Raw genomic sequence first — 72,089 nt, forward strand, 5'->3', positions numbered from 1 at the left:
CCCATTCCACCTCTCTCTCTAGGTTTTGGAAAAACATTTATCTCCTCCTTCTCTCTAGATTTGCGCCTCCCTCTCCTCTCTTAATCATCCAAACTTCCTTCAAAACATGATTAAGCATGGATTATGGTAACTTAGCAAGCAAGAAACAAGAGGAGGAAAGGATTAAGCATGATTTGGTGAAAAGGGCTAAGGATCAAGAATGGATCAAAGCTAGGGTTGATGCTTGGAAATTGCAAAGAACATGTTAGGTGAGTTCCATAGATAGTTTACCTTCCCTTGGTTGTGTAAATTCATGTTAGAAAGTAGTGATTTATGTTTATGAGAGGTTTTAAACCTTAATGTACATTTGATAAATTCTTGTCAATTACATGTTAGTTTGCCATGAAATATGTTTATAAATGTATATATATGTTGCTGGATGATTATGGTGCATTGCAGGATTAAACTGGACAAGTTTTGGCTCAAAACTGGAAATTTTGTACCTCAGACCCGAAGAGCCACGCTATTAGCGAAATCTACGCTAATAGCGAAATTCTCAGGATGAGCCACGCCCCAGCTAAGCTATTAGCGCAGCTCTCTGGACTTGGCCAACTTGCTTTGGCCTGTTGGACAAGTTCAGGGTTCGTGGTGCATTCCGAAGCTTTTCTTTCAACGTTTTATAACTTTATAACCCTAAAACAACATCTAGGCAATGCACATAACATCAAACGATTCTTGAAAGGAAAATCATGGCAATCTTAACATGAATGACAAGAGTGAATCAAGAGAGTTTAAGCCGATATTGCTCGGGTAGCTATGAAATAAGAAAAGGGCATGAATGTAGAGCCTCAACATAGTGTTGAGAACTAGAAAGATAGCAAGAATGATAAGTATGACAAGTATAGATATGAATATGAATGAATAAAGAGGTAGTTTACTACTAATCGGATCGACCCCGGATCCGAGGTAAACGAGTATGCATGGATAGGTTAGAAACCTTTCATGAATGTTTATGAATGTTAGGACCATGATATGTATGTGTAGTTTATCACACTTGGGACCGCTTAAGGATCCGTGGTAAATGAGTAAGTAAGACGTAGGTAACGTGAGAACGGGATAAGCTTCTTTCGAGAGGGGCCCGCACGTCACCGAGGGAGTCCGATTACCTTAGCTAGGTATTTTCGGTATGTATGGGATTGTACTCGGGTTTACTCCACCCCGGGGCTCTCCGTAAAATGAATCAAGATAATGTTTATATGTTCAACGCTAACATAATGAATGAACTTAGATACGAATATGTATGTTATGTTTATGATTATGCGAAAATGACTCCATGCACGTTTATGTTCAAGAACAAGAGCATTAGATGCTACATGATAAGTACAAGGCATGGATTAGAGCAAGTAAATAACATGATACCGATGATGATCTTAGGTTTCCCCTAATCGTCCGGTTTAGATTAGTATCATGATATGTTATGTTTAAGCCTCGATACGTAGAGTGTATTCTTGGCAATGCGGTTTTAGATTCCCCCTCAACCGCCATGACACGTATAGGAAGTGAAGCCTATAACAAGTTAAGATAAGACTATGACGGCTCTAGTATGCACTACCGTCTAAGTATGCAAGTCCCCACACACGTATAATCAACCGTCAGATTGTGATGTAGACACGTGGTGACCGTAGGTTTCCCCTTGAGGTTGCCTATAGCCTAGGATTTAGGGGAACTCACTGAGACATTATGTCTCATCCCAATCCTTATTTGTTTCAGATAAGCAGGACGTTATGCAAGCTTGAAGTCGGATGGATGTTTCAGCAAGTGTGTGCGTTCGTGTCGCTGCAGGATGCTTGGGACTTTAAGGATGAAATTATATATGGTTGAGATGTTTATGTTATTAATGTACGAACGCAATTTGTTGTATAATATTCATTCGAATGTAACTTTTTTATGTTGTATATTTTAATGTATCCAGTACTAATGTTAACGCACGTGCCAGACTTTCTAGATACGTCTGGTATGGGTGTTACACTCTAGGGGCGCTATTAGCGCAGCCCTCTGGTTTGGCCAACACGCTTTTGGCCTGTTGGTCCATCCTGGGGTCCGTGGGGCATTCCGGAGTCTTTCTTTTGACATTTTACAACTTTGTAACCCCAAAACAACATCCAGGCAATGCACATAACATCAAACGATTCTTGAAATGAAAATCATGGCAATCTTAACATGAATGGCAAGAGTGAATTAAGAGAGTTTAAGCCGATATTACTCGGGTAGCAATGAATTAAGAAAGGGATTAAAGTAGAGCCTCGATATAGCTTGTCGAGAATTAGAAGTTAAGCATGAACCTTATGTAGGTTAAGACGCGAAGTATATTCTCTTCGCACGTGACTAAGAATGATTAGGTATGTAAGATAAGCCGTGAATTGATAGCAAACTCTTCACTTATGAATAGATATGAATATGAATGAATATAGAGGTAGTTTACTACTAATCGGATCGACCCCGGATCCGAGGTAAACGAGTATGCATGTATAGGTTAGAAACCTTTCATGAATGTTTATGAATGTTAAGACCATGATATGTATGTGTAGTTTATCACACTTAGGATCGCTTAAGGATCCGTGGTAAATGAGTAAGTAAGACGTAGGTAACGTGAGAACGGGATAAGCTTCTTTCGAGAGGGGCCCGCACGTCACTGAGGGAGTCCGATTACCTTAGCTAGGTATTTTCGGTATGTATGGGATTGTACTCGGGTTTACTCCACCCCGGGGCTCTCCGTAAAATGAATCAAGATAATGTTTGTATGTTCAACGCTAACATAATGAATGAACTTAGATACGAATATGTATGTTATGTTTATGATTATGCGAAAATGACTCCATGCACGTTTATGTTCAAGAACAAGAGCATTAGATGCTACATGATAAGTACAAGGCATGGATTAGAGCAAGTAAAGAACGTGATACCGATGACGATCTTAGGTTTCCCCTAATCGTCCGGTTTAGATTAGTGTCATGATATGTTATGTTTAGGCCTCGATACGTAGAGCATATTCTTGGCAATGCGGTCTTAGATTTGCCCCTCGATCGCCATGACACGTATAGGAAGTGAAGCCTATAACAAGTTAAGATAAGATTAAGACGGCTCTAGTATGCACTACCGTCTAAGTATGCAAGTCCCCACACACGTATAATCAACCGTCATGTTGTAATGTAGGCACGTGGTGACCGTAGGTTTCCCCTGAGGTTACCTATAGCCTAGGATTTAGGGGAACTCACTGAGACATTATGTCTCATCCCAATCCTTATTTGTTTCAGATAAACAGGTTGGATTATCAAGCTAGTAGCCGAATGGATGATGCGACAAGTGTTCGTTCGTACTGCTGCGGGACGATGTGCATATTCAAGGATGCATCTAATATACTTTAGAAAAGTTGAGTTGTATTATTATGTACGAACGCATTTGGTTGTATATATATTCATTCGTAGTTGTAAATTTTTAATGTATCTAGTACTAAACTAATACACATGCTAGACTTTCTAGATACGTCTAGTATGGGTGTTACATTTGGTATCAGAGCAGGTCGATTCAGATCGTACCTTGGGTCATTAAGTTACAACAACGGTAGTGGGACCATTGGGTTCCGGGTAAATGTTCTAGTTGTTGATGTTAGTTGAGCTTGATCAACTCAATTTAGCATTCGACGATTAGAACGGATGCCTGAGAGCTGAATAGGACCCAGGAGGAACGAAGTATGTGATGAAGATGCACCGGAAAGTGTGGACTCAGAAGTAAGAACTCGGAATAAGTATTAGTAAGAAGTTGATCGTGCCAGTAGGTGGCCGGTGAACTAAACAAGTAAGAAGTATGAATCCTCTGGGAATGTAAGACAATGATGAGAAGGGTCATTCCGATAGTGTTGGGTAAGTTGTTAATGAAACATCGTATACCCGTAAGTGAAGAATACAAAAATATCTTAGCAGGACCTGAAGTTTCAGTAAGGGTCGTAGTTGGAACGGAATTGTATTCCAGAAAGTAAGCGCAAGGCTACAAGATAGAGAGCAGTCGACGTATGTTGGCAGAATTAGTAGACTCTCAGGATTAGTGTTATGTTATTGAAGTTAAGGACTTGAATGTTCAAAGTGAACAAGGTTCTAGTGTTTGGGAAGCTACGTTAAGCGGGAACGCAGAGAAGTAAGCTACTCGTAGTAGAAAAGGATTCAGTGAAAGTTTTATGTTATCAGGAATGAGGCATTAATTTCTAAAGTGCCGAGGATTGTATCGAAATAGCTTGACATGTGCCATGCATATGATATAGAATATCTTACGATGCTAGTAAAGAATGATGTGCATTAGGTTACTTGAGAAATAAGAATTTTCGTTCAAAGAATGTTTTTCCGGAAAATTAAGCTGAAGAAACTCGCCGATAGCAAACCTGGGGCAAAGTTTTTGGTTTCCGAAAACTGTCAGTTTGTCTCCAGGATTTGCAGTGACTTGGGGAGTTGTTTTCACAAACTTTTATGCGACAAAAACTTTTATAACAACAAGTAACGAATGCATATCATATCTTAAAGTTTTCAAAAAGGGAAAGAGGCATGGGCAACCATCAGCAGAAATCGATTCGGTTTAACATGATTTTAGAAAGATAAATGCATATGGGTGATTGGAGTTGCTGTTTTGGGAATTAAAATGAAAATTTTGTAGGTACCGGTTTGTTGCGACTCTTATAGTTGGGCTAAACGCACAAGGACTAAGATATGATGGCATGTATGTGTTGTCAACTCGTCCTGTGAATTTAGAGTAACAACTGGAGCCTAGATTCAGTATATGTTTTTATTCTGTAGAAAAATCATCAACGTCAATGACCCGTGTGTTAATTTATGAAGTTTTCTTTTAAAGAAAATAAACGAGCACACATAGGAATGATTAAGCAAAACATAGTATGCGAGATGTGAAGATACAATGTTAGATGCATAAGGAAGTATGTCCGAGTGCAAGATGAGTCTACCATGGGAAGATGTAAGAGCGATTCATGGAATAGTAGGTATGTAATAGCAAAGATGTGCTCCTTGAGTTAAGTTGCTCGGGAATAAGAGTAAGTATGACATTGATATGTCCAGAGGTAAGTTTCCCTAAGATTCAATCTTACCAGCAAGGAGTAGAGCGAGGTTGCAGAGTAGCATGCAACATAGAAGTATCGAGCAGAGTTCAAGCAGATATTAATGTAGGGATAGAAGAAGAATAAAGTTCACTCGTCTCAACGGATCAGAGTATTGGTTGAAGCCAACCGGTGGGAATCAGAGTAGCGCAACGGAAGTTAATTAATTAATTAAGTTGCGATTAGTAGCCATGGAACATGAGATTTTGTAGTAAGAATCTTTGTGAAAATGTTCGAGATAGAAATACCAATTCAGTGAGAAATATTATGTGGAAAGCGAGGAGTTCTCGTTATGTTAAGTAAGTATAGATGCTTATGCAGCCAATATTGATTAAGGTAAAAGTTTAAAGAAAGTATCTTCACTCAAGTAAGATGAGAAAGACTAGAGTTGCACAGATGAATTAATCGGGTTGCCTATTTGGTGATGTCGAATGCGCAGAAGAGCTGTTGGCCAGTCAGAAAGAATTTGTGATGTGATAAAAGAATACAATTCCTGAGATATGCACGAAGAAGCACATATCATTTTATACCATACTTGTTAGGTGATAACGGTACTTTCTAGAATGGTGTCAAGCCATGATTTTATAATTTTTAGAGTTAAGATTGGTATTGAGGAACTTGGGAACGATGTTTATTTTAAAAACATGAAATTTCACATTGTTAAAACTGATGAGATACGTCGAAAGCGAGTAAGCTCACTTAAGACGTACATACTTCAGGACCAACTCGCTAGAGGCAAGTGTGAAGGAGAGTCGTAAAACCTTTTTCAGATATAGAGACTCGTCCTGAGGTTCTGCAGTACTAGTATAGACTCAGTTTTAAAATGATATTTTTCCTAGTCATGTATCTATTCGTTCCAAGGACCTATGTACCAGAGTTTAGAAATTTTAGAAACAAAATGCTAGAATGATGTATCGTTATTAACTAACAAGAAACCGTATTAGAATGTGTGCAAACTATAGAAGATAAGGTTTTATGAGGAAACGACGATGTTCATGTGATACTAATGTCCTACGGGATGCACAGATTTGTGCTTAGAGTGTCCAATGCATGTGTAAATGGACTTAGTAGAAAGTTTAAGAGCGTGCAAACCTCAAGATTGGTTAATAGATTGTCAGATGAAAGGTCACCTAGATGCATGGTTATACTCAGTAGATAAATTATGGATTCAGGACAATCAGTCCACTTGTAGAAAGAGCGTGTTTCAAACATGATGTTTTAAGACAGTTCGGTAATTTTTATAAAGATAGTGAGATTGAAGAGACCATATTCAATTATATGCAGAATAAGAAAGAGGAAGAATTACATGTATTGATGAGGAAAGTATACTTCAATCTTAGGAGTGAGTTTGATCAGACTTTATGTAATCAAAACCAAAGGAGGCAGATTATAGTTGCGATGTTTGTAGATGATTTCTAAATTTCGAGGACGAAATTTTTTTTAAGGGGGGTAGAGTGTAATATCCCGCTCGTCAGCTAATGGGAAATTTCATCTGTTAAATGTATCAGAGGACTAAGATTCATGGAAAGTGATTATGATGAAGAAAGTTAAGTATGACGGAAGATATTTATAAGTAATATCAGTTAAGCATGAGTTAAGTATCAGAGTCAGATAAACACGACTGAGACGAAGGGCATTTAAGTAACTCGCGCAAGGGAGTATATAAGTGATTTTGGGGGTGAAAACCTCATAATTTCTTCTACTTTCTCTCTCTAGGTTTTGAGAGAAAGAGTTATCTCCTCCTTCTCTCTAACCCACACCCTCTCTCTTCACTCTAAATCATCCAAACTTCTTCCAAGTCATGATCAAGCATGGATTAAGGCAGCTTAGCAAGCAAGAAACACATAAAGAAGAGGATTAAAGCATGGTTTGGTTTGAAAGCTAAGGATCAAGAATTGGATCAAAACCTAGGGTTTGGGCTTGAAGCTTGAATAGATGCAAGAAACATGATTAGGTGAGTTCCATAGATAGTTTACCTACCTTTGGTTGTGTAAATTCATGTTAGAAAGTAGTGATTTATGTTTATGAGAGGTTTAGAACCATAATGTACTTTTGATAAATTCTTGTTGAATACTTGTTAGTTTGCCATGAAAGATGTCTATAAATGTGTGTATATATATATATATATATATATATATGTTGCTGGATGTTTTGGTGCATTGCAGGAACCATTAGGATGAGTTTTGGGTCAAAAATTGGAAATTTGGTACCACAGACCAGAAGAGCTACGCTATTAGCGAAATCTACGCTAAAAGCGAAATTCTTCAGGATGCCCACGCTCCAGGGGCGCTATTAGCGCAGCCCTCTGGTTTGGCCAACAAGATTTTGGCCTGTTGGTCCATCCTGGGGTCCGTGGGGCATTCCGGAGTCTTTCTTTTGACATTTTACAACTTTGTAACCCCAAAACAACATCTAGGCAATGCACATAACATCAAACGATTCTTGAAATGAAAATCATGGAAATCTTAACATGAATGGCAAGAGTGAATTAAGAGAGTTTAAGCCGATATTACTCGGGTAGCAATGAATTAAGAAAGGGATTAAAGTAGAGCCTCGATATAGCTTGTCGAGAACTAGAAGTTAAGCATGAACCTTATGTAGGTTAAGACACGAAGTATATTCTCTTCGCACGTGACTAAGAATGATTAGGTATGTAAGATAAGCCGTGAATTGATAGCAAACTCTTCACTTATGAATAGATATGAATATGAATGAATATAGAGGTAGTTTACTACTAATCGGATCGACCCCGGATCCGAGGTAAACGAGTATGCATGTATAGGTTAGAAACCTTTCATGAATGTTTATGAATGTTAAGACCATGATATGTATGTGTAGTTTATCACACTTAGGATCGCTTAAGGATCCGTGGTAAATGAGTAAGTAAAACGTAGGTAACGTGAGAACGGGATAAGCTTCTTTCGAGAGGGGCCCGCACGTCACTGAGGGAGTCCGATTACCTTAGCTAGGTATTTTCAGTATGTATGGGATTGTACTCGGGTTTACTCCACCCCGGGGCTCTCCGTAAAATGAATCAAGATAATGTTTGTATGTTCAACGCTAACATAATGAATGAACTTAGATACAAATATGTATGTTATGTTTATGATTATGCGAAAATGACTCCATGCACGTTTATGTTCAAGAACAAGAGCATTAGATGCTACATGATAAGTACAAGGCATGGATTAGAGCAAGTAAAGAACGTGATACCGATGACGATCTTAGGTTTCCCCTAATCGTCCGGTTTAGATTAGTGTCATGATATGTTATGTTTAGGCCTCGATACGTAGAGCGTATTCTTGGCAATGCGGTCTTAGATTTCCCCCTCGATCGCCATGACACGTATAGGAAGTGAAGCCTATAACAAGTTAAGATAAGATTAAGACGGCTCTAGTATGCACTATCGTCTAAGTATGCAAGTCCCCACACACGTATAATCAACCGTCAGGTTATAATGTAGGCACGTGGTGACCGTAGGTTTCCCCTGAGGTTACCTATAGCCTAGGATTTAGGGGAACTCACTGAGACATTATGTCTCATCCCAATCCTTATTTGTTTCAGATAAACAGGTTGGATTAGCAAGCTAGTAGCCGAATGGATGATGCGACAAGTGTTCGTTCGTACCGCTGCGGGACGATGTGGATATTCAAGGATGCATCTAATATACTTTAGAAAAGTTGAGTTGTATTATTATGTACGAACGCATTTGGTTGTATATATATTCATTCGTAGTTGTAAATTTTTAATGTATCCAGTACTAAACTAATACACATGCTAGACTTTCTAGATACGTCTAGTATGGGTGTTACAGTATGTGTAACTAAATTAGTGGCAAACTCTCCCTAAGTATTTTAATGTTGTTGTATACCCAAAGACAAAATCGAACTCGAGATCTTAATAAAGTTTGAAAAGACTCATGCCATCTTTTTTAAAGGCATGTTTTGATTGTTACTTTCTTTTTAAGATGTTTTTTCTTATATCTAAATTCCAAAATCAATTGACACACATAAGATTGATCCACCCTCATCCCATGTTTCTTAGGTTCTCTCTTTAAATTCTGATGTATTGAAGATCAAGCTCCCATCCTTAGGTAACTTGAAGTCATTGAAAGTGAAAAGGGAACCACTTGCATATAGTTTTCGCAAGATGCTGATGGAGGCCAAGTTACAGGAAATTAAGTCGCGGAAAGAAGCTGCAAAGTTAAGAAAATCGTTTAAAGCAGGATTGGAACCATCTGCACCCATACCCGATGGAATAATTAACTTCTTGCTTCAAAATTCGCCATCGGCACAAGTTTACATGGTAGATTGCTGAGGATTCAACTTCTTAAAAAAGATTGTTATAACTGGTTTTGTTTTTATTTCTTTCTGTTTCACTTTTATCATCAATGGATAGAGAAACAAATTGTTCAAATAAACTTACATGATTGTGTCCAGATTCAACTTAAGTAATCTTATGTGGATGTGCTCTATTGCAAGAATTAATCTGTTGGTTAATATTTCACAGTAATGTGTGTGGCTTCTTTTTTTTTTGACAAATAATGTGTGTGGCTTCTTATTAATCACATGTTGGACCAATAAGAATTAACTTCTAGCTTATATTAGGATGTTATGTTCACACCGTGATTAAAGTAAATTCCCATCATGCAATATAAGTTAAACTTTGCAGCTTATAGGTACTTCTAGCTTTGCAAGATTGAAGGACATGAGATTTTTGAAGCCACACACATTATTCATACGATAAAGGATACTAAATTCAACAAATTAATCATTTTTTATTAAACAATAAACAAATTAAACAACCCATTCACAAAAACAAAACAAAAAAAATTAAACAAAAGCAGTAAATATCATTTTATTTAATATTGAATTCTTACAAGAGCCGTCATTTAACATAATGTCACACTTTATTACTATTGATGATTCAGGCTCTTTTTTTCCTTGTCAAAAGTGATAGTTCAAGTATTGAACACCTTATTTTAACACAAAAATGAAAACCAAGACCTAAACCGGGGGAGGAGGTGTACTTAGATCAACAGGGTTAACAGGATCAAACCTAACAGGACCAGGCTGAATAGTGACAGGAGGTTTAACAGGAGTAGGCCTGATAGGGGCACGTTTAACAGGTGAACGAGGCTTAAAACTTGGAAGCCTAAATCGATCTGTTTCAATGGCAGGAGGTGTATTTGGATCAAGTGTGCTAAGAGCATGATCAGTTATCATAGGATCATTAACTGGATCAAAGATAATTGGATCGATCTTAACAGGGACACGAGGACTAAAAAACGGAAGCCTAAAACGATCAGGTTTGTCAAAATCAGTTTTAAGCTCTTCAGCAAGTGCAGTGAAAGTAATTAGTTGGAGTAAAAGTAGCAACAATGCTAGGGTTTTGGCCATTTTCCTTGTAAGAAAAAGTAACCTTGAAAGATAGGGGGAAAAAAGTGATGTTGGTATTGTGAAATTGTGAGGGTTGATTTATTTATAGGAGCTAATGCCCATAATCATTGGAGTTTTTGTATATTTGTAGTAAATGAATTTTCCTAAAATAAAATTGTTTCTTTAGTGAATTCCCAAATTCATTGAGCTGTATTTAAAAAATCAAATAATTTTTTATTTATTTATGTGTTTTAGTGCAAGATAACATAAGCAACGATTTTTTTTCCTCATGTAACTAAAAAATATATCTGCAGCCATTTCGGAAGGAAATACTGAAATGTAGAAAACTAAAGTTAAAATTAAAATAAAACTAGTGTAGGAACACGCGTTGTGCGCGAAATATGTTGACCCTTAAAATTTTAAATAATTTATAATAAATTTTTTTACTAAATAAGATATAAGTCTAATTTTTTTTAAAAAAATAGCAGTTTAAATATTCTCCTTGCAATTTTTAAAGCAAAAATTTTAATCTAATTTTATTTTAATGGTCGATAGTGAAATTTTCTTGGTGGAGAATATTGAGAGAAAAAAAAAGAGACAAATGTTAGTATAGTCACAAAGAAAAATAAAAATTAAATAAAATATATTCGAATAATAGGAAACAAAAAGAAGAGTATTGTGATGTAAAAAATGGTAAAAAGCAAATGAAATTTTGTGATAAAATATTATACACACACACACACACACACACACACAAGTAGTAATTAGTGAAAATTTGAGATTGAGCGGATTAATGCATATATTAATGGAAAGAAAAGAAGAAGCTGAAAATATGGGTGCTAGAATGCTGGTAGTTTTTTTTAGACAGACAAATTCGCAAATAACTATGGAACTCACACAAAAGTGGATAAGCCTTTTATTAGATAGTCGAAATGTCAATTAATTATAAAATTACAAACAAGTTGAGAGGTTTTTGTTCGAAACTCGATTACGTCGTGAATTGAGTTGAGGACTTCTGAACTACTAGTACTTTCTTGTCAAGGAACCTAGTGGCGAAAAATTCACGGATAAGTGAGATGTCCGGAGTTTAAACCTCAATCAGTGCATATATAATGCAATGTTTATACCAACTAACTTAAACTCACGAGACGGTAGTTTCTTTATTAAAGGCAATATCAAATATCAAATTGGAAAAAATTAAGGCATTTGAATTAATTTTTCTGAAATTGTTTAATGCAACCATTAAAATTAAAACCAAACATGATCATAGTTTTTTAAATTTAAAACTTGTGCATCGACTTCTTATGTCTATTCTACTTGTTGTATTGAAAATCAGTGTATAATATATTTCTTTTAAGGAAAATACATTTAATGCTGTTTTTATAGGCATTTTATGTTGTTATTAGAATCCATAAAAAAAAAAACTTATTGACAATCAATTGAGACTCTTTCCAATGGTTTACAAAATGAGACCTAAACTTAATCACTAAAATTCTCTAAAATACTTTTTTTTAGGGATTCCTAAAATTGCTTAATCACTCAAATTGGTGATAGTGTTTTAAAATCGTTTTTTGTTAGAATTATTTTCAATCATTTAGGGTCCGTTTGATGGTCAGGAGGGTGACGGGATGTGATATATTAATCATATCATACTTAAATTATTTAGGGTCCGTTTGATGGTCAGGAGGGAGACGGGATATGATATATTAATCATATCCTACATAAATCTCATGTTTTATGCACCAAAGAGATATGATAAAATAAATCATTTTCTTATCCTATCATGACTTTTTCTTTATAATTTTTATCCTGAGTATAGGCTAGGTTAGAGCCTATCTTGATAGAATTAAAAAATCATTCCTTATTTATTATCGTGATATTCTGCCACTTTTTAAATGTTGTCATTTTCAAAATAATGATGTCATGTATTTGTTATTATAATTAATTACATGTCATTTTTACAATATTTAATTAATTGTGAGAGTAATTCTTTGTTTAAATACAATGATATCCTCTTTGTTATCATGTGCGTCTCAAACACGTGATTGGATTAATGTTTATCATGTTCATATCATATCATGTCTTTATCTAGTTTTATATCATATATTGTCTCTATCATATCCTAACTATCAACGACGATAAACAAAATTTCATCGATTTTATTGCTCGAATTCAAAAATATAATGTTGGATTTTTTTTTCCGATAAGTTAGAACATGTTAGAGCATGACATGTACGATTGCTTTGCTAGGAATGAATCTTATATGAAAAATTGCATTAATTTTTTTTTTTTGCTTGTAAGGAAACTTGTTATTGTTTATACTACATATATCCTTAAATATAAGACTGATTTGGTAAAAGCATAATTGTTTATACTACATCTATCCTTAAATATAAGACTAATTTGATAAAAGCATAATGATTAATTAAATACTTTTTGCAATTTATTTGTCAATGATGTATATTTTTTTCAGCCGAATGTTAGAGAAAATTTTCAACCGAATCTTTGGGCTCTTTGGGGCAATGAAGTTTCCTCCACTGTCGACGGAGTTGTATATGGATTTCTTTCGTGGTAGAGTTGGTTTGCCTACCAACAGGCTTCCATAGTTTGCTGTAGTTTTTTTGCGCATTTTACTGTTTATTTTCTTTTGAGGGTTTTGGTCAAGTTCCCCCTCTTCTTGTACATATTTTTCCTTTTTTTAATAATATTTTAGAGTTTGGCGGCATAGGATGGAGGTTTCCCGGGGAGCCAACCTAGTTGGGATGTCAGTGTTTCCTCTTGATGTTTGTCCTTACTCCTTGCCTAGCAAAAAAAAATGCACATTTTTTCCCAAAATTTAAGATAGTTTTTTTTTTTATGGCCGGGGTTTGAACCTCGGACCTTGCATATTTTATGCATTGTCCCTACTAACTATGCTAAGCTCACGAGGACAAAATAGTACTCCCTCCATTTCTTTTCTTTTGATGTTTTAGGTGATTGCACAAGTATTAAGGAATCAAAGTATTTGAATAGTTGTAAGGTTTAGACTAAAATTCCCTTATTTATATTTTTTGGCTACTGTATATTTACTTCGATCTTGATTTTTCTCAAAATTCCAATCTACTTAATTATCACTCACCATAGAAATTGAAACTTCAATTGCATTTATTATTGAAATTTCCAATTAAATAGTGTGTTTTTCAACAAGGGTAAAATTGGATAAAAAATATTAAAAATCCTAAAACATCAAATATTTTGAAATAAAGTTGAAGTCCTAAAACATCAAAAGAAAAGAAATGGAGGAAGTACTAAAATACTTTTAGCATTATTGAAAGTATCCCATTATTATAGATGTATTCCATTATATTTTTGTCAATAGTGCTTTTTTTTTAAGGAGTCAATAATACTTTTATGTAAAACCCTTAACAAATATTTTTTTAAAATATTGAATAATATTATAAAAGTGATAAAAATTTAAATTAAATAGTTTAAATGAAGGACATAATTGACAGAAAAAATACTATCAAAACTATGCAACTCCCATGTTTTTTTTAAATCGTATATTCTTTGCACGCAACTGTAGAGAATATTTTCTTAGGTATGTGTAATTAAATTAGTGGCAAACTCTCCCTAAGTATTTTATTGAAAGAAAAAATACTATCAAAACTATGCAACTCCCATTTTTTTTGTGTGTAAATCATATACTCTTTGCTTCCTTAAGTATGTGTAACTAAATTAGTGGCAAACTCTCCCTAAGTATTTTAATGTTGTTGTATACCCAAAGACAAAATCGAACTCGAGATCTTAATAATGTTTGAAAAGACTCATGTCATCTTTTTAAAAGGCATGTTTTGATTGTTACTTTCTTTTTAAGATGTTTTTTCTTATATCTAAATTCCAAAATCAATTGACACACATAAGATTGATCCACCCTCATCCCATGTTTCTTAGGTTTTTCTTATATCTAAATTCCAAAATCAATTGACACACATAAGATTGATCCACCATCATCCCATGTTTCTTAGGTTCTCTCTTTAAATTCTGATGTATTGAAGATCAAGCTCCCATCCTTAGGTAACTTGAAGTCATTGAAAGTGAAAAGGGAACCACTTGCATATAGTTTTCGCAAGATGCTGATGGAGGCCAAGTTACAGGAAATTAAGTCGCGGAAAGAAGCTGCAAAGTTAAGAAAATCGTTTAAAGCAGGATTGGAACCATCTGCACCCATACCCGATGGAATAATTAACTTCTTGCTTCAAAATTCGCCATCGGCACAAGTTTACATGGTAGATTGCTGAGGATTCAACTTCTTAAAAAGGATTGTTATAACTGGTTTTATTTTTGTTTCTTTCTGTTTCACTTTTATCATCAATGGATAGAGAAACAAATTGTTCAAATAAACTTACATGATTGTGTCCAGATTCAACTTAAGTAATCTTATGTGGATGTGCTCTATTTCAAGAATTAATCTGTTGGTTAATATTTCACAGTAATGTATGTGGCTTCTTTTTTTTGACAAATAATGTGTGTGGCTTCTTATTAATCACATGTTGGACCAATAAGAATTAACTTCTAGCTTATATTAGGATGTTATGTTCACACCGTGATTAAAGTTAATTCCCATCATGCAATATAAGTTAAACTTTGCAGCTTATAGGTACTTCTAGCTTTGCAAGATTGAAGGACATGAGATTTTTGAAGCCACACACATTATTCATACGATAAAGGATACTAAATTCAACAAATTAATCATTTTTTATTAAACAATAAACAAATTAAACAACCCATTCACAAAAACAAAACAAAAAAAAATTAAACAAAAGCAGTAAATATCATTTTATTTAATATTGAATTCTTACAAGAGCCGTCATTTACACATAATGTCACACTTTATTACTATTGATGATTCACGCTCTTTTTTTCCTTGTCAAAAGTGATAGTTCACGTATTGAACACCATATTTTAACACAAAAATGAAAACCAAGACCTAAACCGGGGGAGGAGGTGTACTTAGATCAACAGGGTTAACAGGATCAAACCTAACAGGACCAGGCTGAATAGTGATAGGAGGTTTAACAGGAGTAGGCCTGATAGGGGCACGTTTAAAAGGTGAACGAGGCTTAAAACTTGGAAGCCTAAATCGATCTGTTTCAATGGCAGGAGGTGTATTTGGATCAAGTGTGCTAACAACAGGATCAGTTATCATAGGATCATTAACTGGATCAAAGATACTTGGATCGATCTTAACAGGGACACGAGGACTGAAAAACGGAAGCCTAAAACGATCAGGTTTGTCAAAATCAGTTTTAAGCTCTTCAGCAAGTGCAGTGAAAGTAATTAGTTGGAGTAAAAGTAGCAACAATGCTAGGGTTTTGGCCATTTTCCTTGTAAGAAAAAGTAACCTTGAAAGATAGGGTGAAAAAAGTGATGTTGGTATTGTGAAATTGTGAGGGTTGATTTATTTATAGGAGCTAATGCCCATAATCATTGGAGTTTTTGTATATATGTAGTAAATGAATTTTCCTAAAATAAAATTGTTTCTTTAGTGAATTCCCAAATTCATTGAGCTGTATTTAAAAAATCAAATAATTTTTTATTTATTTATGTGTTTTAGTGCAAGATAACATAAGCAACGATTTTTTTCCTCATGTAACTAAAAAATATATATGCAGCCATTTCGGAAGGAAATACTGAAATGTAGAAAACTAAAGTTAAAATTAAAATAAAACTAGTGTAGGAACACGCGTTGTGCGCGAAATATGTTGACCCTTAAAATTTTAAATAATTTATAATAAATTTTTTTACTAAATAAGATATAAGTCTAAATTTTTTTTAAAAAAATAGCAGTTTAAATATTCTCCTTGCCATTTTTAAAGCAAAAATTTTAATCTAATTTTATTTTAATGGTCGATAGTGAAATTTTCTTGGTGGAGAATATTGAGAGAAAAAAAAAAAGAGACAAATGTTAGTATAGTCACAAAGAAAAATAAAAAATAAATAAAATATATTCGAATAATAGGAAACAAAAAGAAGAGTATTGTGATTTAAAAAATGGTAAAAAGCAAATGAAATTTTGTGATAAAATATTATATATATATATATATATATATATATATATATATATATATATATATATATATATAAACACACACACACACACACACACACACACACAAGTAGTAATTAGTGAAAATTTGAGATTGAGCGGATTAATGCATATATTAATGGAAAGAAAAGAAGATGCTGAAAATATGGGTGCTAGATTGCTGGTAGTTTTTTTTAGACAGACAAATTCGCAAATAACTATGGAACTCACACAAAAGTGGATAAGCCTTTTATTAGATAGTCGAAATGTCAATTAATTATAAAATTACAAACAAGTTGAGAGGTTTTTGTTCAAAACTCGATTACGTCGTGAATTGAGTTGAGGACTTCTGAACTACTAGTACTTTTTTGTCAAGGAACCTAGTGGCGAAAAATTCACGGATAAGTGAGATGTCCGGAGTTTAAACCTCAATCAGTGCATATATAATGCAATGTTTATACCAACTAACTTAAACTCACGAGACGGTAGTTTCTTTATTAAAGGCAATATCAAATATCAAATTGGAAAAAATTAAGGCATTTGAATTAATTTTTGTGAAATTGTTTAATGCAACCATTAAAATTAAAACCAAACATTTTTTTTTGCTAAACCAGGAGAGTGGACATGCATGAAGGGGAAGCAACGACATCCCAACTAGGTTGGCACCCCGCAGAACCCCCATCCTATGCCGCCACACTCAGAAGAAATTTTATTAAAAAAAGGGGAAAAATATTACATGAGGGGGGACTAGGCCAAAACCCTCAAAAAAAACAAGAAACAAAAAGGAACCAAACAGAAAAATAAACAGAAAACAGAAAAAAGAGAACAACTGTCTACGGGAACCTAAAGCGAGGGAACCCACTCCGGTCCAAGAAGAAATCAGTCTGAAGAGTCTGAGGCAACACCGAGAACCAAATGGAGCCTTGTGTCGAGTGACCCATATTAGCCAGCAAATCAGCACAACAATTTCCTTCCCTATATATGTGAGAAGTAATAACCTGTATACCTTTGTTGCAAGCGTTGTGCCAGCGGTTTCGAAGTAAAACCGGTACCAGAGATCGGTTTTTAAAAACTAACAGAGCACTTGTAGAGTCGCTCTCTAACCAAACATTCCTCCAACCATGCTGCGCTGCATACTCCAAAGCAAGAAGAAAACCATAGACCTCAGCGTAAAATACCGTAGATAAACCAATGTTACAAGCAAAGGCGCCTAAAAGGGAGCCACGGTGATCGCGGAACAGACCACCACAAGCTGCAAGAGGGCCAATAAGGGAGCCATCTGTATTCACTTTGATCCAAGGGGCCGAGGGTGCTTTCCAATAAACCAACAACATATCTCTGACACGACGGTTGTGGGGAGAGACCGACAAAGCATCCAGAATATAATCATCAGAAGCAATACATTTACCAGCAGAAATATTGCCACTAAAACTAATGGCAGCATGAATATGCACCTTTGTCGATTGTAGCGTAGCCAATATGTTGTTAAATCGTAAAGAATTACGAGCTAGCCAAATACCGTGAAGAGTGTGCACCACTGCAGCCATAAAAATATCACGGATCTGAGAGGACCGGTTTTGCGGTAATGAGGTGAGGAGGGCCGCAAATGAAGTCAAATCAAAAGTGATGTGAAGAATATCTCCCAGCCAACACCAAATATTTGTTGCAAATGGGCAATGAAGAAATAAATGATCGGAGGACTCATCTGTGCACAAACAGAAACTACAGATAGAAACAATAATACAACCTCGTCGACGAAGATTTTCATCAGTGGGCATTTTCCCATGCATAATGCGCCAAAGAATAAAAGAACAAGAAGGAGGAATGCAAGCTTTCCAAATTGAAGTAGCCCATGGTAAAGAAATGGCAGCCGGCACAAGAAAATTGAAAGCTAATTTCGAAGTTAACATGCCATCGAATGAGTGAATCCAAACAAGAGTATCCGGCAACGGGGCTGTTGGCAAAACAATCTTAGCAACATGGTTTGCTACTTCAGGAGCAGCCATAACTACAGCAGGTAATTGAAAAGCCCCATCGACAATAACATCAGCCACTGAAGCACGTAAATATTTGTGAAAAGATGGCGGAACTTGTAACAACTCAACCAAAGGGTTACCGAGCCAATTGTCTGTCCATAAATTAACATTAGTGCCCGAGCCAACAATCCAAATTGAATTGGAAAGGACCGTACCTATGTGCTCTTTGATACCACTCCACACCGAAGATTGAAAATAGTGTTGAAGAGGGGTGCCATTTTTAAGGAACCTTTGGCGAAGCAGCCTTGCCCAATGAGAATCCCCCGCTAAAAAATTCCAAGCAAGATGAAGAATCAAGGATTCATTGATCAGCCGAGTTGGTTTAATGTCCAGACCACCGGCTGTCCAAGGAAGACACATAGTTTTCCAAGATACGGTGCACACTTTACGAGTGCTAATGTCGCCACTCCAAATAATTTTTTTTATCCAAGTGTCTAACTGATGAAGTAGACGCTTTGGCCACATATAAATATGAAAAGAATACACAAGCATGCCGTGAATAATGGATTTAATGAGCTGCACCCGTCCCATAATAGTGAGCATAGTCCCTTTCCATGTTGCAATTTTTACCTTTATTCTGTCAACAATAGATTTGAAATAAATACCTTTCGGCTTGCCTTTGAAGATGGGGCAGCCAAGATAAGTAAAAGGAATGGTGCCAGCACTAAACCCAAGCATTCTCGCAATCATTTGAGAACGAGAGGTCGTCATAGCCCCCGAGTAGAACCTGCTTTTGCTATTATTAATAATCTGCCCCGACACCTCAGAGTAGTCACTAAAAATTTTCAGCAAGCATCTAATATTTTGTTTAGTACCTGCACAAAATATTAGAACATCATCTGCATACAAAATGTGAGTAGGAATAGAAGTCCCACTACAATAAAACATAGGCACAATTTTGCCCGCAGCAGAAGCCATAGAAATCGCCCTACTAAGAACCTCTTCAGCAATACAGAAGAGAAGCGGAGAAAGCGGATCCCCCTGACGGACACCACGAGAACAAGTAAAAAAACCCACTGCCTTACCATTCACCAAAATAGAAAGTCTAGCTGAATGCAAAATAGCAAGGATCCAATCAGTAAACACAACTGAAAAGCCAAATTTTTTGAGCACCGCAACCAAAAAATTCCAATCCAACATGTCGAAAGCCTTTCTAATGTCGACCTTCAAAGCCACATTGCCGCCAAACTGCCTTTTATCAATCAAATTAACGGCCTCTGAAGCAAGAATAATACATTCTGAAATATTCCTATCACGGATAAAACCTCGCTGCTCCGGAGAAATGATGCGCATAGAAATAATAGAGAGTCTGTCAGCTAAAATCTTCGTAACAATTTTAAACTGAAAATTTGCAAGCGCAATTGGACGAAAGTCACCCATTGCCTGCGCCCCTGTTACCTTAGGAATAAGAACAAGCATATTGGAATTTATATTAGGAGGGAGAGTACCCGTAATAAAAAATTCCTGAACCGAATGAATGACATCTTTTTCAATAATATCCCAAAAAGTATGATAAAAGTGACCTCCAAAACCATCCGGGCCGGGAGCACCATCCCCATTCAAATCAAACACGGCATTATGAATTTCGTCACGCAAAGGGAGCCTGAGAAGGCTATGATTATCCTCCTCCGTAACCAAACAAGGAACAGAGCGGTCCAGCATATCATTTTGAACACAGTTATTATCAATGCTGAAAATGGATGTAAAATAGTTGAGCACATGTACCTCAATATCCTCAGGATCCGTAATAACAGTATCTCCATTATAGAGAAGAGTGATAGGCTTGGCGGCTGCCCTGAACTTCGCAAGTTTGTGAAAGTAGGAAGTGTTACGATCCCCATGAATAAAATTTTGATCTCTTGCTTTCTCCTTCCATAAAATATCTTGATAATTCAAAGCTTTGGTGAGAACCAACTGAGCCTCGAGATCCTGAACATAAAGATCATCTGAAAAACCTTCAGAGTCAATCAAAAGTTGAATGCGATTTACCTCCTCTAAAGCCAACCGAACCTGCCTATCTACATCACCAAAAACAATGCGGTTCCAAGACTTGAAAGCTAACTTTAGATTTTTCAATTTCAATTGTAAACAAACCATGCCACTACCACGAACATTTTTGGACCAGTTCTCACTCGCCAGACCACGACAATCCTCATGTTCTGACCAAGCTTTAAAAAATATAAAAGGAACCACATGCTGAACCACATTGACATCAAGAGACAACAAGAGCGGGTGGTGGTCAGACTGATGACGAACCAAAGCACTACAACTACTGAGCCGCCAGAAAGAAATCCAATCATCATTACAGATACACCTATCCAACCGAAGGGCAACATTTTCCAAACCAAAACGACCATTATGCCATGTATATATAGGACCTGAAGTAGGAAGATGAGTCAATAAATTAGCATTAGTCCAATGTGCAAAATCAAAGCATGACACACGCAAAGGAGGATGTCGACCCCTTTTTTCATGAGCCCCCAGCACCGCATTAAAATCCCCAACAAACAACCAAGGCCCCTGAAAACAACCCTGCAGATTAGTGAGGTCCGCCCAGAGTTGACGGCGTGTAATATGAGAGTTGCTGGCATAGACCGCCGCTATATAAATAGGAGACTGCTGCCAAGTAATTTCTAGAGCAATACACTGAGACGATACAAAAATAACAGAAGCAGTGATATCCGAACCCCAAAGAGCCCAAAGGTTCGGCATCAAACCATCTCTAACATTTGTACAATATTTACTAACACCAATGCTATGCCAGTACCAGGAAGGGACTTGTATAAATGTTATCATAGGCTCCGCAAGAAAAATAATATAAGGCGTATGAGACAAATAAAATTTTTTTAGAGCGATTTTAGTGTCTGAGTTACCAAAACCGCGTACATTTCAGTAAAAAATATTCATTGATCACCTGAGTTAGAACCTCCCTGAGAGCGGGTTTTATAAGGCGGTGGCTTACCAATCTGAAGATTTTTCTTAACTTGTTGCTTCTGTTTTCGAGACAAAACTGGAATGAATGGTGCTTCTGCATTGGCTTTATCATACTCACGAACTCGCATCCAAAGGTCCAAGTCATGTTGAACAGTTAGATTACTATGATAAACGGTCAACGTTCTGTCTCCATTATTATCAGTCCCCGTATTTTCCTCCATGGAACTCTGCTGGACAAGACGTTCCATTTCCAAAAAAGTGGCAGTGTCATCTGGAATGGATCTAACAACAAGGGGGTTATCTTGGGGGCTGCTTTGCACGTCATCGTGCGCTTCAAATTGCTGAGTTGGTGACGTCTCCCTAGCAGAAGCGGAGACCTCCAAATCAACAGCCAAAGAATGTTCATCATTATGAACATCCGATGATGGATGTGTCTCAGGTTCCTTCTGAGCGCAGGGAACCTCCAACTCCTCCCGCGACTCAGAATTTACATGGTCCACATCTTCCGAAAACACGTCATCGTGTACATCAACAGGGGAAACTAGCTCCAACATAGGGTGTGAAGGTAATGAACCTTGGGGGATCTCCTCGGACACGCAAGGAAGTGTCTGAGTTGGTGTTGGAGCCGCAGATGAAGAGGCATTAGCAGCGGGCATCTTTGTTTGTGGCTCTGTCGGCGAGGGTTCTGCAAAAGCCTTGGATGAACCTATACCAGATGGATTCTCTTTCGTAGGCACCCACTGAGGTTTTGTGACCGGTATCTGCGTCTTCCCTTTTGCATCTTTATCTTTAGACATGACATCCTTCCTTGGGTACAACCAACGACAGTTAGTAACATCATGTCCAAGTGTCTGACAATGCGAACAAAAATCCGATATCCGTTCATAAACAACTTCCACAGGATAAGAAGCACCTTCCCTTTCCACAATAATTTCATGAAAAATTCTTTTGGAGAAGTCAATGTCGACAAGTATACGGGCGTAGTGTCCAAAGAGTCTTTTCAGTGTTGCATTGTCAAGAACCAGCGGTGTGCCAACCGCGCTAGGGATCTCTCGCAAGGTCTGCTCCATCCAATATTCTTGTGGCAGTGCCATAAGTCGGATCCAAACTTGCGCATGTGTGTTTCTCTGGTTATGCATATCAAAATCCACAGTCCATTCAAATAATCGTAAAACCCCCGGCTTCAAGTTTAAAGTTCCCATTGCCCAAACGTTGTGCATATCAGATTCATTGGCAAAAAAGAATTCATATAAGCCCCTACCTAAAGATAGCAATGACCAAGGTGCAGCAGTCTTCCATTGTTTCCTAAGCTTATCCTCAATTTCCTTCGATGCATACGGCTTATCTCCTTTGCTGAGGACCAACCTTCCACGAAGGTTTCTCTTACAGAAGTTTACCCCCTTTTCATATAGTGGCTGAGTAATACGAATGGAAAGAGTATCTCCACGTATTGTAGGTCGCAGTAGATTATCATTGGTGACTTTACTGTGCGATGCCACCAGAGCTTGTGCAAAAGATTTCGGTGGTGATTGGGCTGCTGGAGTCGCAGTAACTGAAGGGATTTCCATGGGAGATGGCGCAGCCATGGATGGTGCAGCTGTCGTTAGCTCTGCCTGCCAGTCGAACGGCATGACAGAAAAACTGATGGAAACAGTCAGTATACAAGTGCAGTTTAGGTGAAATTGATGAGGGAGAGGGAATCAATGGTGAAAAGTCCCTAATGATGAATTTAGTGTGATTCAATCTTTGTAACACCAAGGTGTAATCACGATTGCACCAATTCAATTGGAAGGGACAGTCCAAAATCGATTGATTGAAGGCAAGGAGAAGAAGATCAGCGCTGTGGAACCCTAGCAGAGGGAAGCATCGCGTCTTCAATGATCATAGTTTTTTAAATTTAAAACTTGTGCATCGACTTCTTATGTCTATTCTACTTGTTGTATTGAAAATCAGTGTTTAATATATTTCTTTTAAGGAAAATACATTTAATGCTGTTTTTATAGGCATTTTATGTTGTTATTAGAATCCATAAAAAAAAAACTTATTGACAATCAATTGAGACTCTTTTCAATGGTTTACAAAATGAGACCTAAACTTAATCACTAAAATTCTCTAAAATACTTTTTTTAGGGATTCCTAAAATTGCTTAATCACTCAAATTGGTGATAGTGTTTTAAAATCACTAATTATGTTGGGAGCATCTTGCCACCAAACAAAACCAGTTAAATCCAAACCTATATTAGCTAGGGCATCGGCACAACCATTACCTTCCCTATAAATATGAGACACCATAAAATTCATGCTTTTTGTAACCTCCATGCAATTTACCCACCTGTTTCTGAGAGACCAAGGAATCATAAGAGAGTTCTTGAAAGCTAGCCGCAGGAGCATTGAATCCGTTTCAAGCCATAATTGATTCCAATTATTGTGATGTGCTATTTCTATAGCTAAGATTGCTCCAAAGATCTCAGCAATGAAGGCTGATTCTGTAGATAAGTTTTGAGCAAAACATCCTCTTGTGAAGCCTTCAGAGGATCTAAAAATACCCCCACAGGCGGCTTTTGAAGGGTTCCTTGTGACTGCACCATCTGTGTTTACCTTCAGCCATGAAGTAATCGGAGGAGCCCAAATCACCTCCTTGATGGTAGGAGCATTGAGAGGATGAATATTAATCTTCAAAGCTTTGAGAATCTTGAATTCTGTCATGTCTACAGCAGCAGTTTTCTTTGTGTGATTTCCAGAGAAAGCAGTGCTAGATAATATAAGGTTGATCGCCACTTTCCAGTGAATGGTTTTATTTTGGAATCTTGCTTGATTACGAGCATACCATATGTTGTTGATAATATTCACTAAACAAGCAGTAATGGCAATTTTGCACTGCGGAGTCCATCTCCTGTCACATAATTTCCATATATCAGATGCTTCATTAAAGATCAGGGGGAAATTTAGAATAGAAGACAACCAATTCCACAATTTCGAAGCGAAGGAGCACTGCAAAAATAAATGAGTTGAAGTTTCTTCAGCAGATTTGCAATTGGTGCACATAGAAACCATGTTATTCCCTCTCTCCTTCATCTTCTCATCAGTAGGTAATCTATCGTGCATGAATCTCCAAGCCATCATGGACTTGGATGGTGGAATGTCAGGACTCCAGATATTTTTTGCCCAATGAATTCTCTGACCTGGTTGGGATTTATGAAAATAAGCTTCCTTGAGAGACATACAACCTGTACTAGTATGCTTCCAGACAAGTTTATCCTCCAAGTGGACTTTTGGAATAACAATTTGATCAAGAACCTGAATCAAATGAGGGAACATCGCTTGAAGAGTGGAAGGAATACACCATTTATGGTCTGTGATAAAGTCAGAAACTCTTGAAGAGAGTTGAGCTACAATAGGAGGTGGAACATTAAGTCTTTCACCAATTGTCATACCACACCAACTATCGGACCAAAAGTAAATATTTTCACCATTCCCCATCAGCCAACTAGAGTTGTCAGTTATTAAAGAATACTCACGTTTCATACTACTCCATAGAGATGAGTAAATGTGATAAGCCACGGGTTTTCTGTTTGAAAGAGCTCTACCTCTTAAAGAAACAGCCCAAGGCTCCAAAGAGTTTAGCAAATCCCACCCTAGCTTTAAATTTGAAGCTTCATTAAGAGATGTCAGAGATCTTAGGCCAATACCTCCTTCATCCATAGGCTTGCAAAGCTTTTTCCATGCCACAGTAACCATTTTCCTCTTCTCAATGTCTCCGCTCCATATAAAATTCCTGCACCATTTTTCAATTTCCTTCAATAAGGAAATAGGCCAAGAATATACTGACATACTGTGAACAAGCATCGCTTGAATGACGGATTTAACCAGAAGAACTCTTCCGGCCATAGATAACAATGAAGCTTTCCAAGTAGCAAGTTTGATTTTTATTCTGTCAGCAATAGCTCTTAAATGCGAAGTCTTGGGCTTACCTTTGAAGATTGGCACTCCCAGATAGTTGAATGGAGTCTCACCTGCTTGGAACCCGAGATGATTAACCAAATGATTCAGCCTTCCTGTTGATATAGAGCCTGCGTAAATGGTGGATTTAGAGGGATTAATGTGTTGACCAGAAATACCCGCGTATGCAATGAAGAGGTCCTTCAAAGCATTCACAGATGAAATGTTTCCCTTACAAAAGATCATCACATCATCAGTGTAAAGAACATGTGAAGGAAAATTATGAAATCTGGAGCTACTGATTAAGTTAACTTTTCCTTGATCAACTAGACTTGTTATGGATCTGCTAAGCACATCTTCCGCTATGCAAAACAAGAGGGGGGACAAAGGGTCACCCTGTCTAACCCCTCTTTTACATTTAAAGTAACCATTCTGCGAGCCATTGATGGAAATTGACAAGGTTGCAGATTCAAGAATTGTTTGTATCCAATTGCAAAATTTGTTGTTGAAGCCATATGCATGGAGAACTTTAAGAAGGAAAGGCCATTCTAAAGTATCAAAGGCCTTAGCAATGTCCACTTTGAAGGCGAGATTACCTCCATAGGCTTTTTTATCCAATTGATTTATAACCTCTGAAGCAAGACAGATGCAGTCTCTGATTTGACGACCTTGAATGAACCCTTTTTGTTGAGGAGAGACGATAGAAGGCATGATTGTGGCAATTCTGTCTGCTAATATTGTTGAAATAATCTTGTATTTAAAATTTGCAAGCGCAATGGGCCTATATTGTGAGATTGTATCAGCATTGGGTGACTTTGGAATGAGAATGAGAGTATTGGCGTTGTAGTTTGGCATCAACCAGCTTGTGGTGAAAAACTCTAGAACAGCTTTATGCACGTCATTCTTGATAATATCCCAATAGGTTTGAAAGAAAACTGCACCGAACCCATCCGGACCTGGAGCGCCATCTTTGTTTAATTTAAAGACCGCATTGCGAACTTCCTCCAAAGTAGGCATAAGGGTAAGCATGTTGTTAATTGACTCAGTCACCAGATTTGGAATAACTTCTTCCACCAAATTGCTATCCTGCAAAACAGAAGAAAAACAAAACAAATTCATAAAGTGGTTAGTTATATGATTTTTGATTTGATCAGGTTCAGTAAGCAGCTGTTCACCATCCTTCAACGATGTGATCTTGTTTGTTTTGGATTTGATTTGGGCTGTTCTGTGGAAAAATTTGGTGTTTCTGTCACCTTCGACATGCCATTTCACATTAGCTTTCTCCTTCCAATAACATTCTTCTTTGGCTAGGGCAGTATCAAGGTTTAACTGGGCAAGCTTTTGTTGATCTAGGAGGTCATCTGTGTGTCCTAAGGTGTCTATTTGGTTTTGGATAAATTGCAGATGTGTTTCAGCATTTTTGACCAACTCATGAACATTGCCAAATACATTCCTATTCCAGGTTTTGAGTTTTGATTTAAGGGATTTAAGTTTTTGTGAGAGCACAAACATAGCGCAGCCAACATACCTTTCATTCCAGCTAGATGCTACTAAGTTTTTGCATTCATCATGAAGAGTCCACGTCTTGAGGAATTTGAATTGATGGGGATGAGTTTCTTCGTTCATTTTCAGCTCCAAAAGGATGGGAAAGTGGTCTGATTGTTGCTTGATCAATGTTGAGGCAGAAATAGATGAACAACTATCCAGCAGCTGATTGTTACACAAAGCTCTATCTAACCTCTTTTATGTATATCTTCTTCCATGTCTCCCATTTGCCCAGGTGAATTATGCTCCTCTTGTGGGTAGATGGTGAAAGTTGTCTGTGTTGGACCAGCTTAAGAACTCGGCCATGGGTAAAGAAGCAGGAGGTGTGGCTCCTCTATGCTCATGTGCTCCAATTATTGCGTTGAAATCTCCTAAAGTGCACCAGGGAATATCAAACTGGGTGTGGCAATTAATTAGGTCCTTCCAAAGCATTCTTCTACGCACATAACAAGTAGATGCGTAAACTGCAGAAATACCTAAGGTGATGGAATTATGGGTAAATGTAAGTGACACTTGTTGGTCGGATGAAGCAACAATTGTTGGGTTTAGGTTAAAAGAGCAAAAGCACCAAAGGTTTGGGTTGTTGTTTTGTCTGGTATTGCTAGCAAAAAGTTTATAACCAAGTCTGAGAAACCAGGTTTGAGGGAATCTATCATAGCTGATCCAAGGTTCAGCTAAAAATATAAAGTCTGGTTTATTTACAAGGATGAGATTTTGAAGTGCCAATCTTGAAGGGGCGTTGGCAATACCCCGGATATTCCAGAAGATGATCTTCATAGGAAAGGTTTAGGGTTACTAGGCTTAGACCTAGTTTCATATTTATTTTTGACAGATGTATACTTTGATTTCTGGGCTTTATTCTTTGCCTTGTGAGTAACCAACTGAAAACCAGAGGCCTGCAAATTGACTTCATCTTCTCTGATTAGTGCAGCATCTATTTCTTTCTCCAGGATCCTCCTTTGTTCGGAGTGTTCTCCTTCATCAACATGTTTCATTGAATTTGCAATATCCCCATCAGCTGTTTGTTCCGCGAGATTGGCCCATGATTCGTTGAGAAAAGCAATATCTTTCTGGATTCACACCGGCGTAGGTTCTTTTTGATCATTGCTAGGTGTCGGTGAAGTAATTATATCCTCATTAATCTGAGTTGCATCAACAAACTCAGAATCCTGTGAGCTTGAATCATCAATATCCACATTTTGTTGAACTGTTAATTGTGCCCTGTCATAACACAATGTTTCGGTTTCAATGTTTCCTATTGGAGCAGCACAGCTTTGTGTAGCTATTAGAGGTTCAGGTGCCTCCTTTTCAACTTCAGCATCTTTTCTAATTTCTCCATGTGTTGAAAGTGCCCTGCTGTCAACGATTCAGTATCATTATTTTGCACCCTTTTTGAAGCATCAGGGTTATTTTCAACTATCAGAGGGTCCTGTTCAGGTACCTCTTTGTCCAAATCAACAACTTCAGTATCCAGATTCACCACCTCTGTGGTTTTACCTTTTTCATTGTTGGTGTTTCGGCCTTGTTCAATATTGCGGTTGTCATTGTTAACCTGTTTCCTACAGTTGTTCAATTGGTGCCCGATCATTCTACAACTTGTGCAATAGTCAGGGATTTGTTCATAATCAAGGTCAACAAACATTGCAAATCCTTTCCTTTTGACCAGTACCTTATACAATCGTTCATTTTCCAGATCAATATCAATTAAAACCCTAGCGAATAAACCAAAGGTGCGTTCGAACATATTCTTACCTGTGCTTGCATCGGTGCAGATAGGGTTACCTGCGCTACTCGCAATCGCAAAAAGAATCTTAGGTCTCCAGTATTCCTGAGGAAGGCCGTAGATCCGAAGCCACACCTGGGCTGATGAGTTCTTCTGCGTACTCGGATTGAAATCATTGGTCCAAGCAAAGAGCTTTAGTAAACCTGGGTTTAGATTCAAGGAACCAATCGATCTTGCTCTTCTGGCATCTTCGATGGATGAAAAACAAAGCTCATAGTATCCCTTTCCAATAAAAGAGATACCCCAACGCCCAAAAGATTTCCAGATCGCCTGTAGCTTTTCACGCAAGGTAAACGTGGTGAGGGGAGTGGCCCCCTTTGGCCAGATGATCTTGGCGTGCAAGTTGAACTTGCATGCTACCATACCTAGTTCGTATTCCTCCTCAGGGATTGTAATAGCATGATGATTGCCTTTGACAATGGTTTTGGGGAGCTGGCTCATAGGGATATCGCAGACATTTTGTACAGCTTGTGCGAAGGTTTTCTGGTTGTTTGGCTTGGATTTAGGGACGATCTTTGAAGGGGAGGCATCTTGAAGGCAAGGCTAAGATATTATGTCTGGTTTAGGAGGCATCGGTTGGGATTGGGGATAGGCGGTGTAAAGGGTTGGTTGATTGAAAGAGACGGTGAACAGTGTTACGTTCTCCAGAGCAAATACATTTTCTAATAGTGCATTTTTTTTGTTGCACAAAAAGGTGAGACCTAAAATTAATCACTAAAATTCTCTAAAATACTTTTTTTTAGGGATTCCTAAAATTGCTTAATCACTCAAATTGGTGATAGTGTTTTTAAATCGTTTTTTGTTAGAATTATTTTCAATCATTAAGGGTCCGTTTGATGGTCAGGAGGGTGACGGGATGTGATATATTAATCATATCATACTTAAATTATTTAGGGTCCGTTTGATGGTCAGGAGGGAGACGGGATATGATATATTAATCATATCCTACTTAAATCTCATGTTTTATGCACCAAAGAGATATGATAAAATAAATCATTTTCTTATCCTATCATGACTTTTTCTTTATAATTTTTATCCTGAGTATAGGCTAGGTTAGAGCCTATCTTGATAGAATTAAAAAATCATTCCTTATTTATTATCGTGATATTCTGCCACCTTTTTTTTTTTGGCTTTCGCACCGATTTCCGACCCATCAACGATGGACGACTAATCCGGCTCGTACGTAGAGGCATGCGTACTGGCCAAGCGTTGTTCCCCCTGGGAATCGAACCCGGTATTCCCCGGGTACGTCCTTGGAAGGAGCTCCTTGCCACCAGAGCCCAAGCAACTTGGTTTATTCTGCCGCTTTTTAAATGTTGTCATTTTCAAAATAATGATGTCATGTATTTGTTATTATAATTAATTACATGTCATTTTTACAATATTTAATTAATTGTGAGAGTAATTCTTTGTTTAAATACAATGATATCCTCTTTGTTATCATGTGCGTCTCAAACACGTGATTGGATTAATGATTATCATGTTCATATCATATCATGTCTTTATCTAGTTTTATATCATATATTGTCTCTATCATATCCTAACTATCAACGACGATAAATAAAATTTCATCGATTTTATTGCTCGAATTCAAAAATATAAAGTTGGATTTTTTTTTTCCGATAAGTTAGAACATGTTAGAGCATGACATGTACGATTGCTTTGCTAGGAATGAATCATATATGAAAAATTGCATTAAATTTTTTTTTTGCTTGTAAGGAAACTTGTAATTGTTTATACTACATATATCCTTAAATATAAGACTGAATTGGTAAAAGCATAATTGTTTATACTACATCTATCCTTAAATATAAGACTAATTTGATAAAAGCATAATGATTAATTAAATACTTTTTGCAATTTATTTGTCAATGATGTACATTTTTTTCAGCCGAATGTTAGAGAAAATTTTCAACCGAATCTTTGGGCTCTTTGGGGCAATGAAGTTTCCTCCACTGTCGACGGAGTTGTATATGGATTTCTTTCGTGGTAGAGTTGGTTTGCCTACCAACAGGCTTCCATAGTTTGCTGTAGTTTTTTTGCGCATTTTACTGTTTATTTTCTTTCGAGGGTTTTGGTCTAGTTCCCCCTCTTCTTGTACATATTTTTCCTTTTTTTAATAATATTTTAGAGTTTGGCGGCATAGGATGGAGGTTTCCCGGGGAGCCAACCTAGTTGGGATGTTAGTGTTTCCTCTTGATGTTTGTCCTTACTCCCTGCCTAGCAAAAAAAATGCACATTTTTTCCCAAAATTTAAAATAGTTTTTTTTTATGGCCGGGGTTTGAACCTCGGACCTTGTAACACCCATACTAAACGTATCTAGAAAGTTTAGCACGTGTGTTATCTTTAGTACTGGATACATTAAAATTTACAACATAAAAAAAACTTCGAATGAATATATTAGACAACAATACGCTTTCGTACAAAAACAATACTACACCTCTTGTCTAAAATATAATAAATGCATCCTTGAATCCACAATCATTCTGCAGCGGGTACGAACGAGCACTTGCTAAAATATCCATCCGGCTACTAGCTTGCAATCCAACCTGTTTATCTGAAACAAATAAGGATTGGGATGAGACTTAATGTCTCAGTGAGTTCCACCTAATCCTAGGCTAAAGGCAACCTCAAGGGGAAACCTACGGTCACCACGTGTCTACATTACAACCTGACGGTTGATTATACGTGTGTGGGGACTTGCATACTTAGACGGTTGTGCATACTAGGGCCGTCATAATTCATCTTACTTGTTATAGGCTTACTATCATACGTGTCATGGCGGTCAAGGGATCCTAGGACCGCTAACTCAAGATACGTTAAACGCATCAAGACTTAACATAACATATTCATGACGCAATCCTAAACCGGACGATTAGGGGAACCTAAGATCGTCATCGGCATAACATTCTTTACTTGATCTATTTCATATCTTATACTTGTCTAATAGCATCTCGTGCTATTGCTCATAAACATAATCTTACATAAATTCATTTCTTGCAACATAAACATAAATAAAGTCAGGGTCATACTTGGTTAGCGTTGAACAAACATTATTATCTTGATTCATTTTACGGATAGTCCCGGGTGGAGTAACCCCGAGATCAATCCCATACATGACCGATGTACGTACATCGGACTCCCTCGGTGTCGTGCGGGTCCCTTGCGGCTTGAACCATTCCCCTTAGGTCGAGAACCTCTCGTATCCCCCTGGCGTGGATTACAAGAGACACGAACACCTACATCTTACTTACTCAGTGACATGCGGGTCCCTTACGGCTTAAATCGTTCCCATCATGAGAACCCCTTGAATCCATACCTTCATGGATTGCAAGAGACATGTCACCTACATATTCATTTTTAATCATAAATCTTAATCTTAAACATATCATGAAAGGTTAAACATTTTCATGCTTACTTGTTGATTCTTACATATGTGAAGAGATTAATCATCAATTCACGTCTTAACATAATGCTTGATTATCTTAAACATATGCGAAGAGATTACACTTCGCGTCTTTTCATATTTAGGATTCTTGCTTAACTTTCTTTGTGAAAAGATATCCAATCTCTCACATCCTAGCATAAATAATTCATGCTAACTATCTAGTTCTCGATAACTATATCGAGGCTCTAGTTCTTTCCCCTTTCTTATTTTATGCTACCCGGACATAATGAATATTATTCTCTCGCATGCCACGCTTTACCAACATATTAAATACTTGTTTTATTCTTAAGTAAATATATAAAAACATGTAAAACATCTTTTCAGCAAGTATTCATGAGTTAGCAAGCATGGCATAATTTGGGTAACTAATCATAACATATAAAATTCCTAATATTCATATTATCCTCACAAGATAAAAACATAATCCCAAAGGGTGGGAAAACTATCTATGGAACTCACCATAAAAGTTCTTGATTCTCTCAATATCTTTTGCCACAACTCAAAGCTCATATCATTGCTTTCCCTTCAACCCTCTTATCTTGCTCTTAGAAGCCTTATTTTCAGACCTCTGCTTCAGTCCTTGTCCATTCAATATGACTCACTTATGCAAAACCCGTACCCTGCAATATCCAGCATCAATGCCTTGACTTTAACAATTTAATTAAAATACCAAACGATATCGGTTTTGAGCAAACGACCACTCGTTGGAAAGCTTAGGGTGTCAGGATTCCAAATATAATTTTTGTTTTGAGGATTAACCATCCAATTTGTACAGTTTAACAAAAGAGTGGACATTGGTACAGAAACGAGACTGAAATTTTCCTCAAACTTGCAGGTATATTTTCTCCTACTATACTTGATAGAATTTAATAATTCTTGTGTCTAAACTGTAGAGAATTTTGTTAGCTATCCACAGCAATAACAACCACTCAATTCAGAGTTACATGGAAAGAGTTCTTACCATTTTAATGAAGCCCTGTTCGAAAATCCGCAGCCAGAATCCAGCAGAAAATACCAAACTTTAAACATGTTTTCCGAACTCGTTTCAAATCCGAATCATACAAAATTTGTGTCCAAACTATAGGGAATTGAATGAGGAATCCAAAACTTCAGTAATCATTCAATTCCAAGCTACATAGAAATAGGTACGAATTAAAAACCAGAACTAGAGCTTACCACTATTTCATGAAATTCATCCATAATCAACCTCAAATTCAAAATTAATGAAACACTCACCTAATTGATTAAGCAACAGCCCCAGCTTAAGCTCCAATTCCAACTTTTCTCTGCATCAAAAACCTAGCTTTCCTTGAACATCTCTTTATGAGCTTTAAGATGGAAAAATTGCTAACCCAAGCTTCTATATACCTCCATGATTATGTACAAACCACAACATAAGCTTGATCATTCAAGAATCCAACTTAATCAAAACCTTAACTTCTTAAAGGAGAGAAGAATTGAAACTTACCTATTAATCCAAGCTTCTAGCACCATAAAATTTTATTGGGAAACTTACACAACTTGTTCCATGATTTGGAAATAGTTTGGAAAGGATTGATGGAAGAAGAAGAAAAGAAGAAGAAGAAGGAAGAGAGGCGTGAGAGAGTAGGGAAGAGAGAAGAAGAAAAGAGAGTGAAGATATTTTGGGGTAAAATCCAAATAAAAATATCCCTTCCACGGGAAAGTACTATAATGCCCCTGTCTTAAAAGTGTTAAATCCGACTTTGATACTTAACTTGTGTTTAGCTGACATCACATAATAATTATTTCCATCATATTTAATTATTTCATAATTCTCTGACACATTCAACCGATAATATTCCATTAGCTGACAAGTGGGATATTACACTCTACCCCCCTTAAAAGAATTTCGTCCCCGAAATTTAGAAATCACTTAATGGGTACTGAGTTCAAACATAACATCTTGAAATAATCATTGCATTGTCGGAATCATCCTTCTCATAGTCTTAGCTTAACGTAAAAACATCATAATCATAACTTATTCTTACAACATATTGGTCTAATTATCTCTAATCTGTATCCCACTTGTCAGCTAATGGAATATTATCGGTTGAATGTGTCAGAGAATTATGAAATAATTAAATATGATGGAAATAATTATTATGTGATGTCAGCTAAACACAAGTTAAGTATCAAAGTCGGATTTAACACTTTTAAGACAGGGGCATTATAGTACTTTCCCGTGGAAGGGATATTTTTATTTGGATTTTACCCCAAAATATCTTCACTCTCTTTTCAGAGTCTTAGGAAATATTCTGATCTCATTGCACCCGAATTCCATCGGTAACTCATATAACTTATCATGGATAAGCAAATTTAAGTGTTTCCATTATACTTGACATCTATAAACCAGTCTTTGGTTCACATGCTCTTAAACTTTCCGACTTAGTCCGCTTGCACTTGAACATTCTTAGCATATACTTGTACGTCTCATATGACCCTTTTGAAGAACATTGTTGTTCACTTCTTCAAATTTTAATTTCCATAGTGTTTGCATACCTCAAGTGCCACATACTGTTAGGTAATAACGATACTTGTTCTATCTTTTTACTTTAAGAAATCTTATAAACATTGGTATACGGATTCTTGGAATAAAATATGTATAACCTTTTTAAGGAAATCATTTTGAAACCAAACCGATAACGGTACTACAGAGTCACAAGACGAGTTTCTATGTTTTGAAAAAGGTTTGAATCTCGTCCCAAGCTCGCCACTGACGAGTTGGTCTGGAAGTCCGCACGTCTTAAGTGAACTTACTCACTTATGGCGTGTGTCATCGGTTTCAGAAAATGAAAATATCATGTTTTTAGAATAATTCATTTCCAAGTCCCTTAATGTCGTCTTCACTTTTAAAAGTTGAAAGAAAATTATAATTTTGACATCATTAGCAAGTATCGTCATCACTTAACAAATATGGCATAGGAGGGTATGAATCTTTTCGTTCATAATTCGTATCTTCAAAACATCTCTTTCGGATAATGTTCAGATGTTGTTACCTTCACCCGTATGGCACTTATTATTCAGATACCGATCACCTCACATGATGCCTTGATCATCACTTTGAATCACAAGAAAGGACTTTCTGAATCTTACATGTATTTTCTCTTGTCAGAACACGTACTCTTTCTATCCGACTAACAGTCTTGTACACGCTCAACATCACTAATAGGCGACCTGATTACTTCATTATAGCGTCTTCAACCTTCTCAGATAATCTTCATCACATACTTCGTTCCTCCTGGGTCCTATTCAGCTCTCAGGCATCCGTTCTAACCGTCAAATGTTAAATTGAGTTGATCAGGCTCAACTAACATCAACAATTAAAACATTTACCTGGAACACAATGGTCCCACTTCCTTAGTTGTAACTTAATGACCCAAGGCACGGTCTGAATCGACCTGCTCTGATACCAAATGTAACACCCATACTAAACGTATCTAGAAAGTTTAGCACGTGTGTTATCTTTAGTACTGGATACATTAAAATTTACAACATAAAAAAAACTTCGAATGAATATATTAGACAACAATACGCTTTCGTACAAAAACAATACTACACCTCTTGTCTAAAATATAATAAATGCATCCTTGAATCCACAATCATTCTGCAGCGGGTACGAACGAGCACTTGCTAAAATATCCATCCGGCTACTAGCTTGCAATCCAACCTGTTTATCTGAAACAAATAAGGATTGGGATGAGACTTAATGTCTCAGTGAGTTCCACCTAATCCTAGGCTAAAGGCAACCTCAAGGGGAAACCTACGGTCACCACGTGTCTACATTACAACCTGACGGTTGATTATACGTGTGTGGGGACTTGCATACTTAGACGGTTGTGCATATTAGGGCCGTCATAATTCATCTTACTTGTTATAGGCTTACTATCATACGTGTCATGGCGGTCAAGGGATCCTAGGACCGCTAACTCAAGATACGTTAAACGCATCAAGACTTAACATAACATATTCATGACGCAATCCTAAACCGGACGATTAGGGGAACCTAAGATCGTCATCGGCATAACATTCTTTACTTGATCTATTTCATATCTTATACTTGTCTAATAGCATCTCGTGCTATTGCTCATAAACATAATCTTACATAAATTCATTTCTTGCAACATAAACATAAATAAAGTCAGGGTCATACTTGGTTAGCGTTGAACAAACATTATTATCTTGATTCATTTTACGGATAGTCCCGGGTGGAGTAACCCCGAGATCAATCCCATACATGACCGATGTACGTACATCGGACTCCCTCGGTGTCGTGCGGGTCCCTTGCGGCTTGAACCATTCCCCTTAGGTCGAGAACCTCTCGTATCCCCCTGGCGTGGATAACAAGAGACACGAACACCTACATCTTACTTACTCAGTGACATGCGGGTCCCTTACGGCTTAAATCGTTCCCATCATGAGAACCCCTTGAATCCATACTATAGAAATATGCTCTATATTCATATATCTGTAAAACAGTACATAGGAGGTATTTATAGAATAGGCAGTGTGCTAGTCTTGCCAGAAAATAGGAGAAATTATTCTATCTATAAATGCTACTTATTCTCCCTTTAAATACTAATTCTAATACAGCTAATTACAATTAATTAGTATTTACAATAAGTCAAACAAGACAGAATCTGATTGATTCTGTGATAATATTCAACACTCCCCCTCAAGCTGGCATGAATATGTCATTCATAGCAAGCTTGCACACCATGTCATCGAACTGTCTCTTGGGTAGGCTCTTTGTGAGGACATCTGCTACTTGGCTTTTGGTAGGTATATAGGACATACAAATCTCACCACTGTCAATTTTTTCTTTAATAAAGTGCTTGTCCACTTCAACATGTTTCGTTCTATCATGTAGAACAGGGTTATGAGCAATAGAAATAGCTGCCTTATTATCGCAATAAACTTTCATTGGAGTTGGGCCTGCAATCTTCAATTCTTGCATGAATTTTTTGATCCATAGTACTTCACAAAAACCATGAGCCACCGATCGAAATTCAGCCTCTGCACTGCTCCTGGCTACAACATTTTGTTTTTTGCTCCTCCATGTAACTAAGTTTCCACCTACAAAGGTACAGTAACCAGATGTAGACTTCCGATCATTTATATTACCTGCCCAGTCAGCATCTGTATAGGCTTCAACCTGTATATGCCCTCTGTTTCTGAACATTAACCCTTTTCCTGGAGTTCCCTTTAAATATCTCAATATTCTGAAAACAGCTTCAAAGTGGGTTGGCCCTGGTGCATGCATAAATTGGCTTATTACGCTCACAGCAAATGCTATATCAGGCCTTGTATGTGACAGATAAATTAGCCTACCAGCCAACCGTTGATAGCGTTCTCTATCTATTATTTCATCTTCAGCAGCTGATTTTAGTTTCACATTAGGATCCATTGGTGTTTCTGCTGCCTTACACCCTGTCATCCTTGTTTCTGTGAGTAAATCAAGTATATACTTCCGCTGGTTGAGGAAAATTCCTTCTTTCGATCTTGCAAACTCCATACCAAGAAAGTATTTTAATTTTCCAAGATCCTTGATGTCGAACTCAGCCTCAAGTCTTCTCTTTAGATCACTAATCTCTCCAATATCATCTCCTGTCATAATAATGTCATCAACATACACTATTAAGATGGCAATCTTACCTTCACGTGAGTGTTTGAAGAACATAGTGTGATCTGCTTGACTTTGGGTGAAGCCATGTCTCTTGACAACACTTCCAAATCTCTCAAACCAGGCCCTTGGCGATTGTTTTAATCCATACAAGGATTTCTTCAATCTGCAAACTTTACCTCTTCCAAGCTTATCTTCAAATCCTGGAGGCAAGGTCATATATACTTCTTCATGTAATTCTCCATTTAAGAAGGCGTTTTTAACATCATATTGATGTAGGGTCCAGTTGAAATTTACTGCAAGAGAGAGAAGAATTCTGATGGAATTGATCTTAGCAACCGGGGCAAAAGTCTCCTGATAATCTATACCATGAGTTTGAGTGAATCCTTTTGCTACTAATCTTGCTTTGTATCTTTCCACACTTCCATCAGCCTTGCACTTCACTGTAAAGACCCACTTACATCCTACTGCCTTTTTGTCATAAGGTAGATCAGTGATACACCAAGTGTTACTTTTGTTCAAAGCATTCATCTCTTCTTTCACTGCTAATTTCCAATTCGGATCACCTAATGCTTCCTGAATAGTTCTGGGCACAAACAAATTAGAAATCCTAGACACATATGCTTTGTGAGTGTGTGATAACTTGTCATATGACAAGTAATTAGACATGGGGTGTTTAGTGCATGTACGGGCACGTTTTCTTTCAGCAATAGGGATATTGAGGTCTGGAATATTTTTTCTCAAAGCAATTGGAAGATTAATATCAGGAAAAGACAAATCAGGTAAATCATTGGATGAGTGAGAAGAATTACCGGAGGAACTAGAAGATGGATTATCAGTAGGACCTTCACTTGGAGAATCCGATTGAACTTCTACTGGAAAGACAATGGGGTCTGTACCATCTTTGTGAAATTTTTTCCGAACATATACTTTAAGTTCAGGATTTTTATTCAGTGTTTCTCCCTCTTCACCCTCTGTTTCAAATACTATATGTTCTGGCAATTCAAGGTTAGATTTTCTAGGTTCTATTATCTTAGCATCTAGGTGATCATTTGTTACAATATCATCTAGAACCGGTAAAATTTCCCAAAAATTATCTTCCTCATTACTACTTTGACCCTCCCCCTGAAGAGAATTTTTTTCAAAAAAAGGTTGATCTTCAACAAAGTGGACATCCATGCTTTCAAAAAATTTCTTTGTAATTGGGTTAAAACATTTGTATCCCTTTTTATTGGAAGCATAGCCAAGAAAAACACATTTTTCGGCTTTAGGATCCAACTTGGAACGAAAAATATTTGGGATGTAAACATAACAGAGACAACCAAAGACTCTAAGGGGAAGATTTGTAATAATGCGAGAAGTGGGAAAATTATTTTGTAACACCTGCACAGGAGTCTCATATTGTAACACACGGGATGGCATTCGATTGATGAGGTAACAAGCAGTTAATAAAGCATTACCCCAAAGATACTTAGGTACATTCATAGAAAACATAATAGCTCTAGTAACTTCTAGGAGATGTCTATTTTTTCTTTCAGCAATACCATTTTGTTGTGGAGTATCACGACAAGTGGATTGATGAATTATCCCATTAGTTACTAGGAATGTACTTAAATATTTATTGAAGTATTCAGTGCCATTGTCAGACCTTAGAATGCCAATCGTGGTATTAAATTGATTTTTAATCATGTTAAAAAAATCTTGAAACCTTTGTTCAACTTCTGATTTCTTTTCCATGAGGTAAACCCAACACACCCGTGTATGATCATCAATAAATGTCACAAACCATTTTTTTCTAGATAAAGTTTTAATTTTTGAAGGACCCCAAACATCGCTATGAATTAGATAAAAAGGTTTGGAAGCAGAATAACCTCTTGAATTAAAAGACACACGATGATCTTTAGCTAAATGACAAGCATCACAATGAAATTGCGAGGAACTTATTTCTTTGGAAAATTCAGGAAACAAATGCTGAAGATAAGAAAAACTAGGATGGCCTAATCTTTTATGCCATAACATGATTTTATTTGAAACAAGAGGTGGACTTATACGGCTTGAACCGAACATTGCTGTATTACCAAGAGGAGTTTCATCAAAGTAGTACAGTCCATTAATCTCTCTAGCAGTTCCAATCGTCTTCCCCGAGTTCTGGTCCTGAAAAATACAAGTAGATGGACGAAAAAGAACAGAACAGTTAGAGTCCTCAGACAGTTTATGAACAGATAGAAGATTACAAGCAAATTTGGGAACATGTAAAACAGATTGCAAAGTGATTTGCTCTGATATTTTTATGTTGCCTTTACCTGCAATACTGGAATAACTACCATCAGCTATCCTAACTTTTTCAGAACCTGAACTAGGAAAATATGAATTGAATAGATGAGAGCAATTAGTCATGTGTTCAGATGCCCCTGAATCTATTATCCAGGGGTTGGAATGGTTTTGGACAGATAGTGCCCAAGAATCCTTACCTGTTTGTGCCACAGTACCAACAGGAGTATTAGGAGATGAATTGAACTTTAGAAGCTTAAGAAGGTGGTCCATTTGCTCCTTAGTGAATGGAGATGAAGCAGCATCGTTGGTTGTAGGCATAGGTCGGTGACCAAACTTACCAGCCTTGCTATTGTTTGGCCTACCATGTAGCTTGTAACAAGTTTCTCGAGTGTGACGATTGCGGCCACAGTAGTCACAAACTAAATCAGTCTTGTCACCACCTCGCGGATTAGGGAAAGATTTGCGATTGACTTGAGGTACGGCCAAGGCAGATCCTTCAACCGGTGGCGGGACAGCGGCTATCTTTTTTCCGAGCATCACTTGCCTACGACTCTCTTCGCGACGCACTTCCGCAAAGACGTCACCAATTGGAGGGATAGGATTCCTACCAAGGATTCGGCCACGAACCTCATCAAACTCAACATTTAAACCTGCAAGAAATTTGAAGACACGGCTAACATCCACCATCTTCTTGTAGTGCTTGCAGTCCTCAGGTGACTTCCACTCATATTCATTGAAGAGATCCAGATCTTGCCAAATACGTTTGAGACAATTGAAGTATTTGGTGACTGAATCTTCAGCTTGCCGAATTTCTCCAAGCTGGAGAGTTAATTCGTAAATTTGGGACTGGTTTCCCAAATCAGAGTACATTTGAGAGACACTCTCCCAAAGATCTTTTGCGGTATCATAACAGAGATAGTTCGCACCTATCTCTTCGGTCATAGAATTGACTAACCATGTCATGACCATAGAATTTTCAGCATCCCATGTATCATAATCTGCGCCTGCCTTGTCCGGTTGTTTCTTGTCTCCAGTGATGTAGCCAATCTTTCCTCTCCCCCTGAGATACAACCGAACAGACTGTGACCAACGAAAGTAATTAGCACCGTTCAGCCGAATTGTTGTGATCTGAACAGGGTGATTTTCATGGTATGTCCTGACAGGTTGGGATGATTCAGGTTTGGGTGAAGAATGTTTGGGTGAGTGCTGGGACTCACTATCAGACATGGAATCAGACATTATGTGGGATGGGAAGAAAAGGGAAAAAACAAACAAACGGAAGCAAAATAAACCCTATGGATTTCTTGCTGCTCTGATACCATATAGAAATATGCTCTATATTCATATATCTGTAAAACAGTACATAGGAGGTATTTATAGAATAGGCAGTGTGCTAGTCTTGCCAGAAAATAGGAGAAATTATTCTATCTATAAATGCTACTTATTCTCCCTTTAAATGCTAATTCTAATACAGCTAATTACAATTAATTAGTATTTACAATAAGTCAAACAAGACAGAATCTGATTGATTCTGTGATAATATTCAACACATACCTTCATGGATTGCAAGAGACATGTCACCTACATATTCATTTTTAATCATAAATCTTAATCTTAAACATATCATGAAAGGTTAAACATTTTCATGCTTACTTGTTGATTCTTACATATGTGAAGAGATTAATCATCAATTCACGTCTTAACATAATGCTTGATTATCTTAAACATATGCGAAGAGATTACACTTCGCGTCTTTTCATATTTAGGATTCTTGCTTAACTTTCTTTGTGAAAAGATATCCAATCTCTCACATCCTAGCATAAATAATTCATGCTAACTATCTAGTTCTCGATAACTATATCGAGGCTCTAGTTCTTTCCCCTTTCTTATTTTATGCTACCCGGACATAATGAATATTATTCTCTCGCATGCCACGCTTTACCAACATATTAAATACTTGTTTTATTCTTAAGTAAATATATAAAAACATGTAAAACATCTTTTCAGCAAGTATTCATGAGTTAGCAAGCATGGCATAATTTGGGTAACTAATCATAACATATAAAATTCCTAATATTCATATTATCCTCACAAGATAAAAACATAATCCCAAAGGGTGGGAAAACTATCTATGGAACTCACCATAAAAGTTCTTGATTCTCTCAATATCTTTTGCCACAACTCAAAGCTCATATCATTGCTTTCCCTTCAACCCTCTTATCTTGCTCTTAGAAGCCTTATTTTCAGACCTCTGCTTCAGTCCTTGTCCATTCAATATGACTCACTTATGTAAAACCCGTACCCTGCAATATCCAGCATCAATGCCTTGACTTTAACAATTTAATTAAAATACCAAACGATATCGGTTTTGAGCAAACGACCACTCGTTGGAAAGCTTAGGGTGTCAGGATTCCAAATATAATTTTTGTTTTGAGGATTAACCATCCAATTTGTACAGTTTAACAAAAGAGTGGACATTGGTACAGAAACGAGACTGAAATTTTCCTCAAACTTGCAGGTAGATTTTCTCCTACTATACTTGATAGAATTTAATAATTCTTGTGTCTAAACTGTAGAGAATTTTCTTAGCTATCCACAGCAATAACAACCACTCAATTCAGAGTTACATGGAAAGAGTTCTTACCATTTTAATGAAGCCCTGTTCGAAAATCCGCAGCCAGAATCCAGCAGAAAATACCAAACTTTAAACATGTTTTCCGAACTCGTTTCAAATCCGAATCATACAAAATTTGTGTCCAAACTATAGGGAATTGAATGAGGAATCCAAAACTTCAGTAATCATTCAATTCCAAGCTACATAGAAATAGGTACGAATTAAAAACCAGAACTAGAGCTTACCACTATTTCATGAAATTCATCCATAATCAACCTCAAATTCAAAATTAATGAAACACTCACCTAATTGATTAAGCAACAGCCCCAGCTTAAGCTCCAATTCCAACTTTTCTCTGCATCAAAAACCTAGCTTTCCTTGAACATCTCTTTATGAGCTTTAAGATGGAAAAATTGCTAACCCAAGCTTCTATATACCTCCATGATTATGTACAAACCACAACATAAGCTTGATCATTCAAGAATCCAACTTAATCAAAACCTTAACTTCTTAAAGGAGAGAAGAATTGAAACTTACCTATTAATCCAAGCTTCTAGCACCATAAAATTTTATTGGGAAACTTACACAACTTGTTCCATGATTTGGAAATAGTTTGGAAAGGATTGATGGAAGAAGAAGAAAAGAAGAAGAAGAAGGAAGAGAGGCGTGAGAGAGTAGGGAAGAGAGAAGAAGAAAAGAGAGTGAAGATATTTGGGGGTAAAATCCAAATAAAAATATCCCTTCCACGGGAAAGTACTATAATGCCCCTGTCTTAAAAGTGTTAAATCCGACTTTGATACTTAACTTGTGTTTAGCTGACATCACATAATAATTATTTCCATCATATTTAATTATTTCATAATTCTCTGACACATTCAACCGATAATATTCCATTAGCTGACAAGTGGGATATTACAGACCTTGCATATTTTATGCATTGTCCCTACTAACTATGCTAAGCTCACGAGGACAAAATAGTACTCCCTCCATTTCTTTTCTTTTGATGTTTTAGGTGATTGCACAAGTATTGGAATAGTTGTAAGGTTTAGACTAAAATTCCCTTATTTATATTTTTTGGCTACTATATATTTACTCCTTGATTTTTCTCCAAATTCCAATCTACTTAATTATCACTCACCACACAAATTGAAACTTCAATTGCATTTATTATTGAAATTTCCAATTAAATAGTGTGTTTTTCAACAAGGGTAAAATTGGATAAAAAATATTAAAAATCCTAAAACATCAAATATTTTGAAATAAAGTTGAAGTCCTAAAACATCAAAAGAAAAGAAATGGAGGAAGTACTAAAATACTTTTAGCATTATTGAAAGTATCCCATTATTATAGATGTATTCCATTATATTTTTGTCAATAGTGCTTTTTTTTAAGGAGTCAATAATACTTTTATGTAAAACCCTTAACAAATATTTTTTTAAAATATTTGAATAATATTATAAAAGTGATAAAAATTTAAATTAAATAGTTTAAATGAAGGACATAATTGACAGAAAAAATACTATCAAAACTATGCAACTCCCATTTTTTTTTTAAATCGTATATTCTTTGCACGCAACTGTAGAGAATATTTTCTTAAGTATGTGTAATTAAATTAGTGGCAAACTCTCCCTAAGTATTTTTTTGAAAGAAAAAATACTATCAAAACTATGCAACTCCCATTTTTTTTGTTGTGTAAATCATATATTCTTTGCTTCCTTAAGTATGTGTAACTAAATTAGTGGCAAACTCTCCCTAAGTATTTTAATGTTGTTGTATACCCAAAGACAAAATCGAACTCGAGATCTTAATAAAGTTTGAAAAGACTCATGTCATCTTTTTAAAAGGCATGTTTTGATTGTTACTTTCTTTTTAAGATGTTTTTTCTTATATCTAAATTCCAAAATCAATTGACACACATAAGATTGATCCACCCTCATCCCATGTTTCTTAGGTTTTTCTTATATCTAAATTCCAAAATCAATTGACACACATAAGATTGATCCACCCTCATCCCATGTTTCTTAGGTTCTCTCTTTAAATTCTGATGTATTGAAGATCAAGCTCCCATCCTTAGGTAACTTGAAGTCATTGAAAGTGAAAAGGGAACCACTTGCATATAGTTTTCGCAAGATGCTGATGGAGGCCAAGTTACAGGAAATTAAGTCGCGGAAAGAAGCTGCAAAGTTAAGAAAATCGTTTAAAGCAGGATTGGAACCATCTGCACCCATACCCGATGGAATAATTAACTTCTTGCTTCAAAATTCGCCATCGGCACAAGTTTACATGGTAGATTGCTGAGGATTCAACTTCTTAAAAAAGATTGTTATAACTGGTTTTGTTTTTGTTTCTTTCTGTTTCACTTTTATCATCAATGGATAGAGAAACAAATTGTTCAAATAAACTTACATGATTGTGTCCAGGTTCAACTTAAGTAATCTTATGTGGATGTGCTCTATTTCAAGAATTAATCTGTTGGTTAATATTTCACAGTAATGTGTGTGGCTTCTTTTTTTTTTGACAAATAATGTGTGTGGCTTCTTATTAATAACATGTTGGACCAATAAGAATTAACTTCTAGCTTATATTAGGATGTTATGTTCACACCGTGATTAAAGTTAATTCCCATCATGCAATATAAGTTAAACTTTGCAGCTTATAGGTACTTCTAGCTTTGCAAGATTGACGGACATGAGATTTTTGAAGCCACACACATTATTCATACGATAAAGGATACTAAATTCAACAAATTAATCATTTTTTATTAAACAATAAACAAATTAAACAACCCATTCACAAAAACAAAACAAAAAAAAATTAAACAAAAGCAGTAAATATCATTTTATTTAATATTGAATTCTTACAAGAGCCGTCATTTACACATAATGTCAAACTTTATTACTATTGATGATTCAGGCTCTTTTTTTCCTTGTCAAAAGTGATAGTTCAAGTATTGAACACCTTATTTTAACACAAAAATGAAAACCAAGACCTAAACCGGGGGAGGAGGTGTACTTAGATCAACAGGGTTAACAGGATCAAACCTAACAGGACCAGGCTGAATAGTGACAGGAGGTTTAACAGGAGTAGGCCTGATAGGGGCACGTTTAACAGGTGAACGAGGCTTAAAACTTGGAAGCCTAAATCGATCTGTTTCAATGGCAGGAGGTGTATTTGGATTAAGTGTGCTAACATCAGGATCAGTTATCATAGGATCATTAACTGGATCAAAGATGATTGGATCGATCTTAACAGGGACACGAGGACTAAAAAACGGAAGCCTAAAACGATCAGGTTTGTCAAAATCAGTTTTAAGCTCTTCAGCAAGTGCAATGAAAGTAATTAGTTGGAGTAAAAGTAGCAACAATGCTAGGGTTTTGGCCATTTTCCTTGTAAGAAAAAGTAACCTTGAAAGATAGGGTGAAAAAAGTGATGTTGGTATTGTGAAATTGTGAGGGTTGATTTATTTATAGGAGCTAATGCCCATAATCATTGGAGTTTTTGTATATTTGTAGTAAATGAATTTTCCTAAAATAAAATTGTTTCTTTAGTGAATTCCCAAATTCATTGAGCTGTATTTAAAAAATCAAATAATTTTTTATTTATTTATGTGTTTTAGTGCAAGATAACATAAGCAACGATTTTTTTCCTCATGTAACTAAAAAATATATATGCAGCCATTTCGGAAGGAAATACTGAAATGTAGAAAACTAAAGTTAAAATTAAAATAAAACTAGTGTAGGAACACGCGTTGTGCGCGAAATATGTTGACCCTTAAAATTTTAAATAATTTATAATACATTTTTTTACTAAATAAGATATAAGTCTAAATTTTTTTTAAAAAAATAGCAGTTTAAATATTCTCCTTGCAATTTTTAAAGCAAAAATTTTAATCTAATTTTATTTTAATGATCGATAGTGAAATTTTCTTGGTGGCGAATATTGAGAGAAAAAAAAAGAGACAAATGTTAGTATAGTCACAAAGAAAAATAAAAATTAAATAAAATATATTCGAATAATAGGAAACAAAAAGAAGAGTATTGTGATGTAAAAAATGGTAAAAAGCAAATGAAATTTTGTGATAAAATATTATATATATATATATATATATATATATATATATATATATATATATATAAACACACACACACACACACACACACACACACACAAGTAGTGATTAGTGAAAATTTGAGATTGAGCGGATTAATGCATATATTAATGGAAAGAAAAGAAGAAGCTGAAAATATGGGTGCTAGACTGCTGGTAGTTTTTTTTAGACAGACAAATTCGCAAATAACTATGGAACTCACACAAAAGTGGATAAGCCTTTTATTAGATAGTCGAAATGTCAATTAATTATAAAATTACAAACAAGTTGAGAGGTTTTTCTTCGAAACTCGATTACGTCGTGAATTGAGTTGAGGACTTCTGAACTACTAGTACTTTTTTGTCAAGGAACCTAGTGGCGAAAAATTCACGGATAAGTGAGATGTTCGGAGTTTAAACCTCAATCAGTGCATATATAATGCAATGTTTATACCAACTAACTTAAACTCACGAGACGGTAGTTTCTTTATTAAAGGCAATATCAAATATCAAATTGGAAAAAATTAAGGCATTTGAATTAATTTTTGTGAAATTGTTTAATGCAACCATTAAAATTGAAACCAAACATGATCATAGTTTTTTAAATTTAAAACTTGTGCATCGACTTCTTATGTCTATTCTACTTGTTGTATTGAAAATCAGTGTTTAATATATTTCTTTTAAGGAAAATACATTTAATGCTGTTTTTATAGGCATTTTATGTTGTTATTAGAATCCATAAAAAAAAAAACTTATTGACAATCAATTGAGACTCTTTCCAATGGTTTACAAAATGAGACCTAAACTTAATCACTAAAATTCTCTAAAATACTTTTTTTTAGGGATTCCTAAAATTGCTTAATCACTCAAATTGGTGATAGTGTTTTTAAATCGTTTTTTGTTAGAATTATTTTCAATCATTAAGGGTCCGTTTGATGGTCAGGAGGGTGACGGGATGTGATATATTAATCATATCATACTTAAATTATTTAGGGTCCGTTTGATGGTCAGGAGGGAGACGGGATATGATATATTAATCATATCCTACTTAAATCTCATGTTTTATGCACCAAAGAGATATGATAAAATAAATCATTTTCTTATCCTATCATGACTTTTTCTTTATAATTTTTATCCTGAGTATAGGCTAGGTTAGAGCCTATCTTGATAGAATTAAAAAATCATTCCTTATTTATTATCGTGATATTCTGCCACTTTTTTTTTTGGCTTTCGCACCGGTTTCCGACCCATCAACGATGGACGACTAATCCGGCTCGTACGTAGAGGCATGCGTACTGGCCAAGCGTTGTTCCCCCTGGGAATCGAACCCGGTATTCCCCGGGTACGTCCTTGGAAGGAGCTCCTTGCCACCAGAGCCCAAGCAACTTGGTTTATTCTGCCGCTTTTTAAATGTTGTCATTTTCAAAATAATGATGTCATGTATTTGTTATTATAATTAATTACATGTCATTTTTACAATATTTAATTAATTGTGAGAGTAATTCTTTGTTTAAATACAATGATATCCTCTTTGTTATCATGTGCGTCTCAAACACGTGATTGGATTAATGTTTATCATGTTCATATCATATCATGTCTTTATCTAGTTTTATATCATATATTGTCTCTATCATATCCTAACTATCAACGACGATAAATAAAATTTCATCGATTTTATTGCTCGAATTCAAAAATATAAAGTTGGATTTTTTTTTTCCGATAAGTTAGAACATGTTAGAGCATGACATGTACGATTGCTTTGCTAGGAATGAATCATATATGAAAAATTGCATTAATTTTTTTTTTGCTTGTAAGGAAACTTGTAATTGTTTATACTACATATATCCTTAAATATAAGACTGAATTGGTAAAAGCATAATTGTTTATACTACATCTATCCTTAAATATATAAGACTAATTTGATAAAAGCATAATGATTAATTAAATACTTTTTGCAATTTATTTGTCAATGATGTACATTTTTTTCAGCCGAATGTTAGAGAAAATTTTCAACCGAATCTTTGGGCTCTTTGGGGCAATGAAGTTTCCTCCACTGTCGACGGAGTTGTATATGGATTTCTTTCGTGGTAGAGTTGGTTTGCCTACCAACAGGCTTCCATAGTTTGCTGTAGTTTTTTTGCGCATTTTACTGTTTATTTTCTTTTGAGGGCTTTGGTCTAGTTCCCCCTCTTCTTGTACATATTTTTCCTTTTTTTAATAATATTTTAGAGCTTGGCGGCATAGGATGGAGGTTTCCCGGGGAGCCAACCTAAATGTAACACCCATACTAGACGTATCTAGAAAGTCTAGCATGTGCATTAGTTTAGTACTGGATACATTAAAAATTTACAACGTAAAAACTTCGAATGAATTTATATACAACAAAACATGTTCGTACAATATCATTACATCATATCTTATCTTATTTAAATTGAATACATCCTTGAGATCCATGTTTTTCATGCCTCAGGTACGAACGAGCTCTTGCTGAAAATCCATCCGGCTACTACCTTGCTAATCCTTCCTGTTATCTGAAACAAATAAGGATTGGGATGAGACATAATGTCTCAGTGAGTTCCACCTAACCCTAGGCTATAGGCAACCTCGGGGGAAACCTACGGTCACCACGTGTCTACAATACAACCTGACGGTTGATTATACGTGTGTGGGGGCTTGCTTTCTTAGACGGCGGTGTTTGCTAGGGCCGTCTTAATATTCTTAACTTGTTATAGGCTTCTCTTCTTATACGTGCCATGGCGGTTAAGGGGATCTAAAACCGCATTGCCAAGATACGATCTACGCATCAAGGCCTTCACTTGCTAAAATCATGACACGACTCTAACCGGACGATTAGGGGAAACCTAAGATCGTCGAAGGTATAACTCTCTTAACTTGCTTACTTACTTACTTACTTACTTACTTGGATAAGAAGTATTAATAAACTTTCTTAATCTTGCCACAAATGTGACTCTTTCTAGCTTGCTAGCTCTTGACTTTCTACTTTTATATTCTTTCTAGTTCTTGACAGTCTATGCCAAGGCTCTATGACACATTACTCATAAATGTATGATGAATATGCATTGTCAGCTTCATTGATTATGTTAGCGTGTAACAAACAATTATCTTGAATTCATTTTATGGATTAGTCCCGAGTGGAGTAACCCCGGAAGTTAATCCCTTACTACCGGTGAAGTGCTTAGCAAGAGCGCACCAGACTCCCTTAGTGAACGTGTGGGTCCCTTACGGTTTACCCCATTCCCCTTGGAGAACCTTTTGTACCCGACCTTGGAAGGAATACAAAAGACACGACACCTTAACTTAGTGAAATGCGGCTCCCTTGCGGCTTAACCATTCCCCTTGGGGAACCCCTTGAATCCAATTTGGATAACAAGAGACATGACACTCTTTCTTTCTTGATTATCTTAGTCTTATGCATGTATGAAGATTAAATCTATACATACTATCTCTTATACCTCTGATCCTTAAACGATCCCACTAGAGGTAAACTTATATGCTTGCTTAACTTACTTTGTGAATGGATGTGAAATCGATTCACGTCTTGCCATACTCGTATGGCACATGCTTCTATGCGAAGATAATACTCACATTACCTCGCGTCTTATCAAGCATATCACTAATGCATAGCATTCTATTTCTTTCTAACTATTCTAGTTCTCGATAACTATATCGAGGCTCTAGCTTCTTCCCTTTCCTTAAGGTTTATCTTGCTACCCGATTCTCAACATACTCTCGTTTACCATGCCTTACCAAAATGCTTAATACTTGCTTCTTTATCATAGAAATCTTGCTTACAATGATCACCATTTATGACCTTGATTTGAGGGGTTTACATTCGTAAAAAGACACCACGAAGAAAACCGCATCGCGAATCCCCATGCCGGCCGAAGCGAGCAAAACAATGTGATCCCTCACTGTCTTACTCGCCTAGGCGAGTAGATTTGCTGGGGAGGCGAGTGGTAACTCGCCGTGGCGAGTTGGGGGCGAGTAAGACCCCCCTTTCGGAGTTCCAGCTCGCCGTGGCGAGTAATAGCTCGCCGTGGCGAGTTAGAACAGTCCAGAACACTTAAAAATGGTATTTTTGACCCAAAAACCTCAAACCAAGTGTCTCTAAGTGTTTTGAAACATAATTGATCATTGGAAACTTATAAAACATTCATTCGGCAAGTATAAACATATTTTGCATGCATGGCAAGAAAAGGGCAACTAAACCTTCACTTGAAAACCCTAGAAATATTCATGTTATTCATATTAATCTAACAAGTCATAAACATAATCCCAAAGGGTGGGAAAACTAACTATGGAACTCACCTAAACATGTTCTTGTAATAACTCCAAGCTTCAAACTCAAGCAAGCCAAAACCCTAGCTTATTTTTCCCCACTTGCTTCTTTGGCTCAAACCTTACCAATCTTGTTGTTTTCTTGTAAACCCTAGCATGATGATCTTTGCTAGCTCATCTCTAATCCATTACAAAGCTTCTTTCACCAAAACCCTAATTTCCAAACACTTCCTCAAGAGGATAAATAGAAGAAATCAAACATAATTCATACTTCCTTAAGCTTAAATGATCACAAGGGAACAAGTTTGGAAACTTACCATGGAAGGATGAAGTTTCTTGAAAGATTGGTGAAGAGGAAAAGAGATGGGATGAACTTCATGAGAGGTGGAAAAGAGAAATCAAACCTTAACCAAGCTTCTACAAGTTTAAGAGACCATGAGGGAGCAATGTTATTTCACTTGCCATGGAGAAGAAGAAGATTTGATGGAGAGGAAGAGGAAAGGGGGCGTGAGAAGGAAGAGAGAAGGAAGAGAGAGTTGCTTCCTAAACCTAGAGAGAGAAAAGGATAAGAATAATGAAAATATCTTGCCCAAAAACACTTAAATATCCTTTCTCGAGAAATTACCATTATGCCCTTGCCTTTTAAACGTGTTAAATCCGATACTGATACTTAATCCATAATAAGCTGACATTTCATATTAAATATTTCCCATTACGCTTACTTTCCTTAAACTTTAATCCTCTGGCACGATCGTCTGGTAAAATACCGATACTGACAGGCGGGATATTACATTCTACCCCCCTTAAAAAATTTCGTCCTCGAAATTTAGAAACCATATACCAATCTCTGAGATTAAACTCGTCTTCTTCGGTTTTTAGTTAAACAAAGTCTGTTCATACTCCCTACCAAAGGGTTTGAAGCATATAACTCATCCTCTTCCTTATTCGCCTAACGAATATGACCTCCTCAATCTTAATATCATAGAACTATCTCAGAACATTGTGTTTGACACACATTTTGGCTACATGCGGACTAGTTGTCTCAATTCCATATCTCAGCTGTTTAGCATAACCATTCACGTAATTAACCTTTTTCGAACTAAAACACTCAGGATTTGCCTTTATACTGGGGTCCTACCGGAATCCAGGTTTGCCCCGCAGTGCTTTCTTGCATCTAAAACATCGTATTCATACATACCTCTTTCTATGCATACATAATCTTTCTTACCGCATCTTGCGATTTATATCTCTTACTTATGTTACTTATCTTGATGATTATACAAATCTCTTAACTCTTTCAAACTCTTCAAAAACCTTTCTAACTTGACATGAAGAAACGAAATCCATTACGTCGATTCATCTGACTATCTATTTACCAGTCTTGCGGATTACGTACTCTTAAAATCTTCTACTAAATCCCTTTGGCACTTATACTTGAACTCTTTAAGCAAAAATCCACAAATCTCGTATGATATTGATATTGTAAGGACTTTTCCGTTTCCTCTTAAAATCTTATCTCCATAGTATTCTCATCCCTTCAAGTACCGCTGCTTGTTAGTTAATAACGATACTGATTCTAGCATTTTGCTTCAAAAAAATCTCTAAACTTTGGTACATAGGTCTTTGGAACGAACATTTACTTAACTAAAGAAAATGTCATTTTGAAACCGAGTTGTAATGATACCGCAGAACCTCAGGACGAGTCTCTATATTATGAAAAAAAAGTTTTACAACTCGTCCCAAACTTGCCTATGACAAGTTGGCCCCGAAGTCTGCACGCCCTAAGTGAGCTTACTCGCTCATGACATGCCTCCTCAGTTTCAACAATGTACAATGTCATGTTTTTATAATAAACTTCGTTCCCAAGTTCCTTAATACCAATCTTAACTTTAAAAGCCACAGAATCAAAATTTTTAACTTTATTCTGGCAATTATCGTTATCGCTTACAAGTAGGGTATAGGAGGGTATGTACTTCTTCGTGCATATCTCGTGAACCGTATTCTCTTATGGTAGCTCATAACCTTCCCTGACTAACCAATAGCTCCTAAACACATTCAACCTCATCAATCAGGCAATTCGATTACTTCATCTGTGGTAACTCTAGTCTTTCTTGTCTTGCTTAAGTGAAGATACAACCTTTAAACTTTTATCTTATTCATCACTGACGGTATAAGCATCAATACTTACTTATCATAATGAAAGTTCCTCTCGCTCGTCTCGTAGTACTTTCCTTACTAAAACTGTATTATTATCTCAAACATTCTCTACGAAGATTCTTACTTCCAATTTTCATACCCTATAGTTATCATCAGCAACTTAACCAATTAACTTATGTTGCGTTACTCTGATTCCCTCCGGTTGATTTAAACCAATACTCTAATCCGTTGAGATGTGTGTAACTTCTCATTCCTGTTCACCACTTGTTTATTATCTTCTTGAACTAATCTCTAGACTTTCCATGTTGCAACCACGTCACAACTTTACACTTACCACTGCTTATAAGCTCAAAACTCACGATAAACTTATCGTATACTCATAATACTTTACTCGGGGATATACCTTACGTTCTTGCTAATTGGGTTCACCTCCTGATATTTACATATCATACTTGAACTTGTTTCCGAGCAATCCCAAATTCTCATAGTAGACTCATTTTGCACTTGGACATATATTCCTCAAATATCTAACCTTGCACCTTAGTATTCCCGTGTACTATAATTCGCTTAATCATTCCTATGCTTGCTCGTTGGTTTTTTTCTTTTAATGAAAACTTCATAACTAGCATACGGGTCATTGATATTGATGATTTTTCCACTAAATAATTTATACTAAATTTAAGCCCAAGTCGTTACTCAAAAATCATAGAACAAGTTGGTAACACATGTGTGCCATCAAATCTTGGTTCTAGTGAATTTAGCTCACTCTATGTGAGTCGTAACAATCTGGTACCTACAAAATTTTCTTTGAATTTTTCAAAACTGTCAACATCAATTACCCACATGTGTATGTCATTCTAAAATCTTGTAAACTTTATGATTCTACATCCTAACGAGCCTTAGCAAGTTAATTAAGCAAAAACGTAGATTCGGGGAATACTCATAACTCCACAAAATCCGAGAACCTTATGACTTCATATAACTCTTCATCTCTTTAACTTCTTTTCTTCATGTCTTTACATTCATGTTGTCCATTCTGAATACTGGAACCTCTAAACTCTTAGTCTGAACTCCTTCTCGACCCTTGACACAATAACTCTAAAGCCACCTTAACCGTATCAATTTTCGTTAATAGTTGCTCATGCCTTTTCCTTTGAAAATCTTAGAATGTGATATGCATTCCTTACTTGATGTCATAAAAAGTTTTTTTTTTTTTTTGTTTGCTTTAAAGATTTGTGAAGATAACTCTCCAATAATTACTGCAAATCCTAGAGACGAACTAACGGTTTTCGGAAAACTGAGAATTTCGCCTCTGGTTCGCTATTGGCGAGTTTCTTCAGTTCAATCTCCTTATAAATATACTTTACCTGAAAATTCTTATTTCTCAAGTAGTCCAATGCATATCATTCATTCCTATCATCATAAAATATTCTACAAAATTTGCACGGCAACCATCAACCTATTTCAATACAGTCATTGGCTCGTCGGAAATCAATGCCTTAGTCCTGATGACATAAACTTTCGCTTGAATCCTTAACCTCTTCTACTACGAGTAACTTTCCTCGCTACATTGCGACTTAACGCACTTTCAGAACACTAGAGCCTTGTCTACTCTGAGCTTACAAGTCCATAACATCATTCACATAATGCTATCCCTGAGAGCCTACTAATTCCGCTAGCCTACATCAACTTCTTTCTAACTTGTAGCACTGCGCTGGCATTCTGGAACACAAATCTTACTGATGCTTCAGATCATACTTATACATCTACAAACTCTGTACTCATGGGTATACGATGTATCTATAACATCTTACCCAACGCTGTCGGAACGTCCCTTCATAACATTACCTTACACTCCCGAAGAATTCACATTTCTACTACTTAGTTCACCGGCCACCTATTGGCACAATCAAACTTCTTACTAATACTCCTTCCGAGTTCTTACTTTCCAATGCATCTTCTTCACATACTTCGTTCCTCCAGGGTCCTATTCAGCTCTCAGGCATCCATTCTAATCGTCGAATGCTAAATTGAGTTGATCAGGCTCAATTAACAACGACAACTAGAACATTTACCCGGAACCCAATGGTCCCACTAACTTTGTTGTAACTTAATGACCCAAGGCACGGTCTGAATCGACCTGCTCTGATACCAAATGTAACACCCATACTAGACGTATCTAGAAAGTCTAGCATGTGCATTAGTTTAGTACTGGATACATTAAAAATTTACAACGTAAAAACTTCGAATGAATTTATATACAACAAAACACGTTCGTACAATATCATTACATCATATCTTATCTTATTTAAATTGAATACATCCTTGAGATCCATGTTTTTCATGCCTCAGGTACGAACGAGCTCTTGCTGAAAATCCATCTGGCTACTACCTTGCTAATCCTTCCTGTTATCTGAAACAAATAAGGATTGGGATGAGACATAATGTCTCAGTGAGTTCCACCTAACCCTAGGCTATAGGCAACCTCGGGGGAAACCTACGGTCACCACGTGTCTACAATACAACCTGACGGTTGATTATACGTGTGTGGGGGCTTGCTTTCTTAGACGGCGGTGCTTGCTAGGGCCGTCTTAATATTCTTAACTTGTTATAGGCTTCTCTTCTTATACGTGCCATGGCGGTTAAGGGGATCTAAAACCGCATTGCCAAGATACGATCTACGCATCAAGGCCTTCACTTGCTAAAATCATGACACGACTCTAACCGGACGATTAGGGGAAACCTAAGATCGTCGACGGTATAACTCTCTTAACTTGCTTACTTACTTACTTACTTACTTACTTGGATAAGAAGTATTAATAAACTTTCTTAATCTTGCCACAAATGTGACTCTTTCTAGCTTGCTAGCTCTTGACTTTCTACTTTTATATTCTTTCTAGTTCTTGACAGTCTATGCCAAGGCTCTATGACACATTACTCATAAATGTATGATGAATATGCATTGTCAGCTTCATTGATTATGTTAGCGTGTAACAAACAATTATCTTGAATTCATTTTATGGATTAGTCCCGAGTGGAGTAACCCCGGAAGTTAATCCCTTACTACCGGTGAAGTGCTTAGCAAGAGCGCACCGGACTCCCTTAGTGAACGTGCGGGTCCCTTACGGCTTACCCCATTCCCCTTGGAGAACCTTTTGTACCCGACCTTGGAAGGAATACAAAAGACACGACACCTTAACTTAGTGAAATGCGGCTCCCTTGCGGCTTAACCATTCCCCTTGGGGAACCGCTTGAATCCAATTTGGATAACAAGAGACATGACACTCTTTCTTTCTTGATTATCTTAGTCTTATGCATGTATGAAGATTAAATCTATACATACTATCTCTTATACCTCGGATCCTTAAACGATCCCACTAGAGGTAAACTTATATGCTTGCTTAACTTACTTTGTGAATGGATGTGAAATCGATTCACGTCTTGCCATACTCGTATGGCACATGCTTCTATGCGAAGATAATACTCACATTACCTCGCGTCTTATCAAGCATATCACTAATGCATAGCATTCTATTTCTTTCTAACTATTCTAGTTCTCGATAACTATATCGAGGCTCTAGCTTCTTCCCTTTCCTTAAGGTTTATCTTGCTACCCGATTCTCAACATACTCTCGTTTACCATGCCTTACCAAAATGCTTAATACTTGCTTCTTTATCATAGAAATCTTGCTTACAATGATCACCATTTATGACCTTGATTTGAGGGGTTTACATTCGTAAAAAGACACCACGAAGAAAACCGCATCGCGAATCCCCATGCCGGCCGAAGCGAGCAAAACAATGTGATCCCTCACTGTCTTACTCGCCTAGGCGAGTAGATTTGCTGGGGAGGCGAGTGGTAACTCGCCGTGGCGAGTTGGGGGCGAGTAAGACCCCCCTTTCGGAGTTCCAGCTCGCCGTGGCGAGTAATAGCTCGCCGTGGCGAGTTAGAACAGTCCAGAACACTTAAAAATGGTATTTTTGACCCAAAAACCTCAAACCAAGTGTCTCTAAGTGTTTTGAAACATAATTGATCATTGGAAACTTATAAAACATTCATTCGGCAAGTATAAACATATTTTGCATGCATGGCAAGAAAAGGGCAACTAAACCTTCACTTGAAAACCCTAGAAATATTCATGTTATTCATATTAATCTAACAAGTCATAAACATAATCCCAAAGGGTGGGAAAACTAACTATGGAACTCACCTAAACATGTTCTTGTAATAACTCCAAGCTTCAAACTCAAGCAAGCCAAAACCCTAGCTTATTTTTCCCCACTTGCTTCTTTGGCTCAAACCTTACCAATCTTGTTGTTTTCTTGTAAACCCTAGCATGATGATCTTTGCTAGCTCATCTCTAATCCATTACAAAGCTTCTTTCACCAAAACCCTAATTTCCAAACACTTCCTCAAGAGGATAAATAGAAGAAATCAAACATAATTCATACTTCCTTAAGCTTAAATGATCACAAGGGAACAAGTTTGGAAACTTACCATGGAAGGATGAAGTTTCTTGAAAGATTGGTGAAGAGGAAAAGAGATGGGATGAACTTCATGAGAGGTGGAAAAGAGAAATCAAACCTTAACCAAGCTTCTACAAGTTTAAGAGACCATGAGGGAGCAATGTTATTTCACTTGCCATGGAGAAGAAGAAGATTTGATGGAGAGGAAGAGGAAAGGGGGCGTGAGAAGGAAGAGAGAAGGAAGAGAGAGTTGCTTCCCAAACCTAGAGAGAGAAAAGGATAAGAATAATGAAAATATCTTGCCCAAAAACACTTAAATATCCTTTCTCGAGAAATTACCATTATGCCCTTGCCTTTTAAACGTGTTAAATCCGATACTGATACTTAATCCATAATAAGCTGACATTTCATATTAAATATTTCCCATTACGCTTACTTTCCTTAAACTTTAATCCTCTGGCACGATCGTCTGGTAAAATACCGATACTGACAGGCGGGATATTACAGTTGGGATGTCAGTGTTTCCTCTTGATGTTTGTCCTTACTCCTTGCCTAGCAAAAAAAATGCACATTTTTTCCCAAAATTTAAAATAGTTTTTTTTTATGGCCGGGGTTTGAACCTCGGACCTTGCATATTTTATGCATTGTCCCTACTAACTATGCTAAGCTCACGAGGACAAAATAGTACTCCCTCCATTTCTTTTCTTTTGATGTTTTAGGTGATTGCACAAGTATTGGAATAGTTGTAAGGTTTAGACTAAAATTCCCTTATTTATATTTTTTGGCTACTGTATATTTACTCCTTGATTTTTCTCCAAATTCAAATCTACTTAATTATCACTCACCACACAAATTGAAACTTCAATTGCATTTATTATTGAAATTTCCAATTAAATAGTGTGTTTTTCAACAAGGGTAAAATTGGATAAAAAATATTAAAAATCCTAAAACATCAAATATTTTGAAATAAAGTTGAAGTCCTAAAACATCAAAAGAAAAGAAATGGAGGAAGTACTAAAATACTTTTAGCATTATTGAAAGTATCCCATTATTATAGATGTATTCCATTATATTTTTGTCAATAGTGCTTTTTTTTAAGGAGTCAATAATACTTTTATGTAAAACCCTTAACAAATATTTTTTTAAAATATTTGAATAATATTATAAAAGTGATAAAAATTTAAATTAAATAGTTTAAATGAAGGACATAATTGACAGAAAAAATACTATCAAAACTATGCAACTCCCATTTTTTTTTTAAATCGTATATTCTTTGCACGCAACTGTAGAGAATATTTTCTTAAGTATGTGTAATTAAATTAGTGGCAAACTCTCCCTAAGTATTTTTTTGAAAGAAAAAATACTATCAAAACTATGCAACTCCCATTTTTTTTTGTGTAAATCATATATTCTTTGCTTCCTTAAGTATGTGTAACTAAATTAGTGGCAAACTCTCCCTAAGTATTTTAATGTTGTTGTATACCCAAAGACAAAATCGAACTCGAGATCTTAATAAAGTTTGAAAAGACTCATGTCATCTTTTTAAAAGGCATGTTTTGATTGTTACTTTCTTTTTAAGATGTTTTTTCTTATATCTAAATTCCAAAATCAATTGACACACATAAGATTGATCCACCCTCATCCCATGTTTCTTAGGTTTTTCTTATATCTAAATTCCAAAATCAATTGACACACATAAGATTGATCCACCCTCATCCCATGTTTCTTAGGTTCTCTCTTTAAATTCTGATGTATTGAAGATCAAGCTCCCATCCTTAGGTAACTTGAAGTCATTGAAAGTGAAAAGGGAACCACTTGCATATAGTTTTCGCAAGATGCTGATGGAGGCCAAGTTACAGGAAATTAAGTCGCGGAAAGAAGCTGCAAAGTTAAGAAAATCGTTTAAAGCAGGATTGGAACCATCTGCACCCATACCCGATGGAATAATTAACTTCTTGCTTCAAAATTCGCCATCGGCACAAGTTTACATGGTAGATTGCTAAGGATTCAACTTCTTAAAAAAGATTGTTATAACTGGTTTTGTTTTTGTTTCTTTATGTTTCACTTTTATCATCAATGGATAGAGAAACAAATTGTTCAAATAAACTTACATGATTGTGTCCAGGTTCAACTTAAGTAATCTTATGTGGATGTGCTCTATTTCAAGAATTAATCTGTTGGTTAATAATTCACAGTAATGTGTGTGGCTTCTTTTTTTTTGACAAATAATGTGTGTGGCTTCTTATTAATCACATGTTGGACCAATAAGAATTAACTTCTAGCTTATATTAGGATGTTATGTTCACACCGTGATTAAAGTTAATTCCCATCATGCAATATAAGTTAAACTTTGCAGCTTATAGGTACTTCTAGCTTTGCAAGATTGAAGGACATGAGATTTTTGAAGCCACACACATTATTCATACGATAAAGGATACTAAATTCAACAAATTAATCATTTTTTATTAAACAATAAACAAATTAAACAACCCATTCACAAAAACAAAACAAAAAAAAAATTAAACAAAAGCAGTAAATATCATTTTATTTAATATTGAATTCTTACAAGAGCCGTCATTTACACATAATGTCACACTTTATTACTATTGATGATTCAGGCTCTTTTTTTCCTTGTCAAAAGTGATAGTTCAAGTATTGAACACCTTATTTTAACACAAAAATGAAAACCAAGACCTAAACCGGGGGAGGAGGTGTACTTAGATCAACAGGGTTAACAGGATCAAACCTAACAGGACCAGGCTGAATAGTGATAGGAGGTTTAACAGGAGTAGACCTGATAGGGGCACGTTTAACAGGTGAACGAGGCTTAAAACTTGGAAGCCTAAATCGATCTGTTTCAATGGCAGGAGGTGTATTTGGATCAAGTGTGCTAACATCAGGATCAGTTATCATAGGATCATTAACTGGATCAAAGATACTTGGATCGATCTTAACAGGGACACGAGGACTAAAAAACGGACGCCTAAAACGATCAGGTTTGTCAAAATCAGTTTTAAGCTCTTCAGCAAGTGCAGTGAAAGTAATTAGTTGGAGTAAAAGTAGCAACAATGCTAGGGTTTTGGCCATTTTCCTTGTAAGAAAAAGTAACCTTGAAAGATATATAGGGTGAAAAAAGTGATGTTGGTATTGTGAAATTGTGAGGGTTGATTTATTTATAGGAGCTAATGCCCATAATCATTGGAGTTTTTGTATATTTGTAGTAAATGAATTTTCCTAAAATAAAATTGTTTCTTTAGTGAATTCCCAAATTCATTGAGCTGTACTTAAAAAATCAAATAATTTTTTATTTATTTATGTGTTTTAGTGCAAGATAACATAAGCAACGATTTTTTTCCTCATGTAACTAAAAAATATATATGCAGCCATTTCGGAAGGAAATACTGAAATGTAGAAAACTAAAGTTAAAATTAAAATAAAACTAGTGTAGGAACACGCGTTGTGCGCGAAATACGTTGACCCTTAAAATTTTAAATAATTTATAATAAATTTTTTTACTAAATAAGATATAAGTCTAAATTTTTTTAAAAAAAATAGCAGTTTAAATATTCTCCTTGCAATTTTTAAAGCAAAAATTTTAATCTAATTTTATTTTAATGGTCGATAGTGAAATTTTCTTGGTGGAGAATATTGAGAGAAAAAAAAAGAGACAAATGTTAGTATAGTCACAAAGAAAAATAAAAATTAAATAAAATATATTCGAATAATAGGAAACAAAAAGAAGAGTATTGTGATGTAAAAAATGGTAAAAAGCAAATGAAGTTTTGTGATAAAATATTATACACACACACACACACACACAAGTAGTAATTAGTGAAAATTTGAGATTGAGCGGATTAATGCATATATTAATGGAAAGAAAAGAAGAAGCTGAAAATATGGGTGCTAGACTGCTGGTAGTTTTTTTTAGACAGACAAATTCGCAAATAACTATGGAACTCACACAAAAGTGGATAAGCCTTTTTTTAGATAGTCAAAATGTCAATTAATTATAAAATTCACAAACAAGTTGAGAGGTTTTTGTTCGAAACTCGGTTACGTCGTTCGGTCTAAATATTTCAGCATTTTACGAATTGAGTTGAGGACTTCTGAACTACTAGTACTTTTTTGTCAAGGAACCTAGTGGCGAAAAATTCACGGATAAGTGAGATGTCCGGAGTTTAAACCTCAATCAGTGCATATATAATGCAATGTTTATACCAACTAACTTAAACTCACGAGACGGTAGTTTCTTTATTAAAGGCAATATCAAATATCAAATTGGAAAAAATTAAGGCATTTGAATTAATTTTTGTGAAATTGTTTAATGCAACCATTAAAATTAAAATCAAACATGATAATAATTTTTTAAATTTAAAACTTGTGCATCGACTTCTTATGTCTATTCTATTTGTTGTATTGATAATCAGTTTTTAATCTATTTCTTTTAAGGAAAATACATTTAATGCTGTTTTTATAGGCATTTTACGTTGTTATTAGAATCCATAAAAAAAAACTTATTGACAATCAATTGAGACTCTTTCCAATGGTTTACAAAATGAGACCTAAACTTAATCACTAAAATTCTCTAAAATACTTTTTTTTAGGGATTCCTAAAATTGCTTAATCACTCAAATTGGTGATAGTGTTTTTAAATCGTTTTTTGTAAGAATTATTTTCAATCATTTAGGGTTTGTTTGATGGTCAGGAGGGAGACGGGATGTGATATATTAATCATATCATACATAAATTATTTAGGGTCCGTTTGATGGTCAGGAGGGAGACGGGATATGATATATTAATCATATCCTACTTAAATTTCATGTTTTATGCACCAAAGAGATATGATAAAATAAATCATTTTCTTATCCTATCATGACTTTTTCTTTATAATTTTTATCCTGATTATAGGCTAGGTTAGAGCCTGTAATATCCCGCCTGTCAGCATCGGTATATTACCCGTAATCGTACCAGAGGAACTAAAATAAGGGAAAGTAAGTTAATGGGAATATTTATGACATGTCAGCTTTTTACGGGGAAAAGTATCAGAGACGAATTAAACACGCTTAAGGCAAGGGTAAAATGGTAATTTCATGTGGAAAGGTTATTTATTTGGATTTGTCCCAAAATATCTCACTTTCCTCTTTCTTTTCTCTCTCTAGGTTTTGTTTGTGATTTTGCTCTCCCTTCTCTCTTCTTTCACGCCACCCTTTCCTCTCTTCTTCACCAATCCTTCTCTAATTCTTCTTCCATACCAAGCATATTTTCTTGTTCCTTCTTAATCCTCAAACATATGGAAGCTTAGTCTTTTTTTGATCCTTTATCTTTCCTTTTAAGAAGTGATCTAAGATTCTAGGGTTTGGTCTTGATCAAGAAACTAAGGCTTTAGTTGTTGTTTTGGGAGCATATGTGAGTATGTTGCATGGGATTGATGAAGCAAGCAAGAATCAATTATGGGTTTGCTTTGAAAGCAAGAGTTAGGGTTTGTTTGTTGTAAGTTCAAACATGGTTCAAGTATGGTTTCTTCATGTTCAAGGTGTATTAGTTTTGCAAGAAGGAATGACAAGTTGATTGGTTTGAGCAAAGGAAGCAAATGGAACAAAGTTAGGGTTGTGGCTTGTTTGAGCTTAGAGCTTGGGGATGCTTCAAGAACTTGGTTAGGTGAGTTCCATAGATAGCTTTCCCACCCTTCGGGATTATGATTATGCCATGTATGTTTAATATGAATAACAAGAAAATTCTAGGGTTTATGTATTAGTTTAGTTGCCCCTTTTCATGCCATGCTTACTAAGTGTGTTAATACTTGCCACATGAACGTTTTATAAGTTTCTTATGATCAAATATGTACCAATATGTTTAGGGACACTTGGTTTGAGGTTTTTGGGTCAAAAATGCCATTTTTAGGGGTTCTGGACTGTCCTAACTCGCCACGGCGAGTAAACAGGGGGTTCTGCTCGCCTCCTACTCGCCATGGCGAGCAGTAGCTCGCCTCCCCAGTAAGTTCACTCGCCTAGGCGAGTAAGTAGTGCCATCTGGTGCTGCTTGCTTGTTTTAGGCAGATTCGGTGATTTTCGTTCTGGATCTTTTGTGCAGTCTTTTATAAATGTAAACCCCTCAAACCAAGGTCCTAAATGATGATCAAGAAAGCATGATTCTTATGATGTGAAGCAAGTATTAAGCATGTTAGTAAGGCATGGCATACTAGAGAAATCATGTCATGAAACGGGTAGCAAGTTATCCATAAGTAAGGGAAAAACTAGAGCCTCGACATAGTTGTCGAGAACTAGCAAGTTAGCAAGATTCCTAGAATGCTAAGACGCGAAGTATAAAATCTTCGCATATGTTTAAGAGTGTTTAGCAAGCATGATAAGTTGTGGGTTGATTAGTTAATCACTCCACCATGTTTAGGAATTTACAAGCATGAACAAGTATAAGTTTACAATTAATCGGATCGATTCAAGGGTCCGAGGTAATAAGCAAGCAAGTATGAATATGTTTAAGTATACGTACGACAAGACTATGATTATTAAGTAGGTGGCATGTCTCTTGCTATCCACATCAGGGGGATACTAGAGGTTCTCGATCTAAGGGGAACGATTCAAGCCGTAAGGGACCCGCATGCCACTGAAATTAACAAGACGTAGGTGCTCGTGTCTCTTGTTATCCACGCCAGGGGGATACGGGAGGTTCTCGACCTAAGCGGAACGGTTCAAGCCGCAAGACACCCGCACGACACCGAGGGAGTCCGATGTACGTACATCGGTCATGTATGGGATTGATCTCGGGGTTACTCCACCCGTGACTATCCGTAAAATGAATCAAGATAATAATTGTTTGTTCAACGCTAACATAATTGAATGAACTTAGATACGTTTATGTATGATATGATTATGATTATGATTATGTTCACGAATGAAAGCACGTATGATTAAGTTAAGTATAAGAGCATGTGATGCTATAAGACGAGTTCAAGTTATGTATAGAACAAGTAAAGAACATGATACCGATGACGATCTTAGGTTTCCCCTAATCTTCCGGTTTAGAATCGTGCCATGATTATGATAAGTTTAGGCCTTGATACGTAGATCGTATTCTTGGCAATGCGGTTCTAGGTTCCCTTTCGACCGCCATGACACGTATAGGATGAGAAGCCTATAACAAGCGAGATAAGCCTATGACGGGTCTAGCATGCACTACCGTCTAGGAAATATGACCACACACGTATAATCAACCGTCAGGTTGTATTGTAGACACGTGGTGACCATAGGTTTTCCCAAAGGTTACCTATAGCCTAGGATTTAGGGGAACTCACTGAGACATTATGTCTCATCCCAATCCTTATTTGTTTCAGATATCAGATTGGACGTCAAGGTAGCAGCCGGATGGATTTTTCAGCAAGAGATCGTTCGTACTAAAGCATGAAGAACATGGATCTCAAGGATTTATTATTTTCAAATTAGACAAGTTATGATGTATTGATATTGTACGAACGCGTTTTGTTGTATATAAATTCATTCAAAATTTTTATGTTGTATATTTTAATGTATCCAGTACTAAATTCAACGCACGTGCTAGACTTTCTAGATACGTCTGGTATGGGTATTACATTTGGTATCAGAGCAGGTCGATTCAGACCGTGCCTTAGGTCATTAAGTTACAACTAAGGTAGGGGGACCATTGGGTTCCGGGTAAATGTTCTAGTTGTTGTTGTTAGTTGAGCCTGATCAACTCAATTTAGCATTCAACGATTAGAACGGATGCCTGAGAGTTGAATAGGACCTAGGAGGAACGAAGTATGTGATGAAGAATTTGATCGTGCCAAAAGGTGGCCGGTGAACCAAGCAAGTACAAGTGGGAATCCTCCGGGAATATAAGGTTTTGTTAAGAAGGAACGTTCCGACAATGTCGGGTAAGATGTTAGTGATACTTCATGTACCCGAAAGTGAATAAGTTGGATATATGTATCTAACCATGACCGAAAGTTTCGGTAAGAGTTGTTGTTGGAACGAGTTTATGATATTCTGGAATGTCAGTACAAGGTTACAAGATAGTGAGAAGTCGACGTATGTTGACGGAGTCAGCGAGCTCTCAGAAATGGTAATATATGAATGAAGTTAAGGACATGTATGTTCGGAAAGTTGCGTAAGTGGCAACATAATGAGGTAAGCTATTCGTAGTGGAGGAAGTTAAGGATTCAAGAGAAAGTTTTATATTATCAGGATTAAGGCATTGATTTCCGACGTGCCAAGAATTGTATCGAAAAGGTTGAAGTTGCCATGCATACGTTATGGAATGTTTTACGATGGTAGGAATGAATGATGTGCATTGGTTACTTGAAAATAAAAACAATTATAGTTGGAGAAACTCACCAAAAGCGAACATGGAACGAAATTTTCCGTTTTTATGAAATTTACCCGTTCGTTCCAATGGTTTGCAATGACTATTGGGAAGATGTCTACACAATAATCTTTTATATGACGAAAAATAATTTATGACATCAAGTAACGAATGCATATCATATCCTAAGATTTTCAAGGAAAAGGACATGGGCAACCATCAACGAAATCGATACGGTTTAAGGTAGCTTTGGAGGTTAATATGTCAAGAGTCAAGAACGAGCTAAGATCAAGAGTATAGAAGTTCCGGCAATTAGAAGGAAAGTCACAGATGTTTATGCATGAGGTATGAAGTAAGAAGTTAAAGTGGTGCTAAGTTATGAGGAATCACAAGGTTCACCGATTATGTGGAATTATGACGTATCGCTCGAACCTATGTTTTGCTTAATTAACTTGCTAAGGCTCATTATGAAATTGAACTATCAGGTTTAAATAATTTTAAAAAGGATTTACACGTATGGGTGATTGAGGTTGATATTTTAAAAATTCACGAGATTTTCTAGGAACCGGTTTGCTTCGACACTCGTAGAGCGGGCTAGACTCATTAGGGTCTAAGTTTGATGGCACGTATGTGTTATCAACTCGTTCTATGATTTTAGAACAATGGCTGGGGCCAAAACTCAATATATTTATAAAGTAGGAAAATCATCAACGTCAATGACCTGTGCGCTAGCTTACGAAGTTTTCTTTTAAAAGAAAAATCAACGAGCAAGCATTGTTATGATTAAGCAAAATATAGTATGCGAGGATGCGAAGGTACAAGGATTAGAGGTTCAAGAAGGATATGTTCAAGTGTTATATGAGTTTGTCAAAGGAATTCGAGTTACTTGGAAACAAGTTCAATTATGATATGTATGGTAAATGTAACCAGCAAGAACGTAAGGTTTACCCCCAAATCAAGTATTATGAGCATAAGATAAGTCATCACGAGTTTTGTTCTTACAAGGCAGTAGTAAAGACAAGTGAAAGGAATGTGAAGTCTCAATCGCTCTAACGGATTAGAGTAATGGTTTAAACCAACCGGTGGGAATCAGAGTAGCGCCATGGAAGCTAATCGTTAATCACGAAACATGGAATTTTAGTATGTATGGATATTCGTGAAGAATGTTCGGTTGGTAATTTAAGTTTAGCAAGATGCATCATAAGACAAGCGAGGAGTTCTCGATGTGATAAGTAAGTATGGATGTTTATATAGTCATCATTGGCTAAGGTAAAAGTTTTAAGTATGTATCTCCACCAAGGTAAGATGAGAAAGACAAGAGTTGCCACATATGAATTGGTCAAGAATGCATGAATGATGATATTGGAAAACATGTTAGGTTCAGAAGGTTTCCTCTTGTGATTCAAGTAATGATTGAAACATAGAGTATGATGACCGGTTTCGGAAAAAGATATTAACGCTCAAGTGTTAACTGAATGAAATTATGTGGAGAATCAAGTTATGTGTTCCTGAAGAAGAGGAACAAGTTACCGTCAAGTGGGCGAAGGATCATCTATGGTCTATGTTATGCAGTAATACGTGTATGAGCTACATATATTAGTTAAGAAGGTAAGAATCCACTTTCGGAGTTAAGTATGTTATCATGAAAGGAGATGCAACTCTCGAGTTTATGCAATGAGAATCATACTCTCATATGCAAATACTTGTTGAGTGAAAACGATACTTGTTAAGACATGTTAAGTCATGATTTTATAACTTTTAGAAGCTAAGGTTGGTATTAAGGAACTTGGGAACGATGCTTATTTTAAAACTCGTGGAATTATACATTTTCAAAACTGCTGAGATACGTCGTAAGCAAACTTACTTAAGGCATACAAACTTCAGGACCAACTTGTCGTGGACAAGTTTTGGGCGAGTTGTAAAATCTTTTTCAAATATAGAAACTTGTCCGGTGGTTCTGTAGTACCATTACAAATTCAGTTTTGGGAATGATAAAATCTTTTTAGGCATGTGTATATTCGTTCCAAGAACCCGAATACCAAAGTTTAAGAAAAATTTCTTTAAGAAATATTTTAGAACACGTATCGTTATCATTTAACAAGAAGTGGCACCTGAAAGTATGCGCATGTTATGGAAACGACAATGTTCGTACGAAGTCAATATCCTACGGGATACACAGAGATATGTTAAGAATGTATGATGTATGTGCAAGTAAATTTGCTAGGAAGTTTCAAGAACATGTTAACCACAATGTTGGATGTTAGATTGTCAGATAAAGTAACAATTTGATTTCACTCCTTGTGTAAAGCTATATGAGATACCCATGAGTTCGGGTGCGATAAGATGCAATGAGATTGCAATGAAATTGGAAGATTTCTCAAGGCTCTGGAAAAAGATAAGAGATTCGTGGAATCGTCTATACGAGTAAAGAATGTAAGAGGCATAAGTCGCAAAATGCGGTAAGAAAGATTATGTATGCATGAAAAGATGTTTTAAAGTTACAAGTAAGCACTGCAGGGCAAACCTGGTTTTCGGTAGGATTCCAGTTAAAAGGCAAATCCTGAGTGTTCATGTTTATGATAAGATATCTTTATGAATGGTTCATGCTAAGCGGGTAAGATACGAGTCCGAGATAATAATACGTCTGTGTGTAGCAAGGTAAGTTCTGAATCATGATGTACTAAGATAACCCTAAGTATGAGTGGTATTAATAACAAGAAAGCTATATGCTTATGTATGTGAATCGAGAAACAGGACGAAAAACAAGCAATGATGAACTTCTTGGATATGTATGAATAAGAAATGTATGGCTTAGACCATAGATGGTAAGTTTTTGTCATGATGATTGGTAGTTGATCTCTAAATTTCGAGGACGAAATTTTTTTAAGGGGGGTAGAATGTAATATCCCGCCTGTCAGCATCGGTATATTACCCGTGATCGTACCAGAGGAACTAAAACCATGGAAAGTAAGTTAATGGGAATATTTATGACATGTCAGCTTTTTACGGGGAAAAATGGTAAGGGTAAAATGGTAATTTCATGTGGAAAGGTTATTTATTAGGATTTGTCCCAAAATATCTCACTTTCCTCTTTCTTTTATCTCTCTAGGTTTTGTTTGTGATTTTGCTCTCCCTTCTCTCTTCTTTCACGCCACCCTTTCCTCTCTTCTTCACCAATCCTTCTCTAATTCTTCTTCGATACCAAGCATATTTTCTTGTTCCTTCTTAATCCTCAAACATATGGAAGCTTAGTCTTTTTTTGATCCTTTATCTTTCCTTTTAAGAAGTGATCTAAGATTCTAGGGTTTGGTCTTGATCAAGAAACTAAGGCTTTAGTTGTTGTTTTGGGAGCATATGTGAGTATGTTGCATGGGATTGATGAAGCAAGCAAGAATCAATTATGGGTTTGCTTTGAAAGCAAGAGTTAGGGTTTGTTTGTTGTAAGTTCAAACATGGTTCAAGTATGGTTTCTTCATGTTCAAGGTGTATTAGTTTTGCAAGAAGGAATGACAAGTTGATTGGTTTGAGCAAAGGAAGCAAATGGAACAAAGTTAGGGTTGTGGCTTGTTTGAGCTTAGAGCTTAGGGATGCTTCAAGAACTTGGTTAGGTGAGTTCCATAGATAGTTTTCCCACCCTTTGGGATTATGATTATGCCATGTATGTTTAATATACATAACAAGAAAATTCTAGGGTTTATGTATTAGTTTAGTTGCCCCTTTTCATGCCATGCTTACTAAGTGTGTTAATACTTGCCACATGAACGTTTTATAAGTTTCTTATGATCAAATATGTACCAATATGTTTAGGGACACCTGGTTTGAGGTTTCTGGGTCAAAAATGCCATTTTTAGGGGTGCTGGACTGTCCTAACTCGGCACGGCGAGTAAATAGCTCGCTAGGCGAGCTAGAAGGTCGAACAGGGGGTTCTGCTCGCCTCCTACTCTCCATGGCGAGCAGTAGCTCGCCTCCCCATTAAGTTCACTCGCCTAGGCGAGTAAGTAGTGCCATCTGGTGCTGCTTGCTCGTTTTAGGCAGATTCGGTGATTTTCGTTCCGGATCTTTTGTGCAGTCTTTTATAAATGTAAACCCCTCAAACCAAGGTCCTAGATGATGATCAAGAAAGCATGATTCTTATGATGTGAAGCAAGTATTAAGCATGTTAGTAAGGCATGGCATACTAGAGAAATCATGTCATGAAACGGGTAGCAAGTTATCCATAAGTAAGGGAAAAACTAGAGCCTCGACATAGTTGTCGAGAACTAGCAAGTTAGCAAGATTCCTAGAATGCTAAGACGCGAAGTATAAAATCTTCGCATATCTTTAAGAGTGTTTAGCAAGCATGATAAGTTGTGGGTTGATTAGTTAATCACTCCACCATGTTTAGGAATTTACAAGCATGAACAAGTATAAGTTTACAATTAATCGGATCGATTCAAGTGTCCGAGGTAATAAGCAAGCAAGTATGAATATGTTTAAGTATACGTACGACAAGACTATGATTATTAAGTAGGTGGCATGTCTCTTGTTAGCCAGCAAATCAGCACAACAATTTCCTTCCCTATATATGTGAGAAGTATTAACCTGTATACCTTTGTTGCAAGCGTTGTGCCAGCGGTTTCGAAGTAAAACCGGTACCAGAGATCGGTTTTTAAAAACTAACAGAGCACTTGTAGAGTCGCTCTCTAACCAAACATTCCTCCAACCATGCTGCGCTGCATACTCCAAAGCAAGAAGAAAACCATAGACCTCAGCGTAAAATATCGTAGATAAACCAATGTTACAAGCAAAGGCGCCTAAAAGGGAGCCACGGTGATCGCGGAACAGACCACCACAAGCTGCAAGAGGGCCAATAAGGGAGCCATCTGTATTCACTTTGATCCAAGGGGCCGAGGGTGCTTTCCAATAAACCAACAACATATCTCTGACACGACGGTTGTGGGGAGAGACCGACAAAGCATCCAGAATATAATCATCAGAAGCAATACATTTACCAGCAGGAATATTGCCACTAAAACTAATGGCAGCATGAATACGCACCTTTGTCGATTGTAGCGTAGCCAATATGTTGTTAAATCGTAAAGAATTACGAGCTAGCCAAATACCGTGAAGAGTGTGCACCACTGCAGCCATAAAAATATCACGGATCTGAGAGGACCGGTTTTGCGGTAATGAGGTGAGGAGGGCCGCAAATGAAGTCAAATCAAAAGTGATGTGAAGAATATCTCCCAGCCAACACCAAATATTCGTTGCAAAGGGGCAATGAAGAAATAAATGATCGGAGGACTCATCTGTGCACAAACAGAAACTACAGATAGAAACAATAATACAACCTCGTCGACGAAGATTTTCATCAGTGGGCATTTTCCCATGCATAATGCGCCAAAGAATAAAAGAACAAGAAGGAGGAATGCAAGCTTTCCAAATTGAAGTAGCCCATGGTAAAGAAATGGCAGCTGGCACAAGAAAATTGAAAGCTAATTTCGAAGTTAACATGCCATCGGATGAGTGAATCCAAACAAGAGTATCCGGCAACGGGGCTGTTGGCAAAACAATCTTAGCAACATGGTTTGCTACTTCAGGAGCAGCCATAACTACAGCAGGTAATTGAAAAGCCCCATCGACAATAACATCAGCCACTGAAGCACGTAAATATTTGTGAAAAGATGGCGGAACTTGTAACAACTCAACCAAAGGGTTACCGAGCCAATTGTCTGTCCATAAATTAACATTAGTGCCCGAGCCAACAATCCAAATTGAATTGGAAAGGACCGTACCTATGTGCTCTTTGATACCACTCCACACCGAAGATTGAAAATAGTGTTGAAGAGGGGTGCCATTTTTAAGGAACCTTTGGCGAAGTAGCCTTGCCCAATGAGAATCCCCCGCTAAAAAATTCCAAGCAAGATGAAGAATCAAGGATTCATTGATCAGCCGAGTTGGTTTAATGTCCAGACC

At 36.5% G+C, this 72,089-nt stretch overlaps 2 protein-coding genes and 2 long non-coding RNA genes across 12 annotated transcripts; all 4 read right to left on the bottom strand.

The window, feature by feature from the left end:
* Positions 1-21,515: 21,515 nt before the first annotated feature.
* LOC146905981 (uncharacterized) lies at positions 21,516-23,177 on the bottom strand. The gene has a single exon (XM_085728700.1). The coding sequence runs from the start codon at positions 23,175-23,177 to the stop codon at positions 21,516-21,518; it is 1,662 nt and encodes a 553-aa protein (XP_085584826.1).
* A 523-nt stretch (positions 23,178-23,700) lies between these two features.
* Positions 23,701-27,111, bottom strand: LOC146905982 (uncharacterized). The gene has a single exon (XM_085728701.1). It carries the CDS (start codon positions 27,109-27,111, stop codon positions 23,701-23,703), a length of 3,411 nt encoding a protein of 1,136 aa, XP_085584827.1.
* A 3,992-nt stretch (positions 27,112-31,103) lies between these two features.
* On the bottom strand, positions 31,104-34,289 carry LOC146905983 (uncharacterized). Of its 5 annotated transcripts, none has more exons than XR_015018075.1 (6): positions 33,731-34,289; positions 33,499-33,622; positions 33,224-33,393; positions 32,722-32,882; positions 31,255-31,371; positions 31,104-31,133 (listed from the first exon to the last, which is right to left on the bottom strand). It is a non-coding gene; the product is annotated as an uncharacterized LOC146905983 (long non-coding RNA). The 5 variants fall into 5 exon arrangements; XR_015018073.1 differs by having other exon boundaries at positions 33,499-33,630; XR_015018072.1 differs by having other exon boundaries at positions 33,499-34,286.
* A 1,408-nt stretch (positions 34,290-35,697) lies between these two features.
* On the bottom strand, positions 35,698-43,682 carry LOC146905984 (uncharacterized). 5 transcript variants are annotated; one of them, XR_015018080.1, is made up of 5 exons: positions 43,097-43,681; positions 42,822-42,991; positions 42,320-42,480; positions 35,842-35,958; positions 35,698-35,720 (listed from the first exon to the last, which is right to left on the bottom strand). It is a non-coding gene; the product is annotated as an uncharacterized LOC146905984 (long non-coding RNA). The 5 variants fall into 5 exon arrangements; XR_015018081.1 differs by lacking the exon at positions 35,698-35,720 and adding an exon at positions 35,735-35,753; XR_015018082.1 differs by lacking the exon at positions 35,698-35,720 and having other exon boundaries at positions 35,776-35,958; positions 43,097-43,220; positions 43,329-43,682.
* Between the last annotated feature and the right edge of the window lie 28,407 nt (positions 43,683-72,089).

The sequence above is a fragment of the Medicago sativa genome, chromosome 7, assembly GCF_051527215.1.
Source record: "Medicago sativa cultivar Bolivia chromosome 7, Bolivia_mono, whole genome shotgun sequence".
NCBI lineage: Eukaryota > Viridiplantae > Streptophyta > Magnoliopsida > Fabales > Fabaceae > Medicago > Medicago sativa.

What these genes read in the sequence shown, in the direction of transcription:
- LOC146905982 (XM_085728701.1), bottom strand. Translation starts at nt 27,111, where the DNA reads ATGAACGAAGAAACTCATCCCCATCAATTCAAATTCCTCAAGACGTGG.
- LOC146905981 (XM_085728700.1), bottom strand. Translation starts at nt 23,177, where the DNA reads ATGCCGTTCGACTGGCAGGCAGAGCTAACGACAGCTGCACCATCCATG.